The sequence below is a fragment of the Staurois parvus genome, unplaced genomic scaffold (genome assembly GCF_062004578.1).
Source record: "Staurois parvus isolate SC_StPar_1 unplaced genomic scaffold, SC_StPar_1.0 ptg001640l, whole genome shotgun sequence".
Classification (NCBI taxonomy): Eukaryota; Metazoa; Chordata; class Amphibia; order Anura; family Ranidae; genus Staurois; species Staurois parvus.
In genome coordinates this window covers 134,236-195,183 of record NW_028319436.1, presented here as the reverse complement: position 1 = coordinate 195,183, position 60,948 = coordinate 134,236, and the positions used below count along the sequence as shown (strand labels likewise).

The 60,948-nt window shown below is 46.7% G+C and overlaps 1 protein-coding gene across 2 annotated transcripts; it reads left to right on the top strand.

Annotated features, from left to right (window-relative positions):
* The first annotated feature begins 6,975 nt into the window (after positions 1-6,975).
* On the top strand, positions 6,976-56,713 carry PPP4C (protein phosphatase 4 catalytic subunit). Of its 2 annotated transcripts, none has more exons than XM_089663212.1 (9): positions 6,976-7,132; positions 38,513-38,637; positions 40,807-40,858; positions 41,584-41,634; positions 45,385-45,486; positions 50,645-50,818; positions 51,069-51,195; positions 54,517-54,706; positions 55,401-56,713. In XM_089663212.1, the coding sequence occupies exons 2-9, from the start codon at positions 38,540-38,542 to the stop codon at positions 55,528-55,530; spliced, it is 924 nt and encodes a 307-aa protein (XP_089519338.1). In that variant the 5' UTR covers positions 6,976-7,132; positions 38,513-38,539; the 3' UTR covers positions 55,531-56,713. The 2 variants fall into 2 exon arrangements, with proteins under 2 accessions (XP_089519338.1, XP_089519339.1); XM_089663213.1 differs by having other exon boundaries at positions 6,984-7,132; positions 38,516-38,637.
* The last annotated feature ends 4,235 nt before the right edge of the window (positions 56,714-60,948 follow it).

Below are 60,948 nucleotides of genomic sequence, written 5' to 3'. Positions count from 1 at the left end.
ACTAATAAAAACAAAACATTTGGCAATGCTGGACTGGAGTTGAGCTCAAACTGTCCATGCAGAGCTGGAGGGTAAATTTTATGATTTTTTTTTTCAATGGAGATTTTTATGGAAGAGAATGAATAGAACACGTTAAGCACACATTGTCATGGACAATAAAGAAAAATGAATCGTGAAAATTTTAACTCAAGGCAGACATAAATGACAAATGCATCAATAAATGTTTTTTTTTTTCCCTACTGCAATGAATGTACCTGGTATCAGCCTTTTGCAGTTCCTGTACAGCAGAGCTCAGACTGGGAGGGTAGAAGCAGCACAAAGCGCCAAACAGTTGTGCTGCCCTGCTAGAAGCATGCTGATAGGAGGAAAGAGTAGAGTGACAGAGGTGAGCTCATCTGTCTGCTGCTTCTCGAATTGCTGGCCAATCACAGGCTTTCATGTGCGCAGGTGCAGCACAGTGGATCTGCGACTTTCCTTGGTTAGCTGCGCTTCGCCATAGACTTCCATTATATCCTGCAGGTGAAAGCAAATAAAAACTCCTGCATTCAAACCTGTAGGATCTAATAGAAGTCTGTGGTGCAGGAAAAACCGCAGGTACACTGCACCCACTGTGTGGGTAGACCGCAGCACACCAATGTGAAAGCAGCCCTATACTATTATGCCCAGTGTATTGCTTCACACTGACCTGAAGATCTCTTCTTTCCTTCTACTGGCACCACTCTGGAGACCGATAGTCGGGATAAGAGGTGGAGTGCAGTTGGTGTCACTCGGCATGGGACAGGAGCCGGCACCACAGAGGAGACATCGGATTATGCGGCTCTTGCTCCTTACTACAGATCCAACTTACCAAGTAGTCCCTCTGCACTGCACTTTGTTTGATGCTCTGGGATGGCGGGTCAGCAAGTCCAAATCGCGATCTACCAGTCACCTGCCCGTGATCTACTGGTTGCTGACCCCCCGCTTTAGAGGCTCCAGAAACAAAAAATAATAAATGCACTTTTTACCTGCAAAACATTTATTCTTTGTTGTAAAAAGGGGAACTTATCCTTTGAGACTCGATATCAGGGCGGACTGACCATTTGGAAACTTGGGCACTGCCCAAGGGCCAGGGGTCAGTAGGGGGCCCCCCATGAGATGCCCCTGGTACCTTTTTTATAGGCTTTTTTGAGTTTGGGCAAGGACAAGGGCCCCATGATCCCCTATTGCCCGGGGGCCCCATGAGTTGTCAGTTCGCCCCTGCAGGGGCCCCATGATTCCCTATTGCCCGGGGGCTCCATGAGTTGTCAGTTCGCCACTGCAGGGGCCCCATGATCCCCTATTGCCCGGGGGCCCCATGAGTTGTCAGTCCGCCCCCGCTCGATATGTTTGGTATCTATTTACTCAACACAACCCAGTTGTTTGTATAATATTGTGTTTTGTGCACTAATATTCATTTCAGGGTGTTTTCTCCTCAAAATATGTGCTTGATGAATAACGGCACAAATATCGTGTAACATAAAGAATTGCAACTGACACCTTTTTATTCTTCAGGGCCTCTGCTTTCAGAAAATATGTACTTTTTGGGGGTTTGCAGTGCTTTCTAGCAAAAATGTGTGACAAAAAACTGCCCTGCTAGACAAGTGATTAAAGTGTTAGTAAACTCCGGACCCTGCATTCACTATACCCGCTCTCCCCGGACCCTGCATTCACTATATCCGCTCTCCCCGGACCCTGCATTCACTATATCTGGTCTCCCCGGACCCCACATTCACTATATCCGCTCTCCCCGGACCCCGCATTCACTATATCCGCTCTCCCCGGACCCCGCATTCACTATATCCGCTCTCCCCGGACCCCGCATTCACTATATCCGCTCTCCCCGGACCCCGCATTTACTACATCCGCTCTCCCCGGACCCCGCATTCACTATATCTGGTATCCCCGGACCCCGCATCCACTATATCCGGTCTCCCCGGACCCCGCATTCACTATATCTGGTATCCCCGGACCCCGCATTCACTATATCTGGTCTCCCCGGACCCTGCATTCACTATATCCGCTCTCCCTGGACCCTGCATTCACTATATCTGCTCTCCCCGGACCCCGCATTCACTATATCCGCTCTCCCTGGACCCCGCATTCACTATATCCGGTCTCCCCGGACCCTGCATTCACTATATCTGGTCTCCCCGGACCCCGCATTCACTATATCTGCTCTCCCCGGACCCCACATTCACTATATCCGCTCTCCCCGGACCCCGCATTCACTATATCCGCTCTCCCCGGACCCTGCATTCACTATATCTGGTCTCCCCGGACCCCGCATTCACTATATCCACTCTCCCCGGACCCTGCATTCACTATATCTGTTCTCCCCGGACCCCACATTCACTATATCCGCTCTCCCCGGACCCCGCATTCACTATATCCGCTCTCCCCGGACCCCACATTCACTATATCCGCTCTCCCCGGACCCCACATTCACTATATCCGCTCTCCCCGGACCCTGCATTCACTATATCTGGTCTCCCCGGACCCCGCATTCACTATATCTGGTCTCCCCGGACCCTGCATTCACTATATCCGCTCTCCCCGGACCCCGCATTCACTATATCTGGTCTCCCCGGACCCCACATTCACTATATCCGCTCTCCCCGGACCCCACATTCACTATATCCGCTCTCCCCGGACCCTGCATTCACTATATCTGGTCTCCCCGGACCCTGCATTCACTATATCTGGTCTCCCCAGACCCTGCATTCACTATATCTGGTCTCCCCGGACCCTGCATTCACTATATCCGCTCTCCCCGGACCCCGCATTCACTATATCCGCTCTCCCCGGACCCCGCATTCACTATATCCGCTCTCCCCGGACCCCGGTCCCACACTGAGTATAACAAGCACACTTTCCTGCATCTACAGACTGATTGTACTGTTGGGGGTTTAGTGACACTTTAACTGCTTTACAACCGCACTATAATAAATGACGGGTACAGCGCAGTTGTCCATTTCTTGGAGGGTGTCATATGACGTCCTCCCAGAATGCACCCCCAGTGGCGTGCACCACAGCTGATCACGACATGGTAAAATCAAGGCCAATCACAGCACCCTTTTACCACGTGATCAGCCGTGTCCAATGACACAGCAGATCACAATGTAAATACAGTTGCCGGTTATCGGCAGCACTTTCCTCACAGCTGTCACAGTGCGAGGAATGTACTGAGGACAACTGGCAAATGATCTGCTCTGATCTTCAGTGCCCAGCAGTGCCACCCACCAGTGCCCAGCAGTGCCGCCCAGCAGTACCACCCAGCAGTGCCCAGCAGTGCCGCCCAGCAGTGCCACCTATCAGTGCCCATCATTACTGCATATCAGTGCAGCATCATCATTGCCTCCTCATCAATGCCCACCAGTGCCACCTCATCAGTACAGCCTATCAGTGCCCATCAGTGCTGCCTATCCTTGCTGCTTCATCAGTGCCCATCAGTGCTGCTATCCGTGCCACTTCATCAGTGCCCTATCTGTGCCACTTCATCAGTGCTGCTATCCATGCCACTTCATCAGTGCCCATCAGTGCTGCCTATCTGTGCAGCCTCATCAACGGACATCAGTGAAAGAGAATAATTATCTGTTTGCAAAACATTATAACAGAAACAAAGGAAAAAAAAAAAATTTTTTCAAATGTTTTGCTCTTTTTTTGTTTATAGCGCACAAAATAAACCCCCAGCAGCGAGTACATACCACCCAAAGAAAGCTCTATTTGTGTGAAAAAAAATGATACAAAATGTCATATGGATGCAGTGTTGCACGACCGCGCAATTGTCACTCAAAGTGCAAAAAAAAAAGCTGAAAATTGTCCTGGGCAGGAAGGGGGGAGGCGAGGGGTTAAATACAAAAGACCAGCAGATCAAAAATTCTCCTTTTTTTTTTTTGCTGCTGATTTGTGGCAGTGAACACCGGCGGTAAGGAATCATTATGTGCTGCCGCTGTTTGTACCGTCATTGTATGAATGCAGCTCACAGGTCTGAGTCATCATTAATCTCCGCTTCAATAAATGGCAGTCACCTCTGCGCTACAATGTGATCTCCCCGCCTCCCATTATCTGCACCCGGTACCTGTGTACACTGACTCACCGCTGACTCAGGGATTGAACTTCATCCACGCACACACAGCGAATGCTGTCACGTTTACTACAGGACGGTCTATGCGGGTGCCACGACACGCGGTTACCCATCGCAGCCAGTGATAGCACTTAGGGCTCATTCACGCCATGTACTGCGCCAATCGATGAAGGTTCCACGCTGGGATCCATGGAAAAAAATGATTCCCTATGTGCCTGTTCGCACCATAAACTCAAATTAGGACCTGCGGCTGTGTTCATGCAGCCGCTGCATCCTCATAGAGTAACAGACAGCTCCCGCCGCACAAACAAAACGCTCATTCACACTGTATAAACACATATGAATGAGTCCTTCATTTAAAAAAAAAAAAAAAAAAAAAAAATTTGTACAATTTTTGAAGCTCATTTTTATAATTTTTTATTTTTGTATTTTTCTAAATAATTTTTTTTACAGTTTTTTTAAGTTATTTATTTATTTATTTTTTTACAATTTTTGAAACTCATTTTTTTTATATTTTTTTATTTTTATATTTTTCTAAATAATTTTTTTACAGTTTTTTTTCAGTGTATTTATTTATATTTTTTTACAATTTTTGAAACTCGTTTTTTATAATTTTTTATTTTTGTATTTTTCTAAAAAATTTATTTTACAGTTTTTTTTAAGTTATTTATTTATATATTTTTACAATTTTTGAAACTCATTTTTTTTAAATACTTTTTTATTTTTGTATTTTTCTAAATAATTTTTTTTAGTTTTTTTTTAAATTTATTTATTTATATATTTTGTTACAATGTTTTAAGCTTATTTTTTAAATTTTTTTTAATTTTTCAAAATAATTTTGTTAGTTTTTTTTAAAGTTATTTATATATTTTTTTTTCAATTTTTGAAACTCTTTTATAATTTTTTATTTTTGTATTTTTCTAAATAATTTTTTTTACAGTTTTTTTAAATGTATTTATTTATATATTTCTTACAATTTTTGAAACTCATTTTTTTTATAATTTTGTTATTTTTCTAAATAATTTTTTACAGTTTTTTTAAAAGTTATTTATTTATATATTTTTTTACGTTTTAAGCTTATTTTTTACAATCTTTTTTTTTTATTTTTCTAAATAATTTTGTTACAGTTTTTTTTAAAGTTATTTATATATTTTTTGTACAATTTTTAAAAATTATTTTTTACAACTGGTTATTTTTTTTTTTACAGTTCAGGAATGCGCATATCGTATTGCCCGACGCCCGGGACATGCAGTTCCAGGCCCCAGGCAGGTGGGGTTTCTTTTACATTTTAGCCCTGCTGCAGTTGGGGCACAGTGGTAGTCATTAGTTGGGGTACAGTGGTAGTTGGGGTACAGTGGTAGTCATTAGTTGGGGTTCAGTGGTAGTTGGGGTACAGTAGTAGTCATTAGTTGGGGTACGGTGGTAGTCATTGGTTGGGTTACAGTGGTAGTTGGGGTACAGTGGTAGTCTGTTGGGGTACAGTGGTAGTTGGGGTACAGTGGTAGTTGGGGTACGGTGGTAGTCATTGGTTGGGGTACAGTGGTAGTTGGGGTACAGTGGTAGTCATTGGTTGGGGTACAGTGGTAGTTGGGGTACAGTGGTAGTCATTAGTTGGGGTACAGTGGTAGTCATTGGTTGGGGTACAGTGGTAGTTGGGGTACAGTGGTAGTCTGTTGGGGTACAGTGGTAGTTGGGGTACAGTGGTAGTCTGTTGGGGTACAGTGGTAGTTGGGGTACGGTGGTAGTCATTGGTTGGGGTACAGTGGTAGTTGGGGTACAGTGGTAGTCATTGGTTGGGGTAGAGTGGTAGTTGGGGTACAGTGGTAGTCATTAGTTGGGGTACAGTGGTAGTTGGGGTACAGTGGTAGTCATTAGTTGGGGTTCAGTGGTAGTTGGGGTACAGTAGTAGTCATTAGTTGGGGTACAGTGGTAGTCATTGGTTGGGGTACAGTGGTAGTCTGTTGGGGTACAGTGGTAGTTGGGGTACGGTGGTAGTCATTGGTTGGGGTACAGTGGTAGTCATTAGTTGGGGTACAGTGGTAGTCATTGGTTGGGGTACTGTGGCAGTTGGGGCACAGTGGTAGTCAGTTGGGGTACAGTGGTAGTTGGGGTACAGTGGTAGTCATTGGTTGGGGTACAGTGGTAGTTAGGGTACAGTGGTAGTCATTGGTTGGGGTACAGTGGCAGTTGGGGTACAATGGCAGTTGGGGTACAGTGGCAGTTGGGGTACAATGGCAGTTGGGGTACAGTATTTATTGGTTGAGTGGTATTTCTCGGTGATAGGTCCTCTTTATCACACCGGAAGTACGCAGGGGCGATCCCTCACAGAAGGCTCTGGCTGCAGACTGGAGCTCCATTCTGGACAGGAAACATGTCACCTCCACTCCACTTTTTGTTTTAGCTAACTTTATTGTAACAATCTACGGCTGCAGACTGGAGCTCCACTCGGAAAATAAACAGGTGACCTCCACTACATTTTTTTTTTCATTAATGAACTTTAACATAAACAACCTAGGCCTCATCTCGAGAGAGGGTCTGGCTGGAGATAGAGGTCACGTTTCCTATCGGGTGGAGCTCCACTTGGCTTGTCTGTTACAATAAAGTTCACTAGAAATTAAAAAAGGGTTAGTGGAGGTCACATGTTTCCTGTAGAAGATGGAGCTCCATTCTGCAGCCAGAATCTGTTTCGGGGCGCACGTTACATAAAGCCCCGACAGGATGATGACGCTCATGTCACGTGCACTGGCCTCCTTCCTCTCTCTTTTTCCCGCCACGAGCTCGCGCAGGGGATGGTTGCCAGGCAGAGGCGAGAGCGCGCAGCTGTAGAAGGCGGAGAAGGGGGGTGGAGTCGGAGGAGGCGGGGCGCGGCGGTATTGACGTCATCATCTCGCGTTGCTTCTCTCTCGGTGTGTGTGGAGGAGGAGGAGGCGGCGGCGCCGGCGGGAGACACACCGGAGGAGCTGAAGGGGGAACATCCGCCGACACCCCGCCGTACACCGGACACAGGGGCCTCCCGGGGACACCGAGAAGGTAATACTGGGCTCAGGGGTCTGAGAGACACCGTTACCGGGGGATAGCCAGGTAATGACACCTCATATAGGGCCCCTGAGATGTGTATACATACATATACACCCCGTACAGGACCCGTATATAGAGTTCAGTGTATATATATCTATATCCCGTACAGGACCTGTATATAGAGTTCAGTATATATATATCCCGTACAGGACCCGTATATAGAGTTCAGTGTATATATATCCCGTACAGGACCCGTATATAGAGTTCAGTATATATATCCCGTACAGGACCTGTATATAGAGTTCAGTATATATATCCCGTACAGGACCTGTATATAGAGTTCAGTGTATATATATCCCGTACAGGACCTGTATATAGAGTTCAGTGTATATATATCCCGTACAGGACCTGTGTATAGAGTTCAGTGTATATATATATATCCCATACAGGACCTGTATATAGAGTTCAGTGTATATATATCTATATCCCGTACAGGACCTGTATATAGAGTTCAGTGTATATATCCCATACAGGACCTGTATATAGAGTTCAGTGTATATATCCCGTACAGGACCTGTATATAGAGTTCAGTGTATATATATATCCCGTACAGGACCCGTATATAGAGTTCAGTGTATATATATCCCGTACAGGACCTGTATATAGAGTTCAGTGTATATATATCCCGTACAGGACCCGTATATAGAGTTCAGTATATATATATCCCGTACAGGACCTGTATATAGAGTTCAGTGTATATATATCCCGTACAGGACCCGTATATAGAGTTCAGTATATATATATCCCGTACAGGACCCGTATATAGAGTTCAGTATATATCCCGTACAGGACCTGTATATAGAGTTCAGTATATATCCCGTACAGGACCTGTATATAGAGTTCAGTGTATATATATCCCGTACAGGACCTGTATATAGAGTTCAGTGTATATATATCCCGTACAGGACCTGTATATAGAGTTCAGTGTATATATATCCCGTACAGGACCCGTATATAGAGTTCAGTATATATATATCCCGTACGGGACCTGTATATAGAGTTCAGTATATATATATCCCGTACGGGACCCGTATATAGAGTTCAGTATATATCCCGTACAGGACCTGTATATAGAGTTCAGTATATATCCCGTACAGGACCCGTATATAGAGTTCAGTATATATCCCGTACAGGACCCGTATATAGAGTTCAGTGTATATATATCCCGTACGGGACCCGTATATAGAGTTCAGTGTATATATATCCCGTACATGACCCGTATATAGAGTTCAGTGTATATATATATATCCCGTACGGGACCTGTATATAGAGTTCAGTGTATATATATCCCGTACAGGACCTGTATATAGAGTTCAGTGTATATATATCTATATCCTGTACGGGACCTGTATAGTCTGTTTTGTATATGTATATATATCCGCTCTAATTCATCCCAAAGGTGTTCTATGGGGTTGAGGTCAGGACTCTGTGCAGGACAGTCAAGTTCCTCCACCCCAAACTGGCTCCTCCATGTCTGTATGGACCTTGCTTTCTGCACTGGTGCGCAGTCATGTTGGAACAGGAAGGGGCCATCCCCAAACTCCTCCCACAATGTTGGGGGCATGAAATTGTCCAAAGTGGCTTGGTATGCTGATACCTTAAGAGTTCCCTTCACTGGAACTAGGGGGCCAAGCCCACCCCCTGAAAAACAACCCCACATCATAATCCCCCCCCCCCCCCTCCTCCACCAAACTTTACACTTGGCACAATGCAGTCAGGCAAGTACCGTTCTCCTGGCAGCCGCCAAACTCAGACATGTCCATCGGATTGCCAGACAGAGAAGCGTGATTGGTCACTCCAGAGAACAAGTCTCCACTGCTCTAGAGTCCAGTGGCGGCGTGCTTTACACCACGGCATCCGACGCTTTGCATTGCACTTGGTGATGGAAGGCTTGGATGCAGCTGCTCAGCCATGGAAACCCATTCCATGAAGCTCTCTACACACTGTTGTTGGGCTCATCTGAAGGCCACACCAAGTTTGGAGGTCTTTAGCTATTGACTCTGCAGACAGTTGGCGACTTCTGCGCACTGTGCGCTTCAGCATGCGCTGACCCCGCCCTGTCATGTGACGTGGCCTACCACTTGGTGGCTGAGTTGCTGTTCCCAGTTGCTTCCACTTTGTTATAATCCCACTAACAGTTGAGCGTGGAATATTTAGTAGCCAGGAAATGTCACGGATGGACTTATTGCACAGGTGGCAACGCTTGGATTCACAAATCATCAGTCAACCCCCAACAGAGACCTGATCATGGGCACCCCCCCATGAACATGGTCATCACTCAGATGTGCCCATTCAATAGGATGGCTGAGTGACTGTAATGGCGGAGGAACCTCCAGCTCAGCTCTGTTGGTGTCAGAGGATCTCCCGTGCAGTGGTGTGAGCTGGTGCTTCTGCCTCGGGTCATGCCTGTTAGTATTCCAGAGCAGAAGAGTGCGGGCATGTTTGGGACTGCGGAGAAATGGAGCGGACACTGGAGCCTTCTGTTCAGACGGTCACTCCTGGCACCATCTTGGACGTGTTCCCCAGCAGAAGGGTTTAATTCTTGGAGGGCTGCAACTGAACGTGCATCCTCGGCCGACTGCTCCCCTGTAAACGTTGCACTCCGGGTGACCATCCTACACACACTATGCCACTTTCAGATCAGCAATGAATGGGCTGACAAAAGCCCAGGCGCCTGGATGCACTTTCTAGTCACCATGGCGACTGGGATTGGTCGAGCCCTGCCATACAGGACCTGTGTATAGAGTTCAGTGTGTATCCAATGTACTGGGTCTGACTATAGTGATGTTCGTGATCTCTGTATCCTCTATATGGCGTCAGGTGGAATATGATGATTCATATGGTGGATGTCACATATAGGTGTTCAGCCGCTCTGTCCCCCCCCCCCCCTTATCTCTATATCCTTTATTATTGGAATATAAATTTCCTGTAATAACTATATAATGTCTCCTCTGGGTGCGGTCACTGATATTGTAACAGCTATGACCAGTATGGAGCAGGGTGGACTGACCATTTGGAAACTTGGGCACTGCCCAAGGGCCCGGGGTCAGTAGGGAGCCCCATGAGATGCCCCTGGTACCTTTTTCATAGGCTTTTTTGAGTTTGGGCAAGGACACAGGGGCCCCATGATCCCCTATTGCCCGGGGGGCCCCATGAGTTGTCAGTCCGCCCCTGGTATGGAATGAATATATCTATCTATATATATATATATCATCATACCCTGACCCTCAAGGGGCGTACAATCTAAGGTCCCTAACTCACATTCATACATACACATACTAGGGACCAATATAGATAGGAGCCAATTCACCTACCAGCATGTGTTTACAGTGCTGGAGCAAGCCGGAGTACCCGGAGGAAACCCGCACAGGAGAACATGCAAACTCCAGGCAGGTGGTGCTGTGGTTGGGTTTCGAACCAACGACCCGAGTACTGCCAGGTGGAAATGCTAACCATTTAGGCATTGTGTTGCCCAGTCCCTAACCCTCAAGGGGCGTACAATCTAAGGTCCCTAACCCTCAAGGGGCGTACAATCTAAGGTCCCTAACCCTCAAGGGGCGTACAATCTAAGGTCCCTAACCCTCAAGGGGCGTACAATCTAAGGTCCCTAACCCTCAAGGGGCGTACAATCTAAGGTCCCTAACCCTCAAGGGGCGTACAATCTAAGGTCCCTAACCCTCAAGGGGCGTACAATCTAAGGTCCCTAACCCTCAAGGGGCGTACAATCTAAGGTCCCTAACCCTCAAGGGGCGTACAATCTAAGGTCCCTAACCCTCAAGGGGCGTACAATCTAAGGTCCCTAACCCTCAAGGGGCGTACAATCTAAGGTCCCTAACCCTCAAGGGGCGTACAATCTAAGGTCCCTAACCCTCAAGGGGCGTACAATCTAAGGTCCCTAACCCTCAAGGGGCGTACAATCTAAGGTCCCTAACCCTCAAGGGGCGTACAATCTAAGGTCCCTAACCCTCAAGGGGCGTACAATCTAAGGTCCCTAACCCTCAAGGGGCGTACAATCTAAGGTCCCTAACCCTCAAGGGGCGTACAATCTAAGGTCCCTAACCCTCAAGGGGCGTACAATCTAAGGTCCCTAACCCTCAAGGGGCGTACAATCTAAGGTCCCTAACCCTCAAGGGGCGTACAATCTAAGATCCCTAACCCTCAAGGGGCGTACAATCTAAGGTCCCTAACTCGCATTCATACACATACTAGGGACAACTTAGACAGGAACCAATTCACCTCCCAGCATGTCTTTGGCGTGTGTATGTATGTGTCAGTGATCAGTATTGCATGCGCTGTCCTGTATTTAGGGTTAGACCACACGCTCCTAGCACTCCGTAGTGGTTGTTCTCCTGTATTTTATGATCGGTGGCTCCCGTGTTGCCCATTATTAAAGCAATTTGCAGTCCTCGGGGATTATATCGTTCGGATTCAGGGACTCTTATTTCCTCTTTTATACCAATTATAAAATAAACACTCCTATCATCATTATAATAAATGGGTCTGATATCCATCGGGGTGTCTGACTGTTTGTGCTCTGTATACTGACACTTGTGTATATGGATCGGTGCGGCTGATGGTTTGTCAGGACGATTTCTGGTAGTCTGTGGTTTCTGTGCGATCGCCCCCCCCCCCCCCCTCAGTACAGCTGCTACATACAAGTTATACAAGAACTAACTTGTTGCATTAAAGATGTATCAGGACTGTAGCACTTATTACACAGCTGATTGTGAGACGCTACAGTGTTCAAATAACTTTACAGGGCTGGCTTTTTATATAAGTCATTAACCCCTTTGATGCCGATCGCACGCAAATATGCGACTTCTTGGCATCTGGGCCTTGACGCCGAGCGGCCACATATTTGCGTGCATTTAAAAAAATGAATATGTGCTGAAAGAGCGCATTCTGCACACTTCCAGCACATATGTTCGCTACTCCTGGGAAGGTCCCAATCTCCCCTTTCGATCGGGACCTTTTCCGATCATGTGTTGGCGAATCACGGCGGTCACATGACCCTAAAACCCCGCCCCGCCTCCCGGCTGCTGAAACATTTAAAGGTCCGGGAGGCACCGGCGCCTAGAGGTTAAAGTGAAACTTCACTCTCAATCAGCATTGACTATTTTTAATCCTTATGCTGCCATTATTAGTAAATAGATAGAAAAGCACATTGTATTGTTTAAACTTTTTTTTTTTTTTTACATTTCTTCGGTTACTTCCTGTTTTTTTGCCAAGGCAAATTATGTCATACATCCCAGGTGTCTTCAGGAGGGGAAGAGGGGCTTTCTCAGCTAAGCACACTCTCCAGCCTGCGTGCATGAGCTAAGAGCAGATGGATTCTAGGAAGTAAATGGTACATGTATTCAGGGCTTGATGAAATTTTTCTTTGAATCTATTAGCCAGCTAAAAAAGTTAAGAGCCAGGGAAGGGGGCAGTGTCACCCGAGGGGGGAGGGGGGGGGGCAGCAAGACTGGAAATGCATCTAAACCGCATGTGCGCTTTTAATTAATGAGGGGTTTTGTTTTTTTTTTTTTATTACTGCATGCTAGTCTCCTATTGAAAATGAATAGGTTAGTTACAAAAATGATTGTAAGACAGAATACAACTCCGCGCGATGACGTGATAATTCTTTCATTTCTGAGCATGCGCGGTCTTGGTCACTCTCTTTTCTACAGGCGAATACTGTACTGATTAAAGGGAAATCATTCGTTCTGTTACGAGAGAAAATTTCATTCTTGTCCCTTCAGATTATTTTCATGAAGTGTTGTGATTGGCTCTCGGAAGCTGTATACGAAGGATCAGATTATCAGGCGATCGCTGTGAAGTCGGTATATTTTGTCTGATATTCTCATTGTGTGTATCAGGCTTTAGTGATTGCCTGTAACACGCTCAGTCGCTGCCATGATTGCACCACGTGTGGACGCTTTTTCTGCTTGCTTCCATGTTCTAGAAATAGGCCAGATGCTTAAGTTCCTTTTATCCTTCATTTACACCGACCTTGCATGTTTAATCTTCTTACAGGGAATTGATCTGAGATCTAAAAAAAATTTTTTATACTTCGCAGATCATTTTCTCCCGCATTGCACATGCGTTGCAGCCTCATTTGTGTGGATGTTAAGGTCCATTGGAAGTAAATGGGCCATTTGTTTGTGACTGGAGCCTTCAATGCCTACATCTAGGTGGGCCATTTGTTTGTGACTGGAGCCTCCAATGCCTACACGTAGGCAGCCTCTGTGTATGGGGACACCAGCGCTCCTCCTAGTTTAGCGGGTATGGGTGAAAGACCCCCCCAAAACACACACTGGATGTTGTCGGAGATGCTCACCTGCATCCCAGATTAGCACAAGCAGCAGTGTCTGTGCAGCTCCTGCATCCCCATACACTTGCATGAGCTGCCTGCATGTACTACCCAGTGGCTCAAGCCACATAAGCGAGTGGCCCTCGTGAGCGAGGTCTCGGTCGCCTAAGCGAGTGGCCCTCGTGAGCGAGGTCTCGGTCGCCTAAGCGAGTGGCCCTCGTGAGCGAGGTCTCGGTCGCCTAAGCGAGTGGCCCTCGTGAGCGAGGTCTCGGTCGCCTAAGCGAGTGGCCCTCGTGAGCGAGGTCTCGGTCGCCTAAGCGAGTGGCCCTCGTGAGCGGGGTCTCGGTCGCCTAAGCGAGTGGCCCTCGTGAGCGGGGTCTCGGTCGCCTAAGCGAGTGGCCCTCGTGAGCGGGGTCTCGGTCGCCTAAGCGAGTGGCCCTCGTGAGCGGGGTCTCGGTCGCCTAAGCGAGTGGCCCTCGTGAGCGGGGTCTCGGTCGCCTAAGCGAGTGGCCCTCGTGAGCGGGGTCTCGGTCGCCTAAGCGAGTGGCCCTCGTGAGCGGTGTCTCGGTCGCCTAAGCGAGTGGCCCTCGTGAGCGGTGTCTCGGTCGCCTAAGCGAGTGGCCCTCGTGAGCGGGGTCTCGGTCGCCTAAGCGAGTGGCCCTCGTGAGCGGGGTCTCGGTCGCCTCAGCGAGTGGCCCTCGTGAGCGGGGTCTCGGTCGCCTCAGCGAGTGGCCCTCGTGAGCGGGGTCTCGGTCGCCTCAGCGAGTGGCCCTCGTGAGCGGGGTCTCGGTCGCCTCAGCGAGTGGCCCTCGTGAGCGGGGTCTCGGTCGCCTCAGCGAGTGGCCCTCGTGAGCGGGGTCTCGGTCGCCTCAGCGAGTGGCCCTCGTGAGCGGGGTCTCGGTCGCCTAAGCGAGTGGCCCTCGTGAGCGGGGTCTCGGTCGCCTAAGCGAGTGGCCCTCGTGAGCGGGGTCTCGGTCGCCTCAGCGAGTGGCCCTCGTGAGCGGGGTCTCGGTCGCCTCAGCGAGTGGCCCCCGGGAGCGGGGTCTCGGTCGCCTCAGCGAGTGGCCCCCGGGAGCGGGGTCTCGGTCGCCTCAGCGAGTGGCCCCCGGGAGCGGGGTCTCGGTCGCCTCAGCGAGTGGCCCCCGGGAGCGGGGTCTCGGTCGCCTCAGCGAGTGGCCCCCGGGAGCGGGGTCTCGGTCGCCTCAGCGAGTGGCCCCCGGGAGCGGGGTCTCGGTCGCCTCAGCGAGTGGCCCCCGGGAGCGAGGTCTCGGTCGCCTCAGCGAGTGGCCCCCGGGAGCGAGGTCTCGGTCGCCTCAGCGAGTGGCCCCCGGGAGCGAGGTCTCGGTCGCCTCAGCGAGTGGCCCCCGGGAGCGAGGTCTCGGTCGCCTCAGCGAGTGGCCCCCGGGAGCGAGGTCTCGGTCGCCTCAGCGAGTGGCCCCCGGGAGCGAGGTCTCGGTCGCCTCAGCGAGTGGCCCCCGGGAGCGGGGTCTCGGTCGCCTCAGCGAGTGGCCCCCGTGAGCGGGGTCTCGGTCGCCTCAGCGAGTGGCCCCCGTGAGCGAGGTCTCGGTCGCCTCAGCGAGTGGCCCCCGGGAGCGAGGTCTCGGTCGCTCTTGCAAATGTACCTGTTCAGTGCAATTGCTGGGGTTTCCTCTGCCCAGGTGCAGCATTGAGCCTGTCATTGTCCTCAATAGCTGTGCAATGCAGAGCCATTCATGTCAGTGACAGGCTCAGGGCTACCTGGGTCAGGGAAATGCGATGGCAAATACACTGAACAGGCTTGGCCAACCTGCGTGTGAGAGCCCTTGTGGTGCAGAAAGTGTCCCTTCTGGTCAGAGGTTTCTTCCAGACATCCATTTCCTTTTTTCCTTCCCCTTTGAACACAGCTCTGCTGTTGTGCGAGACGGAAAAAATCTTCACATGTTGCAGATTACTGCACCGCAGCTCACGAGAGGGCGGCACTTAAGTGTGAACGGAACACATAGAAAACACTGTTTTTGTGTGCCCTTGCGTAGACCTGCGGTTTTCTAGCACAGGTGAATAGCCGTGTACATGATGCAAATATAAATACATTCATGTGTTTACAAATGTCCTCTGATTCATGTGTAAGAGGCCTGACTGTGGAACAACCTCGTCTCGGCTCATTTTTGCTGATCTGCCCATTATCTGCTTCATGCAAAACTTGACATTTCTTCCCTGTGATCATCTCCCCCCTGGGGAAGACTAGGCTCCGTTCAATTAATTCCATTATCCACACACCCAAAATACCTTACTGCAGGGAAATGTCAAAGTTTTTAGGTTTGTGATCTGATACTTCAAGAACGTCTGTCAGAAGAGAAGGATTATCGGCTTCCTTAGAGGAAGGTTAGTACTAAAGTGAATGTTTCCATTGTTTGTTACTTTTGGTTTGCCTGGTGAACGCAGCCCATCTAAAACCACTTCCTCTTCAATGGCTCATTGTCTAGAATAGCCTTTCAGGTGTAAATCTAGGCTTGGGGAGGGGGAGGGGAAAGGGGGGGTTTGCTTGTGGTTCCTCCAGCAGTGATTATTTGACTTTGCATCTGATGGGGGACAGACGGTCTGAAAGACCCTCCACTGAATGTATTGCAATGCACATGTGACAGGGTGACCCGGAAGTGACGACATCTACATCACTTTCCGGGTCACAGCAAGAAGGCCTTGTTGGCCCCAGAGCCTGCAGATGGGCAAGCGGAGCCAGGAATACATGGCAGGGGTGCCATTACTGGGGTTGTCTGGAGTTTGCTTGTCAGTTTTATACACAACCCAGGTGGTCAAAGCCGCCAGATTGTAAGTCCCGGTTCACACCTATGCGGGCCGCGTTTTGCTCAGGCATGAGAGCCCATTCATTTGAATGGACTCCAGTGCCCGTGACACGCAGGAAAGAAGTCCCTGCACTACTTTGGAAACCGCAGCCGAGGTTCCCAGTACGGTTGCATTTTCCCAGTGCAGGCGCCGTGCTATCAGAACTAATGGCACCAGCCCGCGAGTCCGCAATTCTCTGTGTGGGTGGTGCGGCTGCACGGATTTTCGTGCGCATCCGCAGCAGCACCACCCGCATAAATGTGAACCAAGCGTAACCCCTGGTTCACATATTCGTGTTCCTGCGGGCCGCGTTCTGTGCGGGCACAAGAGCCCATTCATTTGAAAGGACTCCCGTGTCCCAGGACACGCAGGGAAGAAGTCCCTGCACTTCTTGTGAAAATGCCTCCCTCCTACAAATTACACCTGACACTGACCGCCGATGTAGATGGTTCTTTACTGAACATCAATGTTCAGAGACATTTCTCCACCGACAAGCAAAGTAAGGCCCCATGTACACGGGACCCTTCTGAACGATGGAAACTGACTGCTGGAAAACGTAGGTTAAAAAAACATCTATTTAGCTGCGTTTGCATACCGTGTTTATGAGCGTTTGCGCTTTAGAAGCGTTTGTGTTTTTTTTTTTTTTTTTTTTTTTTTTTTAAAGATCACCTCAGGAGACCTTCTAAAATGCTTAGAATGCACTGAAAAACAGTAAAAAAATTAACTATTTCAGACATTTTGAGAGAAATAGAGAGCAGAGGCAGAGAGAGCAGTATGTTGAGATTAGCGGTCTTTTTTTTTTTTTTTTTTTTTTTTTTTTTTTTTTGTGGTGTTTGGATGTTCCGGCTCATTTCTGTGCAGAGATTATTGCAGCCGTGTCTAACATATTTTCTTTCCTACGAAACCTCAAAGTATGGTGTGCCGGGTCCATCTGAGTACCGGGAAAACGCTTTACATGCATTTCATGATGAAAAAAAGGCTCTGGGCAGCATCTGGAAATGGAAGAGTTAAAAAAAAAAAAATTTTACAAACGTTTGGCTTTGAAACACTGATAAAATCTACTGCTGAACACAAGTTTGGTGCGTTCAAAAAGACTGTGAACTCAACTGCCTGTAAAGGACGATGTGAACACGGACACATAGGAGAACATTAGGGAGAGTTCAGGGGCTGCTGGGAAAAAAACGCAGAAAAGCTCCTAAACGTCCGTTTATCAGCTGCAGTGTACATGGAGCCTAAGGGAGTCTGTCTGTTTTTTGTTTTCTTTTTTTCCTGGCCATTGTTGTTTTTCATAATGTGATTACTGAGTGTTCTATAGCACAGGGGCCTTGAAAATAGGCCGCCTTGTGTGTCAGATTCTGCTCGGCTCATTTCACACCAATCCATTTTTATTCTGCTTTTGTTTTTTTTTTTCTTTTAATGGAAGAAAAATGTGTGTCCATGTAATCCTATGGAACTCTTCACAACTTCCTTTTAGTGGGTCTGCTGCATAAAATCCTGTTCACCGCATTTTTGGTGCAGGTTGAGTCAGTAAAAAAAAAACAAAAAAAAATGCACCTTGCCATTGATATGCATTGAAAACACAGCAGAAACGAGCCCGCGTTGCAATTTTGATGCAGTTTTTGAGTCGCATGTCCTGCGAAATACGCACCCCCAGGGGCGGACTGACCATTTGGAAACTTGGGCACTGCACGAGGGCCAGGGGTCAGTAGGGGGCCCCATGAGATGCCTCTGGTACCTTTTTCATAGGCTTTTTTGAGTTTGGGCAAGGACACAGGGGCCCCATGATCCCCCTATTGCCCGGGGGGCTCCATGAGTTGTCAGTCCGCACCCCTATCGGTTTTCACCGCGGATCAGTGTGAAAGTAGCCTTACTGATTTGTTACTACAGAATTTGGTGGAGGAACACAGAGGATGGAAGGAGAATCTGTCAGCTGTGACACTGATATCAGTGATGTGTTGAAGCCAGTTGTCAGGTCGGAGGATTACTGCTGATTGGACGGCCCCCTTTTTTTAATTTGATCATAATTGGGGCACTGCTCCAGAGTGCCTTCGTAAGATCCTTGGTAACTAATCTGTTTGGATGTGTTTTAGATGTGTCCTCTGGTGGTTTAGTTCTGTTCGCTGCTACTCTGAGCAGACCTATTCCCACCACATCACTAGCTGCTATGTATTTTTTTTCTCTCGTCAAGGATCTTGGCTGTGATTATGTATAAAGGATCATGAATTTTGACATTTTGTGACCGTGCTTTTATCTGGTTACATTCCTAGTGGAGTATTTCTTGGGGAAATGGGTCAATCATTAAAGTAACTCTGCTGAATCCATAAAAAGCTGATGGGAGATTAAAGTAATAGAAGACTTTTGCCTGGGGGTGCCGTGCTGGAATGGAGGGAAGGTGGAGAGACGGGCCCATCGAGGGGTTGTTATTATTATACAGGATTTATATATTATTATTATACAGGATTTATATATTATTATTATACAGGATTTATATATTATTATTATTCAGGATTTATATATTATTATTATTATTATACAGGATATATATATTATTATTATTATACAGGATTTATATATTATTATTATTATTATTATACAGGATTTATATATTATTATTATTATTATACAGGATTTATATATTATTATTATTATTATTATACAGGATTTATATATTATTATTATTATTATACAGGATTTATATATTATTATTATTATTATTATACAGGATTTATATATTATTATTATACAGGATTTATATATTCTTATACAGGATTTATATATTATTATTATTCAGGATTTATATATTATTATTATACAGGATTTATATATTATTATTATACAGGATTTATGGCGCCAACAGTTTGCTCAGCGCCTTACAATATAACAGGAGACAATACAGCAACAATACAGTTCAATACAAGAGGGATAGGAGGGCCCTGATCCTGGGAGCTTACAATCTAGGAGGCTAGAAGCGGTCCTCTTTTTTTTTTTTTTTTTTTTTTTTTTTTTTTCAGGGACCTGTGTGCAATTTTTTTTTTTTTTCTTCAAGACTTGACTGAATTCCTTGTTAAAGGATAATCGTACAGAATTATACACGGATTAATTTTAATTATCTTGGGCAAGATTCACATTTGTGGGTTACCACAACACACGCATCCATTTTGCAAGCATGCTGCGGCACCGTTCATTCTTGACAGCGCCCCGATGCACCTTACTAACACAGGTGCCAAAATGTATGGTAATAGTGCTAGGCGTGATTTTATAAATAAAGGTCATGCACTTCTTCCTTTGTTTAAAAAAAAAAAAAAAAATAATAATTCACACACATAGGACCTCTAAATGTGACATGCAAAATTGCATCTGTGTAGGTGTGAATAGAGCCTTGTTGTGAAAATTTTTTTTTTTTTTGGGTAATTTTTCACATGTAAGACCCCTCTAAATGTGACGTGCAACATTGCACCTGTGTAGGTGTGAATAGAGCCTTGATATTGTGAATTTTTTTTTTTGCTATTCCACATTGTATTTCATGTACATATTTGTAGGTTCTCTCTCCTATTGGCTGTCTCTGTATGAAGCTGTACGGTCAGCAACCCTGCCAAGTGACTTTTGCTGAGATCAGTTGGTCACATAACATGACTATTTATTTCAGGTAATATAGCGCCGTCAATTTACTCAGTGCTTTATATATTATACATTCACATCAGTCCCTAACCCTCAAGGGGAGTACAATCTAAGGTCCCTAACTCACATTCATACATACACATACTAGGGACAATTTAGACAGGAGCCAATTAACCTACCAGCATGTCTTTGGAGTGTGGGAGGAAACCGGAGTACCCGGAGGAAACCCACACAGTCACAGAGAGAACATGCAAACTCCAGGCAGGTGGTGCTAGGGTTGGGATTCGACCAGCGACCCGAGTACTGCGAGGCGGAAGTGAGAGAAGAAGAGAAGCGCCTCTAAGTGCAATATGGCTCTTTATTGAAGGTTCTGTGTAGGAACACTCACATAAATTGAATATAGGCATGAAAACCGTGGTGGATGAGTAGGGTAATCTTCAGGGTGAGAAGCCGTCATCTACTGCAGTGTGTAGCAGTCAGCTTATCGCTGGAACAGCGCGGTGGCTGGAGGAGAGCAGCGGTGAGGCTGGTCAGCGTGCACGTCCTCCCTCTGAGCTTGGAGCGCAGTGGCGGCGTGGCCGTGATGTCGGACACCCAGGATGCACTGCGATGCGTTTCGGAGTACGCACTGGCCGTGGAAGGCGGGAGTGCGCTCCTTTTTCAAGCAGCTGCGAGGCGGAAATGCTAGCTATTTAGCCACTGTGCTGCCCATGACTATGATTATTTATGATACAGGATTTATGTAGTGCCAACAATTTGTAGTGCTTTACAATAAAAAGGGAGAGACGGTACAGTAACAATACAAGAGGGTTAGGAGGGCCCTGCTCCTGAGAGCTTGGAATCTAATAGACTACTCTTAGATTGTAAGCTCTGAGGATCAGGGCCCTCCTATCCCTCTTGTATTGAACTGTATTGTTGCTGTATTGTCTCCCTTTTATATTGTAAAGCGCTGAGCAAACTGTTGGCGCCATAAATCCTGTATAATAATAATATATAAATCCTGTATAATAATAATAATAATAATATATAAATCCTGTATAATAATAATCTATAAATCCTGTATAATAATAATAATCTATAAATCCTGTATAATAATAATAATCTATAAATCCTGTATAATAATAATAATAATATATAAATCCTGTATAATAATAATAATAATAATATATAAATCCTGTATAATAATAATAATACTCGGAAAGGACTAAAAGAATTCCCTTAAAACTAAACCTGTTACCTATTCAGACTTTGGTCCCCCCCCCTTTCTGTTTCCACATGTTGCGTAGTGGTGCTGGCAGTAGACAAGTCAGGTCTTTGTCGTTGTCAGTCTGTAAATAAGTCTGACCATTGTGTCAGCAGTTAGCAGGGTCATACATTTTACATCAGCACTATGTCACAGGTGACATCTAATCTCCTTTCCTTTTTCACACAGTTACTCATTTGAGGCCTTGAATTTTATCTGACATCATTTGAGCCTTGACCCGCTTATGTACAGCGGTAGTCAGTCCTGGCATTTATTATTATTATACAGGATTTATATTACACCAACAGTCTGCTCAGCGCTTTACAATATAAACAATACAGTTCAATACAAGAGGGTGAGGAGGCCCTGATCCTGGGAGCTTACAGTCTAAGAGCCAATGTGTTCTGCAAACCTCCTGTAACCTTTTTGGGTTGCATCCTCCCACCCAATTCTTTTTCAGCAGATTTTATGTTCGAGGTATATGAAGGGTTCTTTTTGCTTTGACCTGTCTCTAGATTGTAGTAAAATGGTATCATTCACAAAATAGGTCTTGGTATATTCTGTACTAGTGGCCATAACTTAGATTGTAAGCTCCAAGGAACGGGGCCCTCCTAACCCTCTTGTATTGTTGCTGTATTGTCTCCCTTTGTATTGTAAAGCGCTGAGCAAACTGTTGGTGCTATAGAAATCCTATATTATTTTATTAATGAAATATAATATAATAAAGAATATAATTTTATTAAGATTTACTTGATTTGAAGATTCCTTTGGTTGAAGGATACGTTTCAGAGGCATGCAGGAAAATGAGCATCTAGTCAGACCCTTTTTGAGAGGTATTTATCCATTCATTGTCCGACAGAATTATGTAGCAGTTGCAGGAGAGGTGTGAGGGCCACATGAATTGTTTTGGAGGGCCAGATTCGGTCCGTGGGCCATGTGTTTGACACTTTGCCATAGATTATACAATAGTCTTTCCTTTCACCACAGGTGGAAGGAAAGTTGCCTGATTCCCCCAACAAAACGGTCAGTGTTGATGGGAAAATCCCTCCCGTAGCACTATTGTGTTCTGCCTTTGGAGATCCTTCCCGTAGAACACAATGATCACTGGCGGCTATAGCCGCTGGCATTGATTGCATGAAAAAAAATCCAGCAGGCTGATTGTACTGAAGTCACTCGATGGATCAGCTTCATGACAGCTAGCCTGCCCATAGATGGATCAGTGGATCCATCTGTGGTCAGCTTTGGTGCTGAAAATGACAATGTGACACCGGTGAGATTTTGGTGGCTGGGTACATATATACCTAATGAAGTGCTCTGTGTTTTACTATATTGGGTCAGTGGTGTATCTGAACGGTGGGAGGAATTTAACTCGAGCGTTGATCTGTCTCGGCTGTCTTTCCGGAAAGTCGTCAGATCTCACTGTTTGTTTTCATAATAGAATTTCGGGCAGTTATATTGATTTGAGAGCGAGGTTCAGTAGTAGGATGGGCGAGCGAGGTTCAGTAGTAGGATGGGCGAGCGAGGTTCAGTAGTGAGGATGGGTGAGCGAGGTTCAGTAGTGGGATTGGGCGAGCGAGGTTCAGTAGTGGGATTGGGCGAGCGAGGTTCAGTAGTGGGATTGGGCGAGCGAGGTTCAGTAGTGGGATTGGGCGAGCGAGGTTCAGTAGTGGGATTGGGCGAGCGAGGTTCAGTAGTGGGATTGGGCGAGCGAGGTTCAGTAGTGGGATTGGGCGAGCGAGGTTCAGTAGTGGGATTGGGCGAGCGAGGTTCAGTAGTGGGATTGGGCGAGCGAGGTTCAGTAGTGGGATTGGGCGAGCGAGGTTCAGTAGTGGGATTGGGCGAGCGAGGTTCAGTAGTGGGATTGGGCGAGCGAGGTTCAGTAGTGGGATTGGGCGAGCGAGGTTCAGTAGTGGGATTGGGCGAGCGAGGTTCAGTAGTGGGATTGGGCGAGCGAGGTTCAGTAGTGGGATTGGGCGAGCGAGGTTCAGTAGTGGGATTGGGCGAGCGAGGTTCAGTAGTGGGATTGGGCGAGCGAGGTTCAGTAGTGGGATGGGGCGAGCGAGGTTCAGTAGTGGGATGGGGCGAGCGAGGGTTCAGTAGTGGGATGGGGCGAACGAGGTTCAGTAGTGGGATGGGGCGAGCGAGGTTCAGTAGTGGGATGGGGCGAGCGAGGGTTCAGTAGTGGGATGGGGCGAGCGAGGTTCAGTAGTGGGATGGGGCGAGCGAGGTTCAGTAGTGGGATGGGGCGAGCGAGGTTCAGTAGTGGGATGGGGCGAGCGAGGTTCAGTAGTGGGATGGGGCGAGCGAGGGTTCAGTAGTGGGATGGGGCGAGCGAGGGTTCAGTAGTGGGATGGGGCGAGCGAGGGTTCAGTAGTGGGATGGGGCGAACGAGGTTCAGTAGTGGGATGGGGCGAGCGAGGTTCAGTAGTGGGATGGGGCGAGCGAGGTTCAGTAGTGGGATGGGGCGAGCGAGGGTTCAGTAGTGGGATGGGGCGAGCGAGGGTTCAGTAGTGGGATGGGGCGAGCGAGGTTCAGCTTTTGTTGAGCTAAAACATTTGTCTGGTAAAAGCTTAACCACAAACGGAAGTAGAAGATCCGGAGCCTGAGGTACAGATCAGCAAAACTGGTTTTGTCTCACTAAAGGACCTGTTTTGTTAAAGTGCACTTTAACTTTTCATAAAGTGTTTGTTGTGTGTGGGATTTTTTTTTTTTTTTCTTTGTGGATGTAAAAAAAAAAAAAAAATTGGAGAAGCTGGCTTGAATTTGGAAAGCATGTTCACCTTGCTGCCATGGAAAATAAATTGAGCCAGTGTTTTAAATCCTTAAAATGTTGATTGGGGGGAAAAAGTTACAAAATATATTTTACTAATGAATAGATACATGTATAATCATCAAGTTGTTACAAAGTATAATTTTCTCCTCTGTCAAAATGTGTCAAAAACAAGTGTTAAGTATGCTAAGGCTTTCATAAACAAGCACATGAATGGGAAGTATCTGTATCGGCTTTATGCATCTGTGTGTAGTGCAGGATATTTATTTATATATATATATATATATATATATATATATATATATATATATATATATATATAAAATATAAATTTTTTTTTTTTTTTTTTTTCCCCCTGGCAGGAGAAACCTCATTTCCAATAAACCAGTGTGCAGGAGGCCTACAAATGCAGATCTGGTGGGCACCGCACCCCAGCCACATGTTGTCACGTAAACAGAGCACACGGAAGACATTTCTATGTGCCCTTGCGGTGAGCATGCATTAGTCAGATCAGAACGGCTCAACGTGACCTGGTGGGAGTGGGCTCTGAGGGCGGAGGAAGCCATTGGCTGTCAGTCCATTTCTGTGAGGTGGGAACAGGGGATGTGGCCGAGCTGTGTTGTGTGTCTATGGGCGCGCACAGTCCAGCTCGTCAGCATGTGTGCCCACATAGCACATGGCTTGATATGGGTGCGCTCGCAGGGAGGAAGAGAGGACAGCTCTGGCAGGGAAAAAAAATCATGTAAACATGCTCTCCCTGCACTTGCATGGGTTCCTCCGGGTTCTCTGGTTTCATTACACTCCAAAGACATACTGGTGAAACCTAAACAATCCAGTCAGGCAGGCCCTTGCACTACATAGTTGCAGGTAGATCTGAAGGAAATTGTATAGTGTATGGCCAGCCTTGTGACGCCCCAACTGTATAATCTGTTGCAGATCGACCAACTATGTAGGACTTTATTGGATAAAAACTATATAGATTGTTTATCCTGCTCTCCCCTCCTCCCAACTGCAGATATATTGATAAATCTAAAAGGAAGTTGTACAGAAACTGGATTCATATTAAAAGACTGCGACAATCAAGTCAGACGAACCTGAGAATTTCATGAGGAGGAAGTAGAGCTGCAATCCCTGTAGTGTAATACTAAGCAGGAAACAAAAACCGGCATACGTAACGACATGTACATTGACCTGCAATGAGCACATCACATTTGCATAATATATTTATAGACAAAAATCCAGGTTATAAAATTCCCTTCAATCCTTTTTGCAAGTTAAAAAAAAACAAAAACTTTAGGCTTGAAGATTTGTTAAAACCTCCAAACATATATTCTCTGAAAACCGAGACCAGAGGGGATTATGTGATGGCAGCGGCAACTTTTTATGCCACATGATATTTGCACAATGGTTTTTCACCTTCATGCATAGAATGTGTTACTAAACCCGGACCCTGCATTCACTATATCCGCTCTCCCCGGACCCTGCATTCACCATATCCGCTCTCCCCGGACCCTGCATTCACCATATCCGCTCTCCCCGGACCCTGCATTCACCATATCCGCTCTCCCCGGACCCTGCATTCACCGTATCTGCTCTCCCCGGACCCTGCATTCACCGTATCTGCTCTCCCCGGACCCTGCATTCACCGTATCCGCTCTCCCCGGACCCCGCGTTCACCATATCTGCTCTCCCCGGACCCTGCATTCACCATATCTGCTCTCCCCGGACCCTGCATTCACCATATCTGCTCTCCCCGGACCCTGCATTCACCATATCTGCTCTCCCCGGACCCTGCATTCACCATATCTGCTCTCCCCGGACCCTGCATTCACCATATCTGCTCTCCCCGGACCCTGCATTCACCATATCTGCTCTCCCCGGACCCTGCATTCACCATATCTGCTCTCCCCGGACCCTGCATTCACCATATCTGCTCTCCCCGGACCCTGCATTCACCATATCTGCTCTCCCCGGACCCTGCATTCACCATATCTGCTCTCCCCGGACCCTGCATTCACCGTATCTGCTCTCCCCGGACCCTGCATTCACCGTATCTGCTCTCCCCGGACCCCCGCGGTCACCGTATCTGCTCTCCCCGGACCCCCGCGGTCACCGTATCTGCTCTCCCCGGACCCCCGCGGTCACCGTATCCGCTCTCCCCGGACCCCCGCGGTCACCGTATCCGCTCTCCCCGGACCCCCGCGGTCACCGTATCCGCTCTCCCCGGACCCCCGCGGTCACCGTATCCGCTCTCCCCGGACCCCCGCGGTCACCGTATCCGCTCTCCCCGGACCCCCGCGGTCACCGTATCCGCTCTCCCCGGACCCCCGCGGTCACTGTATCCGCTCTCCCCGGACCCCCGCGGTCACTGTATCCGCTCTCCCCGGACCCCCGCGGTCACTGTATCCGCTCTCCCCGGACCCCCGCGGTCACTGTATCCGCTCTCCCCGGACCCCCGCGGTCACTGTATCCGCTCTCCCCGGACCCCCGCGGTCACTGTATCCGCTCTCCCCGGACCCCCGCGGTCACGGTATCCGCTCTCCCCGGACCCCCGCGGTCACGGTATCCGCTCTCCCCGGACCCCCGCGGTCACGGTATCCGCTCTCCCCGGACCCCCGCGGTCACGGTATTCGCTGTAAAAGCGGCTGTAAAAGCATTGTGGGACCCCACTGGGATTGGAGATCTGTACAGTTGAAAGGCGGGATCAGAAGGTGATTTCTTTTGATCTAATGCTATGAAAAAGGTGCAGAATGTCTGTCATTGTGGTAACATTGCAGGGGGGGGGGGGGTGGTGGTGTGTGTTTTTGGCTTGGTTTCCCTTTTTCCTGGGTAGAGACTTACAAAATGACAACTTCCTTGAACAAATAATAACTTCCATCTATTTTATAAATTGTCTTGCTTGCTTTTATTGGCCCTCAGGCCCCACGTACACGGGACACTTTTGAACGATGGAAACTGACTGCTGGACAACGTAGGTTAAAAATGTCTGTTTAGCCGCGTTTGCATACCGCGTTTATGAGCGTTTATTAAAGATAACCTCAGGAGACCTTCCAAAATGCTCAGAATGCACTGAAAAACAGTAAATTAACTATTTTGACATTTTGAGAGAAATAGAGAGCAGAAACAGAGCGTAGCAGGGGCGGACTGACCATTTGGAAACTCGGGCACTGCCCGAGGGCCCGGGGTCAGTAGGGGGCCCCATGAGATGCCACCGGTACCTCTTTTTTCATAGGCTTTTTTGAGTTTGGGCAAGGACACAGGGGCCCCATGATCCCCTATTGCCGGGGGGCCCCTTGAGTTGTCAGTCCGCCCCTGGAGAGTAGTGTATGTTGAGATGACCTGCCTTTTTTTTTTTTCTCATTTCTTGATCAGCCAATCGAAAAACTGAACAGATTTATTTTTATTACAGGTACTTATATAGCGCCATCAATTTACACAGCGCTTTCCATGTATATTGTACATTCACATCAGTCCCTAACCCTCAAGGGGCGCACAATCTAAGGTCCCTAACCCTCAAGGGGCGCACAATCTAAGGCCCCTAACCCTCAAGGGGAGTACAATCTAAGGCCCCTAACCCTCAAGGGGCGTACAATCTAAGGCCCCTAACCCTCATTCATACATACACATACTAGGGACAATGTAGACAGGATTCAGTTCACCTACCAGCATGTCTTTGGAGATTTCGCCATCCACACAATGGAGGTGGATGGAGAAAACCCTTATTGTATGTATACAGAGAGACGACTTTGCTGTCAGAATACACTGTTCAGTGCTGATGCTGATTGGCTGCATGTGCTGATCGAATGGAAAATTTATCAACATTCCTTTTTTTGAGAGGAATTGATCCTTCGAACAACTTCTCAATTGTGATTGGCCTAGTTGGACATTTGAAAAAATCTTCTGACTGCTGGAAAATGGAGGTTAAAAAACGTCTGTTTAGCCGCGTTTGCATACTGCGTTTGAGTGTTTACGTTTTTAGAAGCATTTTTTAAAGATAACCTCAGGAGACCTTCCAAAATGCCCAGAATGCACTGAAAAACCGTAAATAATTAACTATTTCGACTTTTTGAGAAAAATAGAGCAGAAGCAGAGAGAGCAGTATGTGTTGAGATTAGCTGTCTTTTTCTTTTTTTTTTTTTTTTTTTTTTGTGGTGTTTGGATGTTCCGGCTCATTTCTGTGCAAACCTCAGTGTGGTGTGCCGGGTCCATTTGAGTGTCAGGAAAACGCTTTGCATGCATTTTATATGATGAAAAAAAGGCTCTGGACAGCATCTGGAAATGGAAGAGTTAAAGACATTTTCCAAAGTCTTATAAATGCGGTTAGTCGCGTTTACAAGCATTTGGCGTTTGAAATGCTGATAAAATCAGCTGCTGAATGCAAGTTTTGGTGCGTTCAAAATAACGACTGTAAACTCAACTGCCTGTAAAGGACGATGTGTACATGGACACATAGGGGAACATTGGGGAGAGTTCAGGGGCTGCTGAAAAGAACGCAGAAAAGCTCCTAAACGTCAGTTTATCAGCTGCAGTGTACATGGAGCCTAAAAATGTTTCTTTTGTGAAAAGCTGGAAGGTCAGTGTGGTCCTGTCTTGTGTGCGTTGTGCACACATAGCTGGCTTTTAAACCATGTGACCAGTTATGTAACGGGAAGAAACTGTATTACTTGGCTGTGCTGCCGTCTTTACTTACTGGGCCGGGCCCTGGGCTCTCCGCCTTCTGTCCCTGACCCACGGAAGTTACTGCTAAATTGTTCTTTATATTTGAGGGACATTGGGGGGGCGGGGGGGGGGGGATAGAAATATAGGAACTGCTGTTGTGGGCTTTTCCTTTTTTCCTTCTTTCCTTTTTTCCTTCTTTCCTTTGTTTTTCCCTTCTTCTTTCTTTTGTTTTTCCCTTCTTCTTTCCTTTGTTTGTCCCTTCTTCTTTCCTTTGTTTGTCCCTTCTTCTTTCTTTTGTTTTTCCCTTCTTCTTTCCTTTGTTTGTCCCTTTTTCTTCTTTCCTTTGTTTGTCCCTTTTTCTTCTTTCCTTTGTTTTTCCCTTTTTCTTCTTTCCTTTGTTTTTCCCTTTTTCTTCTTTCCTTTGTTTTTCCCTTTTTCTTCTTTCCTTTGTTTTTCCCTTTTTCTTCTTTCCTTTGTTTTTCCCTTTTTCTTCTTTCCTTTGTTTTTCCCTTTTTCTTCTTTCCTTTGTTTTTCCCTTTTTCTTCTTTCCTTTGTTTTTCCCTTTTTCTTCTTTCCTTTGTTTTTCCCTTTTTCTTCTTCTTCTTTCCTTTGTTTTTCCCTTTTTCTTCTTCTTCTTTCCTTTGTTTTTCCCTTTTTCTTCTTCTTCTTTCCTTTGTTTTTCCCTTCTTCTTCTCCTCCTCCTCCTCCTCCTCCCTTTTTTTTTTTTTTTTTTTTTCCCCTTCTTTCCTTTTTTTTTTTTTCCCCTTCTTCTTTCCTTCCTTTTTTTTTTTTTTTTTTTTTTTTTTCCCCCTTCTTCTTTCCTTCCTTTTTTTTTTTTCCCCTTCTTTCCTTCCTTTTTTTTTTTTTTTTTTTTTTTTCCCCTTCTTCTTTCCTTTTTCATAGGCAAAGGTTTCTCTGGCAGTAATCCTGCTTACTTTTACTAAGTCTGCAACAAACATACTGGTCAGGGGTATAGATTCTGTTGTGGCCGAATGCCTGATGCTGGTCACTGAATCATGGATAAGGGGGATGGGCTCCAGAGCTTTCAAATTGGCAAAATACAGCTCCCATATGTGTCTTCGCTGTTTCAGTGCAACCTGTGGGATCAGGTTCTGACTAGACATTTAGTAATTTTGAAAATCTGCACTTCTTAAGCTACATTTTTAGATGTGCGGCCTGCGTTCTACACCTCCTAAGGCCTCATGAACACAGGATGCTTTTGCAGCCACTTTTTAGTGTTTTTGTGGTTTTTTTTTTTTTTTTTTTTTCCCTTTTTTTTTTTGTGGTGTTTTTTTCTTTCCTGCTTCCAAATGCCCCTCCATGTTCTCCTGTGTCCATGCGCACATATACTTTTTACAAGCTTTAGGGGCAGGAAAACCACTCCAGGGCCAGTGGGTCCAGGGGGGCAGCAGAGTGTGGGCAGAAGAAATGCTGGACACTACTGGAACATTAATTCATTTTCACGGCTAGAATAAATGATTTATTCTATCCAATAGAATGAATTGACGCCTGTAAAAGCTTTAGACACTTTTGCGAGAGTCAGGTATTTTTTCAGCAAAATAGCTGCAGGCTTCTAGAAGAGTGTTACTAAACGGAAGTACCCGGAGGAAACCGACACAGGGAGAACATGCTAACTCCAGGCAGTTGGTGCCGTGGTTGGGATATGTGCGTTTGTCGTGCCAAAGGAATTCAGGGACCTAGTATTGGACCTGAGCCAGGCGTGATTTTACAAGCGTGTTTTGCCAAGACTGTTGTGTGATAATCGTGGTAAAATGGCACCCAAACTGGCATCTTTCCTGATTTCCCAAATGTGACCAGTGCCTAAGTGGAGGTATAGTTTTCAGATACAACATCTTCAATCTCGCCTCAGATTAGGAAAAAGTGATAAATGAAAGTTACCGTATACAGAACAGGCTGCGGAAAGTACTTACTTGAAACAGGTTCTCTGGATGGGCTGCAATGGATCACACGGAAGCTAGATTAAAAAAGTCAACTTTCTGAATTTAATACAGCTGCAGCGTTTGCTACAACCCTGGACAGGTCTCCAAATGTCTGGGAGCCGGATCCAAAACCAGCAGGAGCATCCATATCGTACTATAAATGTATACTATACCCCCTTGAAGGGCAGAACACCACCTTCATCTAAACTGCTGCTCCATTTGGCTGTTAGGATCAAGATGAGGTGCTCTGGTTTTGTCAAGACGGCTACATGGCCTCGAGCTAAAGTCTGGATATTGACCTAGCCAAGACATCATCCCGTCATACAAGTCAGGGGGATCCCAAGTCCCAAAATGACCCAGACCAAGACCTTTTCTGATGTAGTTTAGCATTCTGGGAGTTGCCATGTCTGCTCAAGTCATAGATGGAGAAATATTATTCATGGAGCAACTTATTCCCTCCCTGGTTATATCTCGCCTTGACTATTGTAACTCCCTCCTCATTGGCCGACCTCATCGCAGGCTATCCTCTCTTGAGTCTATCATGAATGCTGCTGCCAGATTCATCCACCTTACTAACCGTTCTGTATCTGCCACCCCTCTCTGCCAATCCCTCCACTGGCCCCCACTCAGTGTCCTCCACCCCTCTCTGCCAATCCCTTCACTGGCCCCCATTCAGTGTCCTCCACCCCTCCCTGCCAATCCCTCCACTGGCCTCCACCCGTCTCTGCCAATCCCTCCACTGGCCCCCACTCAGTGTCCTCCACCCCTCTCTGCTAATCCCTCTACTGGCCCCCAATCGGTGTCCTCCACCCCTCAATGCCAATCCATCCACTGGCCTCCATTCAGTGTCCTCTATCACTCTCTGCCAATCCCTCCACTGGCCTCCACTCAGTGTCCTCCACCCCTCTCTGCCAATCCCTCCACTGGCTTCCCATTGCCCAATGGATACAATTCAAAACACTAGCAACAACATATAAAGCCATTTATAACTCTGCCCCAAATTACATCACCGATCTTGTCTCTAAATATCACCCAAACCGTACTCTCCGCTCCTCCCATGACCTCCTGCTCTCTAGCTTCCTTGTCTCCTCCTCCCATGCTCATCTCCAGGACTTTGCCAGAGCCTCACCCATCCTCTGGAACTCTCTACCCGACTACTGCCTACTCTGCCCACTTTTAGGCGATCTCTGAAAACCTCTCTTCAAAATGCGCTTACAAGTGTTTGAAATGCTGGTAAAATCTACTCCTGAATGCACTTTTGGTGCATTCAAGAAATCGCCTAAAAACACAGGAAAAAAAAACAAACAAACAAAAAAAAAACAAAAAAGAGCTCAGGGACTGCTGAAAAAAAAACAAAAAAAATGCTCAACAGCTCCTGAACGTCAGTTTAGCAGCTGCAGTGTACATGGGCCCTAAAACACAGAGCGTTTAACTCCAGGACCCATTGGTTGGTTCAGGAGGGGGGGGGGGGGGGTAGTTATAAGCAGGCTGGCCTAAAAACATACAGTGGAGGGGGAACAGACCAGGGTCACCAAACTAGACAAACCGATGTAAACCACTTTATCACCACCTTATGCATCAGTTTAAATAAAAAAAAAAAAAAAAAAAAAAAATCTATGAAGAGTACAGTAAATCGCAGAAATAAGTACATTTATTAAGCCTTTTAAAAACCTTTGTATTGCTATCAAAAAAAAAAAAAAAAATGCTCTTGCGGCTGACAAACAAAACCATAGATGGAAAGTACAAAATGTCAAGTCTGTCATTACAAGTGCCACGAGGCTTGTTGCCAAGGCAATGCAATAGGTAAAACATTGAATTCCACGCGTCACAGAGCGAGCCCGAAGGGGAGAGGAATGCGTGCTGCAAAATGTACACTGCAAGGAGGGAAACTAACATCGCACGCAGGATTCAAGTGTCACAATCAACTGGAGAGAGCAATGTTGTGAGCCTGACACTCCTAAGGGCTCATTCACACTTGCTGTTGGGGGGGGGCGTTAAGATGTGGCAGTGATGTCTTTTTTTTAGCACCCCCACCCAACTACCCCGGCTTAAAGCGGATCTCCAGTCTCCTGCGAAAAAAAAATAAGAACTTCTGATCGCCTAAAAAGGCGGGGTCCGGGGGGAGAGCGGCTCCAGCGCGAAGGCGGGGTCCGGGGGGAGAGCGGCTCCAGCGCGAAGGCGGGGTCCGGGGGGAGAGCGGCTCCAGCGCGAAGGCGGGGTCCGGGGGGAGAGCGGCTCCAGCGCGAAGGCGGGGTCCGGGGGGAGAGCGGCTCCAGCGCGAAGGCGGGGTCCGGGGGGAGAGCGGCTCCAGCGCGAAGGCGGGGTCCGGGGGGAGAGCGGCTCCAGCGCGAAGGCGGGGTCCGGGGGGAGAGCGGCTCCAGCGCGAAGGCGGGGTCCGGGGGGAGAGCGGCTCCAGCGCGAAGGCGGGGTCCGGGGGGAGAGCGGCTCCAGCGCGAAGGCGGGGTCCGGGGGAGAGCGGCTCCAGCGCGAAGGCGGGGGTCCGGGGGGAGAACGGATATGTTGTGTGGTTTTTTTTTTTTTTTTGCTTGCTGTAAAAACACCAACGCTGAAATATGTGGTAAAACACCACAAACCGGCATTTTTGGACTTTTTTTGACCAAAAAAAAAATAATTTTTTTTTTGGGTCAAAAAAAAAATTAAAAACTCCACTAAACGCTAATGCAAAAACACTAAAAAAAAAAAAAAAAAGCTGAAAAACTTTTTTTTAACGTGACTTTAACCACTTGCGTACCAGGCACTTATACCCCCTTATTTACCAGGCCAATTTTCAGCTTTCAGCGCTGCCGCACTTTGACAATTGCGCGGTCATGCAACATTGTACCCATATGAAATTTTGATAATTTTTTTCTCACAAATAGAGCTTTCTTTTGGTGGTATTTAGTTGCCACTGGGCGCTTTACTTTTTGCGCTATAAATAAAAAAAGTGCAAAAAATTTGGAAAAAAAAAAAAGTTTCTTTGTTTCTATTATAAAATTTTTCAAACAGGTATTTTTTCTCCTTCACTGATGTGCGTTGATGAGGCAGCACTGATGGGCGGCACTGATGGGCGGCAACTGATGGGCGGCACTGATGGGCGGCACTGATGGGCGGCACTGATGGGCGGCACTGATGGGCGGCACTGATGGGCGGCACTGATGGGCGGCACTGATGGGCGGCACTGATGGGCGGCACTGATGGGCGGCACTGATGGGCGGCACTGATGGGCGGCACTGATGGGCGGCACTGATGGGCGGCACTGATGGGCGGCACTGATGGGCGGCACTGATGGGCGGCACTGATGGGCGGCACTGATGGGTGGCACTTCTGGGCACAGGTGGGTGGCACTTCTGGGCACAGGTGGTGGCACTTCTGGGCACAGGTGGGCGGAGCTAGTGGGCGCACTGCTGGGCACAGGTGGGTGGAACTTGGGGGTGGCACTGCTGGGCACCGATCATCAGTGCCCTGATGATCGGTGCCGATCCCTGCTCTGACAACTGCCGGTTCTCGGCAGTACTTTCCTCACGATCTGACAGCGTGAGGAAAGTGCAGCCGAGAACCGGCACTTGCATTTCCCTCTGATCAGCGTGTCATTGGACACCGCTGATCATGTGGTAAAAGGCCGCTGTGATTGGCCTTTTACCACATCATGTGATCAGCTGTGTCCGTAGGACACAGCGATCACGGAGATCGCCGGGTGCGCGCCCCCTGGGGCGTGCAGGAGAGCGCGTTCTGGGGGGACGTCATATGACGTCCACCCAGAACTGGCCGGCCGCAGTGTAGCCGTCATTCGGCTATCTGCGGTCGGCAATTAGTTAAACAGCTAATGTTACCAGCGTTATCAAATCGCCCCGTGTGTGTGGAGCCTCATAGTATCGTTTCAGTGGAAATGCATGTTCCTGTTTCCTAGTTTCTGTGTTTTGGTTGCTCTCCCCAGCAATGTTTTCACACTCAGATATCTTGATGTTGCATGAGTTTGGGGTTTGTGAGTTCATTTACATCAGCCTGTCATGCTGTGTTGTAAAGCTGGCAGAGGATACAGGTTACAATACGTCCTCACTTCACCTCTGCGCTGGGTGGTGAGGATTGCCAGTTAATTTAAAATCTCCATTGTTCTGAAGTAAGTAGTAGATATGCAAGTGAAATAAAGCTGGCCATAGATGGCTTTTACATTTTTGTGTTTTTTTTTTTTTTTTTGATCAGCCAATCGAAAAAAAACTGAACAGATTTCCCCATCCACACAATGGAGGAAGCCTTATTGTATTCATACAGAGAGACTTCTTTGCTATCAGAATACACTGTTCAGTGCTGATGCTGATTGGCTGCATGTGCCTCCTAGATTGTAAGCTCCCAGGATCAGGGCCCTCCTATCCCTCTTGTATTGAACTGTATTGTCTCCCGTTATATTGTAAAGTGCTGAGCAAACTGTTGGCGCCATAAATCCTGTATAATAATAATAATAATAATATAAATCCTGTATAATAATAATATAAATCCTGTATAATAATCATAATATAAATCCTGTATAATAATCATAATATAAATCCTGTATAATAATAATATATAAATCTTGTATAATAATATAAATCCTGTATAATAATATAAATCCTGTATAATAATAATAATAATATAAATCCTGAATAATCATATAAATCCTGTATAATAATAATAATAATAATATAAATCCTGAATAATAATATAAATCCTGTATAATATATAAATCCTGTATAATATATAAATCCTGTATAATAATATAAATCCTGTATAATAATAATAATATAAATCCTGTATAATAATAATATAAATCCTGTATAATAATAATAATATAAATCCTGTATAAAAATGTTCTAATCAAATGGAAAATTTTTCAACAGTCCTTTTTTGAGAGAAATTGATCATCAGAGCAGCTTCTCAATTGTGATTGGCCATAGTTGGATTGAAATCTGGCCTGTCCCTGCTAAACCAGACACATTTCAGTCCATATCTAGCGAGCTTTAGAAAAGGCCCCATGTACACGGGACATTTCTGAACGATGGAAACTGACTGCTGGAAAACGTAGGTTAAAAAAAAGTCTGTTTAGCCGCGTTTGCATACCGTGTTTACGAGCGTTTGCGTTTTGAAGCGTTTTTTTAAAGATAACCCCAGGAGACCTTCCAAAATGCCCAGAATGCACTGAAAAACAGTAAAAAATTAACCATTTCAGACATTTTGAGAGCAATAGAGAGAGTAGAAGCAGAGAGAGCAGTATTTGTTGAGATTAGCTGTCTTTTTTTTTTTTTTTTTTTTTTTTTTTTTTTTGTGGTGTTTGGATGTGTTTTTGTTCCGGCTCATTTCTGTGCAGAAATTATTGCACCGGTGTCTAACATATTTTCTTTCATGCAAAACCTCAAAGTATGCCGGGTCCATTTGAGTGCCGGGAAACCGCTTTGCATGCATTTTTCATGATGAAAAAAAGGCTCTGGACAGCATCTGGAAATGGAAGAGTTAAAAAATGTTTTCCAAATGCTTATAAATGCGGTTAGCTGCGTTTACACGCGTTTGAAACGCTGATAAAATCTACTCCTGAACGCAGGTTTGTTGGGTTAAAAAAAAAAAACGCCTGTAGAGGACGATGTGTACATGGACACACAGGAGAACATTGGGGAGAGTTCAGGGGCTGCTGAAAAAAATGCAGAAAAGCTCCTAAACGTGAGTTTATCAGCTGCAGTGTACATGGAAAGTAAAGCCAACGTTTTGGGAAGAGTGAAAAAATCTGTCATTCTATATTACTGTCTGCACATTCCTGCCGGAGAGATTCACTTTGTGTCCTTTGGACCATTGTCTCCGGTAGAGCTGTCGCAGGAACAGGAGGTAAAGGTAAATCTTTCGATGGGGACACCGTTCCTAGAGAGGATTTACCCTCAATTTGGAGAGATTGTCTTCCTACATTCCCTCTGGGAAAAGATGTAGAAGGAAAGATCTGAGGAGACGAGGCAAAGAAATGGTGGCATAGCCCCTTCAATATTTATTATTATTATACAGTATTTATAAAGCACCAATAGTTGGCTCAGCGCTGTACATTACAAAGGGGGACAGAACATGTGACAGAACAATACCAATACAATGCAAAACATGAGGGGATCGAGGGCCCTGCTCTTTGGAGCTTACAATCTAGGAGGGAGGGGATGGTGGTACAGGAGGAGATAGCTGTGGGGGATGGAGTGGTAGGAAGAGTGGAGGAGGTCAGCAGGGGGTGGGGTAGGCTTCCCTGAAGAGATGGGTTTTCAGGGTGCGCCTAAAGGAGAGGAGAATAGGTGATAATCTGATGGGTTGGGGCAGGGAGTTCCAGAGAATGGGTGACACCCTGGAGAAGTCCTGGAGGAGGAGACCAGGGAACTAGAGAGAAGGAGGTCTTGTGAGGAGCGGAGTGGGCGTGTTGGGCAGTACTTGGATATTAGGTCAGTGATGTAGTTCGGGGCAGTATGGTGGACAGCTTTGTACGTCAGTGTTAGGATTTTGAATTTGATCCGTTGCGCAATCGGAAGCCAGTGGAGGGATTGGCAGAGGGGGGTGGAGGACACTGATTGGAGGCCAGTGGAGGGATTGGCAGAGGGGGGTGGAGGACACTGAATGGAGGCCTGTGGAGGGATTGGCAGAGGGGGGTGGAGGACACTGAGTGGAGGCCAGTGGAGGGATTGGCAGAGGGGGGTGGCGGAGATGGAGCGGTTGGAAAGGTGAATGAGTCTGGCAGCCGTATTCAGGATGGACTGAAGCGGGGATAGCCAGTGGCGAGGCAGGCCAGTGAGGAGGGAGTTGCAGTAGTCGAGTCGTGATATGATGAGGGAGTGGATGAGCTGTTTAGTGGTTTCTGGGGTTAGGAACGTGCGGATTTTGGCGATGTTGCGGGGGTGGAGTCTGCATGTTGCGGGGGTGGAGTCTGCATGTTGCGGGGGTGGAGTCTGCATGTTGCGGGGGTGGAGTCTGCATGTTGCGGGGGTGGAGTCTGCATGTTGCGGGGGTGGAGTCTGCATGTTGCGGGGGTGGAGTCTGCATGTTGCGGGGGTGGAGTCTGCATGTTGCGGGGGTGGAGTCTGCATGTTGCGGGGGTGGAGTCTGCATGTTGCGGGGGTGGAGTCTGCATGTTGCGGGGGTGGAGTCTGCATGTTGCGGGGGTGGAGTCTGCATGTTGCGGGGGTGGAGTCTGCATGTTGCGGGGGTGGAGTCTGCATGAGTTTGTTAAAGATTGGACTTGGGGCTGGAAGGATAGGTTGGAGTCCAGAATGACACCAATTACTCTGGCCTGCGGGGCGGGTTTGATGGTGGCATTGTTGGATGTGATGGAGAAGTCAATGGGGGGTGGTGTCCAGGCTGGGGGAAGACCAGAAACTCTGTTTTGGAGAGGTTCAGTTTAAGGAAGTGGAGCGACATCCAGTCTATGTCCCTCAGTAGGTGTGTGATTCGGGCGGAGACCGAGGGGGTGAGGTGGGGGGTTGAGAGATAGATTTGTGTGTCGTCGGCATAGAGGTGGTAGTTGAAGCCATGAGAGTGTATGAGTTGGCCAAGGGGGGAGGTGTTCCTTTGTGTTTACACAGCGTTTTGTTTTGCATTTGTACTCTTTTAAATGTATTTTGGTTCATAGTAAGTAAAATAGTATTTTGGTTGATGATTGATGTGAAATTCTACCCCAAACTCGTATTTTTGTTTAGTATCTGGTAAATTTGAATTACATGCTGAAATGAAGTGCAGTTGATGACGGTGTCTAAATTCCCAGATATGTTCAGTATATAGACATTATGACCTTGTGGGAGCAGCAGGAGGACACATACTGCCATGAGAAAGTCCTGATATTGCTTTCTTTGAGAGAAGACATGTAGAATATTTTGCCTTTACTCACTCCGGGGTGCATTATGATCAGGTTGTATTCTGGCTGTAGTATTGCCTTTGTATCCGTAGAACTGTCATTGTTTCCTCCCTCCTATTACTGGACAGTAATACAATTTTTCCTTCCCTCCAGTAGATAGAGGCTGGTGGAGCAGGAGCCATGACTGAAATCAGCGACCTCGACCGGCAAATCGAACAGCTCAGGCGCTGTGAACTTATCAAAGAGAGTGAAGTAAAAGCCCTTTGTGCCAAGGCCCGGTGAGTATCTAGACACTGAACCTGACCAATCATCTGTCTTTTGTACTTCCAGCCATCAGATTTGTGTTTTTGTATGTGGTGTTTTTTTTTTTTGTTTTTTTTTCCAGGGTTAGTGTTTTAACTGCTTAAGAGCTGATTCACACACATGCAGAGCAGATTAAAGTTCAGGTTTCACAGCTAATTGATACAGTAGCAGTTCACATCAGGTTCAGGACAGGATTAGCTCAGGATGTTATCCTGTTCTCACACATGCAGTTTAGGAACTGTTCCCATAGAAGTCAATAGGCTGTAATCTGCACCTGAAGCCACGGCTCAGAAATTGGACATGACTCTTTTTAAATCCACACCGCCAGTGCACCGGCTATAGGAAGCAATCCACGCCGCCAGTGCACCGGCTATAGGAAGCAATCCACGCCGCCAGTGCACCGGCTATGGGAAGCAATCCACGCCGCCAGTGCACCGGGCATGGGAAGCAATCCACGCCGCCAGTGCACCGGCTATAGGAAGCAATCCACGCCGCCAGTGCACCGGGCATGGGAAGCAATCCACGCCGCCAGTGCACCGGGCATGGGAAGCAATCCACGCCGCCAGTGCACCGGGCATGGGAAGCAATCCACGCCGCCAGTGCACCGGGCATGGGAAGCAATCCACGCCGCCAGTGCACCGGGCATGGGAAGCAATCCACGCCGCCAGTGCACCGGGCATGGGAAGCAATCCACGCCGCCAGTGCACCGGCTATGGGAAGCAATCCACGCCGCCAGTGCACCGGCTATGGGAAGCAATCCACGCCGCCAGTGCACCGGCTATGGGAAGCAATCCACGCCGCCAGTGCACCGGCTATGGGAAGCAATCCACGCCGCCAGTGCACCGGCTATGGGAAGCAATCCACGCCGCCAGTGCACCGGCTATAGGAAGCAATCCACGCCGCCAGTGCACCGGCTATAGGAAGCAATCCACGCCGCCAGTGCACCGGCTATAGGAAGCAATCCACGCCGCCAGTGCACCGGCTATAGGAAGCAATCCACGCCGCCAGTGCACCGGCTATAGGAAGCAATCCACGCCGCCAGTGCACCGGCTATAGGAAGCAATCCACGCCGCCAGTGCACCGGCTATAGGAAGCAATCCACGCCGCCAGTGCACCGGCTATAGGAAGCAATCCACGCCGCCAGTGCACCGGCTATAGGAAGCAATCCACGCCGCCAGTGCACCGGCTATAGGAAGCAATCCACGCCGCCAGTGCACCGGCTATAGGAAGCAATCCACGCCGCCAGTGCACCGGCTATAGGAAGCAATCCACGCCGCCAGTGCACCGGCTATAGGAAGCAATCCACGCCGCCAGTGCACCGGCTATAGGAAGCAATCCACGCCGCCAGTGCACCGGCTATAGGAAGCAATCCACGCCGCCAGTGCACCGGCTATAGGAAGCAATCCACGCCGCCAGTGCACCGGCTATAGGAAGCAATCCACGCCGCCAGTGCACCGGCTATAGGAAGCAATCCACGCCGCCAGTGCACCGGCTATAGGAAGCAATCCACGCCGCCAGTGCACCGGCTATAGGAAGCAATCCACGCCGCCAGTGCACCGGCTATAGGAAGCAATCCACGCCGCCAGTGCACCGGCTATAGGAAGCAATCCACGCCGCCAGTGCACCGGCTATAGGAAGCAATCCACGCCGCCAGTGCACCGGCTATAGGAAGCAATCCACGCCGCCAGTGCACCGGCTATAGGAAGCAATCCACGCCGCCAGCGCACCGGACATGGGCAAGCAATCCACGCCGCCAGCGCACCGGACATGGGCAAGCAATCCACGCCGCCAGCGCACCGGACATGGGCAAGCAATCCACGCCGCCAGCGCACCAGACATGGGAAGCAATCCACGCCGCCAGCGCACCGGACATGGGAAGCAATGTTTTTTTTCACATGTCATGCGGGTTGGATGCAGTTCAAACCTCCATCCAATCCACATATATGTGAACTGGCACTAAAGAATAAGTTCACCTTTCTGAACGTTACACCTGTATTTGAGGGATCTTCTCCCCGTACCTCCTGTCACAATTCAAAGACAGCATGACTGTGCGTGTCATTCATGACTTCAGAACATAAAATCTGTGTGTTTTGGATTGACTGGTAGAGTAGAAACTCAAGTCTGTCTGTCTTTTGTTTTTACAGGGAAATTCTAGTGGAAGAGAGCAATGTTCAGAGGGTGGACTCCCCTGTCACGGTAAGAAATGTTCTCTTCCCCTGTCACGTAAAGGAAGTCCATTAGTGCTTTCCATACTTTTTTTTTTTTTTTTGGAAAATTGTTACCGCATGCAATCATTTATGCAAATCAGTCACATGACCGTGTTATCGCATGTGGTAACCTTTGATGAATTGACCCCCTATTCAATTTTGATATGAGACTAGCATACCAAAAGAAAAAACTGACACTTTTTCGTCTAATATTCTCATCGGGTTTCAGGCTTAATTCCCCTCCTAGGTTACTACACCCAGCCAGTTAATTGTGTAACTTTGGCAAAATACTTGTGTGTTCTGTCGGGGGTCACTTGCACAGATACCCGTTTTAGAAGCAGAACACTATGGTTTCTTGAGATTCACAGACATTCAATGGCAGGGAGGTATTTATTAAATTTAGATTCTTTATTGTAGAATTTCAAAACACAGTAAAAGTAGTCTGGCAGTAATCCGATCCACATAGCTGCATAAAATAATTAGGTGCGTATTTGTAAAACGTAATAGCCCTTATGACCTGGTCAGTACAATAAAATGCCATAATGGTGGTTGTTCCTCCTGCAGGAATCATATATATTGCACAAAGTCAGAGTGGATGAAGGGGTGATTATTGGTTTAGCAGTTTAACTACAGCATTGGGGGGGGGGGGGTAACCTGTTCCTCAGTTTTTCAAATAGTTTGTGCTGCTGTTAATTGTTTTATCTCCTGTAACAGGTGTGTGGTGACATCCACGGACAGTTTTATGACCTGAAAGAGCTATTCAGGGTGAGTACTTGATGTGTACAGCTGCTTTCACCTACCCGCCCCTCTGCGTTCAGAAGAAACATTTTGGGCAGTTCACCCTCTGGTCACTGGCAAATCCATTTCTGTGGGCCCTGGTTAGCATGGACCGTTCCTGTGGGGATGCATTATCATGCCTGTTGGCCTAATGGTGCTTCCATATCCCTATGTGAATGGCTTTCAGTACAAGAATATAAAGGACATTAGGCATCTGGTTTTAAAGCATCCATTCATCTCTGCACCACCTTCCTATACATTTTTATATGTGCTTTTAACCCCCCTGGCGGTATTCCTGAGTGTAGCTCGGGGTAAAGTTTCAGCACCACAAGCGGTAACCCCGAGCTACACTCAGGAATACACTGCAGCGTTGCTCCGGGATCTCTTCTTCACTTACCTTGTCCTGCGCTCCCGCGATGTCCCCCCTGCAGTGTCCCCGGCAATGTCCTCCGGCCGATGCCAGCATCCGTCTTCTGGGTTCCGTTCCCTGCGACATCGGGACGTACGGGGGATGGAATGGCGGGAAATTCAAAAATGTGAAAAAGCGACATTCACTAAATCCACTAAAATCACATAGTATAACATTCCTGTATCAAACCATTTCACATACATTTTGTCCCGAGTGCTTTGTCTGGCGCCCTGCCTGCATTTTGACTGTTCTTTCTGCCTGGAAACTGAGAAACGTCCATGGCGTCCAAAAAGCGTCCCTTTAGGTCAAAAGCGGTTTTAGACCGGCTAGAGAACAGCGATAGTAAATCAGAACCACTTGCAGAATTGAGTGATAATGATTTGTGGGGGAAATTCCTCATCAGACACTGAAAACGATTCTGCGACTTTGCTCAGCGATGTGCGAACTTGGCGCTATATTTAAAATTTTGTGTTTTTGGTTTGATTACATTATTGAATTTTATTATATTTTTTTATGATTATTTATTAAATTATAATTTATGATTTCGTGTTTCAAATTTTATCATCCCCGGGATGTTTACTAGACTCTTGTTCAGACAGATTTCAGTGAGTTATTCCTAAGAATTACAGGCCTACAATAAAAAAATACATATTTCCATGCAAAAAAAGTATCTCTTTGAGCACAGAAATATGGACATAATCAGAACGCTAGGGAGGCTACTGTATTCATGTTAGTTACTTGTAGACCTCCAAAAGCTCAGACTGCTGCTGGATGCTACCATTTTGGTTGTTGTGTCAACAGTCCCAGCAGACTCAGACGTACAAGACAGCATTTTTGTTTTCTCCCTACTCCTATAGTAAGTAAGAGCTTTTGTAGTGAGCGGTGGAAGAAGCTGAGTCAGCACAGACCATAATTACACACTCCCAGAAGAGGAGAGGGCTTTGAAGTCCGGGGGAGGCGCTGTGCTAAATTTTCTAGCAAGTTCAAAGGCACATTAGATGTGAAAAAAAAAAAAAACACCTTAACTTACAGGACACAGTAAAGTATTCGCACACCCAGGGTTACAGGCTTACAAGTTCAGCTGACTGGACGCTGGCAAAGCTTTTGAGGAAACACCACTTGGATGGTTTCCTTGTAACCTTACTCCAGTCTGAGTCCTCAGTAGTGGTGCACTGAAATGAAAATTCTGGTGCCGAAACCGATACCAAAAATTCAGAATGCATGTAGCCGAAAACCGAACAGAAACCGGAATGTGTGCAGGTGGGGAGGCTCCAATGTTTTTTTTTTGTTTTTTTTTTGTTGTTTCATGTATATTTTTATTTTATTGACTTATGGTTTTATTGCTATCACATAGGGAAGCAATGGTCCCCTATGTGATGGCATATAAGTGACAAGTCCTCTTTGTAGGGGGGAGGGGGGGCAGTGTGTACAAAGAGAGGAGCAGTGTGTATACAATGAGGGAGCAGTGTATACAGAGAGGCTCCCTCATTGGCTGTCACTATAGGTCAGTTCGGATTTTCAAATGCAATTTCCAGCTTTTTTTTTTTTTTTTTTCTTCCCTATAGCTCACAGAATTAGCTGTCGCTTTCCCTCCAGCTAAAGGAAACTTGTTTCTTTTAACTCAGAAGGAAACTAAAAGGAAACTTTGTTTCTTTTAGCTGGGGAGAAATTAACAGCCAATTCTGTGAGCTGTAGAGAAGAAAAAAAGCCGGTAATTACATTTAAAACCGACACTGACATATAGCGACAGGCAGTGACTGTATACAGTTTACAGTATACAGTTTATGGTTGAACCGGAAGGACTTTTGTCTTTTTTTTTTCAGCCAGACTAACTATGAAACTATGACTTCGCTACAAGACAGGCTACACCTCAGTTGCTGCCTAACTCCTTCTAGACCTGCTTAACCTATGTAATGGAACCGACCCAGACTGCACTTGGGTATTTCCGTTAGACTACCGATTCCCCGTCCTAACACCGACCACGAACACCGCAGCCGACCATACAAGACTAGACGACACCAGACTGTCTGAACATGGAACTCTTTTTATTTGAAACTCAAACTGGCTTTTTATACACTCAGGGGACAAATCCCCCTCCCTGCATAATGACACAGGGCGGGGCAATCTACACTTAGCAACAAGAGACACACAGGTATTCAAACTTCACACCAGCAGACAGTCCCATCAGGAGGGAGGGCTGCAGGAGACACCCGCCCCCCCCCCAACCAAGCCTATACACATAAACACATACATCCCATAATAGTTTGCTCCCAAGCAAGATGCACAATAGAACAGAGGTTAAAATTTAGAGTCCAGACCTACTAGCCGGTCACAAAACTTACTCTCCATCAGTTGCCCCACCCAACCTTGCCCCGGCCCACCCCAAACCCCGCCCCCAACCCTTCCCACCAACCACGCCCCCTTAAAGCTTATGAAATTACATTTTTTCTTTAGAATAAATAGTCCAAAATATAAAACTGTACACAGTAATGTATATCCCAGCTCCCCTGTACTCCATTATAGTGATATGACATGTTGTATACAGTACTCCTAGTCCCTCCGAATCCCCCGCGGCGGTGGAGAGGGTGTCTCCTCTCAGCGGAGGAGAGTGGACCTTTCCTGCAGTGCCGTAGAAGCCGGAAGTTGTAAACCAGAACTCGGCTTCACAATGAGGCTTAGGGCGCAGGTGCAGTCGCTCCATGCTTCATCTGTGCTCGCTGCTCGCCACAGAGGAATTTCTCCTCGCATTTGGCGAGCGGCTTTTTCAAGCCCTGCAGTAGAACAATAGGATGCAACCACATGGCATTAAACAATCAAACCCCCCCCCCACTCCGATATTAGAACATTTCACCCTGTACCCCTAACAGGCACAGGGTGACTTGCACATAATAGGGATATGGGGATCTGAGACAGGGGTCTCCCCACCTCTCCAAAGTGAGCTGGTTTCCATGGGCCCCCCACCCAAAGTGACTCCCGTCATAACCTATATATCACATGCTACTCTATGAGTACCAGAAAAGGGAGTACCTCACCCATAGCTATGGTGGTGACCAGGCGAAGGGGATCCATGCCATAATCTCAGACTAACATTTGCTCTGCTGTAGGTCCGGACAACACTCAACCTCAGAGTGAAGATGCGCCCCTTGCATCGGAGCTGGAGCTGATATGAACGTTGCTTTCTGCATCTGATTTTAGTTCTCTTTCAGGCATGCTGCAAACAGCCTACCTGTCGAAGAGTCTGTTTTATTTCCTAGGACCGCTGACTGCCTTCAATACTGTACAGCCGTCTTAATGCTGCAAGTAAACATTTAAAACCTTTTTTCTTTTAGGTTGGGGGAGATGTTCCAGAAACCAATTATCTGTTCATGGGAGACTTTGTGGACCGTGGCTTTTATAGTGTTGAAACATTCCTCCTCCTCCTAGCACTGAAGGTAATCTTAAAAAAAAAAAAGTACTTCGGTTTTGTTGTTGCTTTTGATGCTTGATTGGGGATGGGGCTTAAACCTGCCAAGAAGGGCCAGCTCTTGCATTTTTTTATATGGGGTCTAGGATCCAAGAAAGGTTCTTGACAACGTTGCCAGTATAAGGCAGGTATCCGAAAAAAGTTACCCGATTTTATATTTCCTCCCCAGTTGGTGTTGCTTTCTTCCCTTATTTTAACATTTATCCAAAGCAGCCTTTCTCAACCAGGGTGCCTTGAGGCCCTTTTCAGGGGTGCCCTGGCAAAATGTCTAAAAACTTCCCAAAACTTGTATACAAGCCAGCAGGTGGAATAAGCCGGCCTTTTAGTTACTCAAAGCCTTATGTTTTCATTGTGACCACCTAGCTGCCGGCATCCTGACAACCGATGACATCATCAGCTGATAAGGAGGATGTCAGTTGCCTGCACTGCATCCTAGTTTGACCCTCCCCCGCCCCTCTCCATCAGTGCTGGGGTCACATTAGCTCAGTGATGAAAAAAAACTGAGGGAGAAGAGAAACATTGGCATACTAGTCATTACCAGTGTGCAAAGCTTTATTTGTTTTGGAAGAATAAATCACCTCTAATGTTGGGTGTCCTACATGTGTGGATGTTGCTGTGTTATAGAAAACTACTATTATAGTTTTTCACATTTTAAAATGGGGTGCCCTTTTAAAATTATGGACAGTCTTGAGGCACCTAATTTTGGAATGCGGTGCCTCAAGACTGCCTATAATTTTAAAGGGTGTCTTGACTGAAAAAAGGTTGAGAAACATTGATCCAAAGTTTTCTACCTTTAAAAATAGAAGTGTGCTTTATGGTGTCCTATGAGACGGAGTCGGCACATCACTGCAGCGATACCCATTTAGCTGTGACTGATATTTAGCAAGTCTTGTGCCGATGTAAAGAGGACTGTGAGAACGTGAGGGAAACCATTCTTATTGTATTTATTTATTTAATCTCTCCTAAAGTTATCTTTACACCGGATCCATTTCTTACATTTCTACTTCATTCACAGACTAGATTATACTGCTCACAAAATGTGTAGATTAGGAATCTGTCATTCGGCTTGGAGCTGCCATTGCCCCACAACATCTCTGCCAGTTCATGTTTTGTGGTCATGATCCAGACTTTCATTTTATTGGCTACGAATACACTCCTTGCTGATGATTTTAGGCTGTGGCCTACCGTATTGCCCAAAAATGTATGCTGCTTGGTATGTTACAATGCCATGTCATGGGCACACACGCTAACAACTGATATGACTTGTTTTATAAAATATAGTGCTGTTGTGCTTAGGAATAGAGATTCATGCAACTTATTAATATTATTATTATTATTATACAGGATTTATATGGCGCCAACAGTTTGCTCAGCGCTTTATAATATAATGGGAGACAATACAGTTCAATACAAGAGGGATAGGAGGGTCCTGATCTTGGGAGTTTACAATCTAAGAGGGAGGGGCTAGTGGTACAAAAGGTAGTAACTGTGGGGGATGGACTGGTTGGAAGAGTAGAAGATTCCATTATTAGCCGAGGGCGGGATAGGCTTTCCTGAAGAGAGGTTTTCAGAGATCGCCTAAAAGTGAGCAGAGTAGGCGATAGTCTGATAGATTGGGGTAGAGAGTTCCAGAGGATGGGGGAAGCTCTGGATAAGTCCTGGAGACAAGGGAGCTAGAGAGTAGGATGTCTTGCGAGGAGCGGAGAGGACGGTTTGGGTGATATTCAGAGACAAGATCAGTGATGTAATTTGGGGCAGAGTTATAAATGGCTTTATATGTTCGTGTTAATGTTTTGAATTTTATCCTTTGGGCAACTGGGAGCCAGTGGAGGGATTGGCAGAGAGGGGTGGAGGGATTGGCAGAGAGGGGTGGAGGGATTGGCAGAGAGGGGTGGAGGGATTGGCAGAGAGGGGTGGAGGGATTGGCAGAGAGGGGTGGAGGGATTGGCAGAGAGGGGTGGAGGGATTGGCAGAGAGGGGTGGAGGGATTGGCAGAGAGGGGTGGAGGGATTGGCAGAGAGGGGTGGAGGGATTGGCAGAGAGGGGTGGAGGGATTGGCAGAGAGGGGTGGAGGGATTGGCAGAGAGGGGTGGAGGGATTGGCAGAGAGGGGTGGAGGGATTGGCAGAGAGGGGTGGAGGGATTGGCAGAGAGGGGTGGAGGGATTGGCAGAGAGGGGTGGAGGGATTGGCAGAGAGGGGTGGAGGGATTGGCAGAGAGGGGTGGAGGGATTGGCAGAGAGGGGTGGAGGACACTGAATGGAGGCCAGTGGAGGGATTGGCAGAGAGGGGTGGAGGGATTGGCAGAGAGGGGTGGAGGATACTGAATGGAGGCCAGTGGAGGGATTGGCAGAGAGGGGTGGAGGACACCGAATGGAGGCCAGTGGAGGGATTGGCAGAGAGGGGTGGAGGACACCGAATGGAGGCCAGTGGAGGGATTGGCAGAGAGGGGTGGAGGACACCGAATGGGGGCCAGTGGAGGGATTGGCAGAGAGGGGTGGAGGACACCGAATGGGGGCCAGTGGAGGGATTGGCAGAGAGGGGTGGAGGACACCGAATGGGGGCCAGTGGAGGGATTGGCAGAGAGGGGTGGAGGACACCGAATGGGGGCCAGTGGAGGGATTGGCAGAGAGGGGTGGAGGACACCGAATGGGGGCCAGTGGAGGGATTGGCAGAGAGGGGTGGAGGACACCGAATGGGGGCCAGTGGAGGGATTGGCAGAGAGGGGTGGAGGACACCGAATGGGGGCCAGTGGAGGGATTGGCAGAGAGGGGTGGAGGACACCGAATGGGGGCCAGTGGAGGGATTGGCAGAGAGGGGTGGCAGATACAGAACGGTTAGTAAGGTGGATGAGTCTGGCAGCAGCATTCATGATAGACTGAAGAGGGGATAGCCTGCGATGAGGTCGGCCCATGAGGAGGGAGTTACAATAGTCAAGGCGAGAGATAACAAGGGAGTGAATGAGTCGCTTAGTGGTTTCTGAGGTTAGGAACGGGCGTATCTTGGAGATGTTGCGGAGGTGAAGTCTACAAGATTTGGACAGTGATTGGGTTTGGGGGCTGAAAGGACAGATGGGAGTCTAGGATTACACCTAGTACCCTGGCATGAGGGGAGGGACTGATGGTTGTGTTATTAATCTTGATGGAGAAGTCGGGGGAGGGGGCACGGGCTGGGGGGAATACTAGGAGCTCCGTTTTGGAAAGATTGAGTTTGAGGAAGTGGAGTGACATCCATGCCAATATGTCGCTTAGATAAGTATATGCTGCAGTCCCAATTTGTGAACCAAAAACAAACAAAATACCGTGTGGACTGCGCATAATCTAAGCACATTAAATTTGACAATACATGAATAATATTGCTTCACATATACAAAGTGAATCAAAGTAACATTCAGTCCCAATTCAAAAAAATAAAGTGCCCAGATGTTATTACAAATTGGTGAACTTCGTGCAAAAATGACAGGTGCTCCTCTGTTCTCAATCGAAGCCTCACATGGAAGTGCTCTCACCATTGGCCATGGACCAGCTATCTTGTTTTATGCCAGAAAAGTAACGGTTAAAATGGAAGGATACCCCAAAGCTGAATATGAAGACATTGGTTACTGTCATTATCAAAATATTCCCGAAGTTCAAATACTTTACAACACGTTTACATAAAAGAACCAGCACAAGGGACATTGCATGCCTTCAGTGAGATGCGCCCCTTGTGCTGCCCGCGCCCCTTGTGCTGCCGCGTCCCTTGTGCTGCCGCGTCCCTTGTGCTGCCGCGTCCCTTGTGCTGCCCGCGCCCCTTGTGCTGCCCGCGCCCCTTGTGCTGCCGCGTCCCTTGTGCTGCCCGCGCCCCTTGTGCTGCCCGCGTCCTTGCATACATCTTCCTCTTCCGATGCGCCCAGCTGCAGTAACATTTTCATCAAGATGAAACTGGCTCTATGTATGTTGTATGTACCATGTAGGACACAGCAGCTGTCACTGACACCACCTGAAGCCCAGGGACATTTCAAATACAGTCCGTGGTTCTTGTGGAAAACTGTCTCTCTGTAGATAGGAAGTTTGCTTGCTGCAGTTTCCTTCAATGGAAATTCAGAGGCACACAGTGCAGAGAGGAGAAGATTGCCAAGCAATGCCGTTTTCCACCAAACACCCGGTGCAGATGGGACAACTAGGTAAAGCTGAAGCCTTTCTTTAACCCCTTGACTCCGATGTCACAGATATGCGGTCTCACAGAACTGGGCTTTTTTCTGTGGAGCCGCATATTTGCGTACCTGCCTTTGAGCTGGGAGCACGGCTCGCTCCCAGCACAAAGACCACGGTGTCACTGAGAGCACCGGGTCCCGTTCTAACAGTCGGGACTCCCAATTCCAGGTCACATGATCACTGTGATAGCCTCTGATTGGCTATCACAGTGATCAGTCACTGTACAGCCCGGCCCCCTTGTTTTTTCCTCTTTATGAATGCAGAAGAGATACATTGTATCTCTCGAACTCCTGGCATAGAGGGGGGGGGAAAATGTTTCTTTATTTTTTTAATATTTATCTTTTTTTTTTACAAATACCTAGATCAAAGTTTGATCTAGTTCAGTGCCAGGGTTAGTGTTTTTGGAACAAAGGTCAGGATTTTTTTAAAACATTTGGTGTCGGTGTCAGTGTTTTTTGTCTTTTTTTTTTTTTTTTTCTAGTAAAAAAAACAATGTGCGCACTATTGTTTTCGGCTCTGTACTACGGGTGCAAATAATATACACATATATGGTATCGCTGCAATCGTCAAGAGCTGGATAATTTATTTTGGGTTCTTTGGCGGTAGTTTATGGTATTAACAAGAAACACACAGCTACATAAAAATTCTTTTTTTTTTTTTTTACTATTTTGGGCCAGTTTTCCTTTGATAAAAAAAAAATCAGGAGATATCCATTACCATTTACCACCAAATGAAAGCCCAATTTGTCCTGAAAAAATCGCAGTATAATCCACCTGGATGTACAAAGTAGTTGTGGTGATATGGACGGTTTTACTAACATGTCAGTGTTGCAAAATTGTGCTTAGGCATTTAGATTTGTTTTACCTTTAGGCATGAATGGGGTTAAATAACTGAAGGCTGTATTGCTGAATGTAATTTCCATTGTAAAATTGCAGGTCCGCTACCCAGACAGGATCACACTGATCCGTGGGAACCACGAAAGTCGACAGATTACTCAAGTGTACGGTTTTTACGATGAATGTCTGCGCAAATATGGCTCAGTGACTGTATGGCGGTACTGCACAGAAATCTTCGACTATCTCAGCCTGTCTGCCATCATTGATGGAAAGGTGAGGAATGGCATTACCACTTTCTGACTTCATCATGACTTTTTTTTTTGAGGATGATGAATGGTAAACCACCTGACTTAATTTGCTGCTCAAGTTACAAAATGTACCAGACGGCCTTCGTTTACTCTTCAGTAGTGCCTTGTGATTGGTTGTTCATCCTCACTGGCTGCTCACCTCCTGTGGATTTGTTGAGCCTTTTTTTTTTTTTTTTTTTCCTTTATTTAATGGAAGTCTATTTTTCTTCCCATAGATTTTCTGTGTGCACGGTGGATTATCACCCTCTATACAGACTCTGGACCAGATCCGAACCATAGACCGCAAACAGGAAGTCCCACATGACGGGCCCATGTGTGACCTTCTCTGGTCTGATCCAGAAGGTAAGTGTGCGGCAGACTTATAGCCGTGTTAGGCTGACCCTTGTTTGCCATTTGTTCGTAATGACCGTAGCATGTTGCACATAAATTTTCAAATGAGGAGCAACCAGCCCAACCTATAACTGTCCTTTGCAGCAAGAAGCACGATCTAATAGTTCGTTAGAACAAGGGGTTTAGTTTGCACACATTTGCAAACATGTGTAAGCTGCAGAGGTCACTTCACAGAACTTCAGTGACGGCTCTGTAGCCGGGCTTTTGTCTTTTAGAAAAGAAACCCCCAATAGCTAAACAGCCTGCCCTGGGTGTGGTACACCAGCTCATGCCGTACCCCCTGCACACACATAAGGGGGGGGGGGTTGCATCCAAAAGCAGCAACCTACAAGAAAGAGAGGATACAGCACCTCAATGGCTAATGAACAGGATGTTTTATGGAAGTAAAAATTGGTAATGTACATCCCATGTATTCCCTGCCCCCACCCCCAAAGAAAACCTCTCCAGAAGGCACAGCCCTGCCCCCCAAAAAAATCTCAGAAAGATGCGGGTGACAAGGGCCAGCCCTCCACACCTCTCCTTGTCTTTTAGTCCATTTTTCAGCATCTGGGTTTGATAATGCAGCCATATTTTCGAAGCTCAATGATGCATGTGGACACCTGACCATCACACTTATGGGGTTATTGGATATCTTCTTCACATGGAGTTGGCCTGCCTTTATGGCTAGAACTTCCTCCATTTCACTGGAAAGGCTTTCTACAAGATTTTGGAGGGTGTCTATGGGAGTATATTGGCCAGTGAGCCAAAAGATCATTTGTGAGATGCTGGATGAGAAGACTGGCTCACAATCTGTGTTCCATTTCATCCTAAAGGTTGTTCAAAAGATTTGGGGTCAGAGCTCTGTAGGACATTCGAGTTCCTCCGCACCAGTCAGGTGCGGATACTTGACTGATACAAACTGATGCAAAGAGCGTTCCCCAAACTGAGGCAAAGAGCGTTCCCCAAACTGAGGCAAAGAGCGTTCCCCAAACTGAGGCAAAGAGCGTTCCCCAAACTGAGGCAAAGAGCGTTCCCCAAACTGAGGCAAAGAGCGTTCCCCAAACTGAGGCAAAGAGCGTTCCCCAAACTGAGGCAAAGAGCGTTCCCCAAACTGAGGCAAAGAGCGTTCCCCAAACTGAGGCAAAGAGCGTTCCCCAAACTGAGGCAAAGAGCGTTCCCCAAACTGAGGCAAAGAGCGTTCCCCAAACTGAGGCAAAGAGCGTTCCCCAAACTGAGGCAAAGAGCGTTCCCCAAACTGAGGCAAAGAGCGTTCCCCAAACTGAGGCAAAGAGCGTTCCCCAAACTGAGGCAAAGAGCGTTCCCCAAACTGAGGCAAAGAGCGTTCCCCAAACTGAGGCAAAGAGCGTTCCCCAAACTGAGGCAAAGAGCGTTCCCCAAACTGAGGCAAAGAGCGTTCCCCAAACTGAGGCAAAGAGCGTTCCCCAAACTGAGGCAAAGAGCGTTCCCCAAACTGAGGCAAAGAGCGTTCCCCAAACTGAGGCAAAGAGCGTTCCCCAAACTGAGGCAAAGAGCGTTCCCCAAACTGAGGCAAAGAGCGTTCCCCAAACTGAGGCAAAGAGCGTTCCCCAAACTGAGGCAAAGAGCGTTCCCCAAACTGAGGCAAAGAGCGTTCCCCAAACTGAGGCAAAGAGCGTTCCCCAAACTGAGGCAAAGAGCGTTCCCCAAACTGAGGCAAAGAGCGTTCCCCAAACTGAGGCAAAGAGCGTTCCCCAAACTGAGGCAAAGAGCGTTCCCCAAACTGAGGCAAAGAGCGTTCCCCAAACTGAGGCAAAGAGCGTTCCCCAAACTGAGGCAAAGAGCGTTCCCCAAACTGAGGCAAAGAGCGTTCCCCAAACTGAGGCAAAGAGCGTTCCCCAAACTGAGGCAAAGAGCGTTCCCCAAACTGAGGCAAAGAGCGTTCCCCAAACTGAGGCAAAGAGCGTTCCCCAAACTGAGGCAAAGAGCGTTCCCCAAACTGAGGCAAAGAGCGTTCCCCAAACTGAGGCAAAGAGCGTTCCCCAAACTGAGGCAAAGAGCGTTCCCCAAACTGAGGCAAAGAGCGTTCCCCAAACTGAGGCAAAGAGCGTTCCCCAAACTGAGGCAAAGAGCGTTCCCCAAACTGAGGCAAAGAGCGTTCCCCAAACTGAGGCAAAGAGCGTTCCCCAAACTGAGGCAAAGAGCGTTCCCCAAACTGAGGCAAAGAGCGTTCCCCAAACTGAGGCAAAGAGCGTTCCCCAAACTGAGGCAAAGAGCGTTCCCCAAACTGAGGCAAAGAGCGTTCCCCAAACTGAGGCAAAGAGCGTTCCCCAAACTGAGGCAAAGAGCGTTCCCCAAACTGAGGCAAAGAGCGTTCCCCAAACTGAGGCAAAGAGCGTTCCCCAAACTGAGGCAAAGAGCGTTCCCCAAACTGAGGCAAAGAGCGTTCCCCAAACTGAGGCAAAGAGCGTTCCCCAAACTGAGGCAAAGAGCGTTCCCCAAACTGAGGCAAAGAGCGTTCCCCAAACTGAGGCAAAGAGCGTTCCCCAAACTGAGGCAAAGAGCGTTCCCCAAACTGAGGCAAAGAGCGTTCCCCAAACTGAGGCAAAGAGCGTTCCCCAAACTGAGGCAAAGAGCGTTCCCCAAACTGAGGCAAAGAGCGTTCCCCAAACTGAGGCAAAGAGCGTTCCCCAAACTGAGGCAAAGAGCGTTCCTCCCCCCCCCAAACGATACAAAGAGCGTTCCCCCCCCCCCCCAAACTGATACAAAGAGCGTTCCCCCCCCCCCCAACGATACAAAGAGCGTTCCCCCCCCCCCCCAAACTGATACAAAGAGCGTTCCCCCCAAAACTGATACAACAAGGTTGGAAGCGAACTATTTTGCTGAGTGATTTGCAAGCGATTTTGCGTGTCACATAGGGCCTTCCCATTCATTTGAATGGGCTGTTCTATGTGCCTTTGCCACCCGAAAAGAAGCTCTTGCTCCATTTTTGGCCAACAAGCTTCATGAAATTTTGAACGGCGCGGTTTGCTGCAGCATTATCGCATTGTGTTTTGGGGTGTCTTTAAGAGATAAAAGGCACCCAAATGCATGTTGCGCAATGTGGAGCATTCACCACACAATTTGGATTCGTGGGCAGAAGTGTGAATGGAGCCTTTAATATGCTTTGGCATAAATCATACCTTTTCACTGGAAACACCTGAACTCAGTTGAAGGGGTGTCTATGATTTAGGTAGGTGTGATGGTCGGGGGTACACAAACCTTTGGCCACATGGTAATCGTTGTGTAAAATGTATAATAATCTCTTCTGCTTTCTAGACACCACTGGATGGGGGGTGAGCCCACGAGGAGCTGGTTACCTGTTTGGCAGTGACGTCGTAGCACAGTTCAATGCAGCCAACAACATAGACATGATCTGTCGGGCACATCAGCTGGTTATGGAAGGGTACAAGTGGCATTTCAATGAGACCGTTTTGACGGTGTGGTCGGCTCCAAACTACTGTTATAGGTGAGCCTCCTTTTTGAGGGTTCCTAGGCTTTTTTTGGTTTATTTTTTTTTGGGGGGTAAGGGGGAGGGTTGTGTGGTGTTTAGTTTTTTTGGTTTTTCTTTGGGGTTTGGGTTTTTCTTTGGGGTTTGGGTTTTTCTTTGGGGTTTGGGTTTTTCTTTGGGGTTTGGGTTTTTCTTTGGGGTTTGGGTTTTTCTTTGGGGTTTGGGTTTTTCTTTGGGGTTTCTTTGGGGTTTGGGTTTTTGTTTTTTTCTTTGGGGTTTGGGTTTTTGGTGTTTTTTTTTTTTTTTTTTTTTTTTTGGGGGGGGGGGGGGGTTTTGGTTTGTTTTTGGGGGTTTTTAGTTTTTCGTTGGGGTGAGGGTTTTTCGTTGGGGGGGGGGGGTTTTTTGGTTGGGGTGAGGGTTTTTTGTTGGGGTGGGGTGAGGGTTTTTTGTTGGGGTGGGGTGTGGGTTTTTCGTTGGGGTGGGGTGTGGGTTTTTCGTTGGGGTGGGGTGTGGGTTTTTCGTTGGGGTGGGGTTTTTCTTTGGGGTTTGGGTTTTTCGTTTTTTTCTTTGGGGGTTTGGGTTTTTGGTTTTGTTTTTTTGGGGGTTTGGTTTGTTTTTGGTGGGGTTTTTGGTTTTTTTGTTGGGGTTTTTGTGTTTTGTTTGTGTGTTTTCTTCATGTGAGTTTGTCTGACTCTTCCTCTTTCCTGCCTAGATGTGGAAATGTTGCTGCCATACTTGAACTGGATGAACACCTCCAGAAGGAGTTTATCATCTTTGAAGCTGCACCACAAGAGACCAGAGGCATTCCCTCAAAGAAGCCTGTTGCTGACTACTTCCTGTGACCTGTCCCCCCTCCCCCCTTCACCTCTGGGGGGCCTCTCCACTATTTCCTCCTGATGTCTTTTTTGACCTTCTCCTGGCACCTCTTGACCCTTTCTCTCTGGCCTCGGGACCAGCACGGAAGAACCTGTAAAGAGAGAATCTCTCTCGGTCCCTCTTTAGGTCTTACAAAGGATGATGTGATGCAGTGAGGGGTGTAAAGGGGACAGTGAACTCTTGTGATGACACTGGGGGCAGTCACAACATTGTAGGGAATAGAGGAGAAGTGCTCTGCAGGTTGTAAAATGGAGCAATGTACTGTGAGTCTCAGGAACTGGGTTTTCTTAAAGCTATGTAAGACTTTTTTTTTTTTTTTTTTTCTGTGGGGGGGTTGAGGGCAAAAGAGCCTTGTGCTTTCAGATGGGTAGGGGGGGTGACATTTGGGGGAGGGGGAGAGTTATGCAAGGAAACCAAAACCCTTTTAAACATTATTATTTTTTTTTTTTAGGAGTTTCTTCCCCAATTTTATAAATTCCTAGCACCCAAATCCAGTCATTCCTCTTCATGATCCCTGACCGGCCAGTTTAGGCGGGCATGATCTGTTTTTCTGCTGGGACAATGCTAGTTTGGAGTGCCTTAGTGCAAGTAGACCCTGGGCTCATATTCCCAGCAGGGCTGAGAAAGATGTGCGCATTTCCCGAACATGTTGCCATAAGACCATTTCTTGAGTTTCACCCCTTTTTTCTCTTTATTTATACTTCCCTTCTTTGGACTTTGTGTTGGCAGTCATGCTAAATCCACCCTGTGTTTGGCTTCTGACAGACAAGATGCAGAATTAAACATCATTATGGAGACCAAGTGCAGAGCACTGCAGGGGGTTTAGGTCATCGCGCCAGCAGCCTTCTTTTTGTTTGGGGGGAGGTAAATCAATGGCGTTCATTTACCAACAATCCTCTGGATTATTCCTCCTTCCAGCCCTCTCCTCTTTCTCTCTGCCATCTTTTTATATAGTCACCCTTTGCATTACAAGAGAGAAATTTAAACTGTTTCCCAGTCTTTTTTTTTTTTTTTCTTTCCCACACCAACAATCCTGCACATTATCAGTCAAAAGTTTTTATTATTTTTTATTTTACTTTTTGGTAGATACAGCCACAGAAGTCTGCTAATAAAACATGAAAAAAGATAAAAAAAAAACTGGAAACAACATACCGCGTCTTGGTTTGTTCAATTACTTCGCCATTCTTTAAAACTGAACTTTCATTTAAAGCAGAACTTTGCCCCAAAAGGGAAAGTTGCACTTGTTTGCATCCTCAATACCCATCCACCCCACTGCCACATTTTGGTGCTTTTTAGGGGCAGCGGCTACCTGGATTTGATAGGTACCTGTTCCCACTTCTGGTCAGATGCGCCACGGTGATCTGTCCGGGAGTTCTCGCCCCCCTTCCCCGCAGCCTTCTGGGACACTGCACAGGTCCCCGAACACTGCGGGACCATTCAGTTAAGAATACACATGCCTCTAAATAAACAGATGACTTTTGTTGAGACTATATTGGCTTTTCCCAGAGTTCAGCTTTAAAAATATTTTTGTTTTTCGGTTTCCTTTTTTCGTGGTTTTTCCTTTTTTTGTGGTTTTTCCTTTTTTTTGTGGTTTTTCCTTTTTTTTGTGGTTTTTCCTTTTTTTGTGGTTTTTCCTTTTTTTGTGGTTTTTCCTTTTTTTTTGTGGTTTTTCCTTTTTTTTGTGGTTTTTCCTTTTTTTTGTGGTTTTTCCTTTTTTTGTGGTTTTTCCTTTTTTTTGTGGTTTTTCCTTTTTTTTGTGGTTTTTCCTTTTTTTTGTGGTTTTTCCTTTTTTTTGTGGTTTTTCCTTTTTTTTTGTGGTTTTTCCTTTTTTTTTGTGGTTTTTCCTTTTTTTTTTGTGGTTTTTCCTTTTTTTTTTGTGGTTTTTCCTTTTTTTGTGGTTTTATCCTTTTTTCGTGGTTTTATCCTTTTTTCGTGGGTTTATCCTTTTTTCGTGGGTTTATCCTTTTTTCGTGGGTTTATCCTTTTTTCGTGGGTTTTCCTTCTTTTTTTTTGTGGTTTTTTTCCTTTTTTTTTTCGTGGTTGTTCCTTTTTTTTTTTTTTTTTTTTTTTTTGTGGTTTTCCCTTTTTCTGTGGTTTTCCTTTTTTCTGCGGTTTTCCCTTTTTTGGGGTTTTTTTTTTTTTTTTTTTTTTACAAATGCAGTTGGCCTCTGGTTTAATCTAAAATTCTTGATTTTAGAGTGTCCTTGTTTTTTATACTCCTTGGGGTTCAGTGATCTGATCTCAGCACCTGAATACCTACATTTTTGCGTCCTTACCTAGACTAGCAAGGGGTTCCCACTCTTCTACTGAATGTTCTAAAAGGCCTGAGACACTTCAGTGGTCAAGTAAAGGTGAGATGTAAATGGTACTTACTACTTAGGTTTGATTTTCCCAAAATGTTGCCTTCATGGAATTGGTATAAAGGAAGTACTCTGCTGGATTAACTAAAGCCCAATGCAAAATTCTTGTCATATTTGGGCTCCCCTCCTTTAAACATCTAATGTTGGTATCTGTAAAGTAGAAAGTTAAACTTATGATGGCCATACACTATATTCGAAAACTAGTTTGAACGATTTTTTGTAAACACTCAGTTATGAGCGTAAACGATGGTGCTATCATGTAATGACTGAATTTTGAACAATAAATTGTTCAATGGACATCTTTTTTGTCACCAATGCGCAGTGTGAACAGTTCAATTTTTAACTGGCAAGAAACGCATTAATTTTTCATCAGTTTGACCGTTTCCAACTTTGTATGTATTTGGACACAGGCACAATTTTTCTTTTTTCCAGGTATTTACCAAAACATATTCAAGCTAGTTCTATAATAGATACGGGCGGACAGTGCGCACTCTCAAGATTAATTTAAGGGTATGTACAGCCGCATTGGAGGAAGGGTTTTGGAATTTCAGCTCTTAAGAGTAGCCATCCCCCTTTATCAAGGTACCAAAAGTAATTGGACAATGGAATCAAAAGCTGTTTGCATGGCCAAGTGTGGGTTACTCCTTTGTTATTTCTTCATCAATTAAGCAGGTAAAAGGTCTGGAGTTGATTCCAAGTGTGGTATTTGCATTGCTGTGAACCTGCATCATGCGTTCAAAGGAGCTGTGCATGAAACAGGCCAATGTAAGGCTTAAAAAAACAAAACAAATCCATCAGAGAGATTGCAGCAACATTAGGAGTAGCCAAATCAACAGTTTGGTTCTTTCTGAGGAAAGAACGCACTGGTGAGCTCAGCAACATAAAAAGGTATGGACACCAAAGAGGACAACAGTGGTGGATGATTGCAGGATCCTCTCTATGGTAAAAAAAAAACCCATTCACAACATACAGACAAGTGAAGGACACTCTCCAGGAGGTGGGCGTATCATTGTCAGTCTACAATCAAGAGAAGACTTCACGAGAGCAAATACAGAGCGTTCATCACAAGGTGCAAACCATTCATAAGCCTGAAGAATAGAAAATCCAGATTAGACTTTGCCAAAAAACATCTAAAAAAGCCGGACCAGTTCTGGAAAAGCATTCTTTGGATGGATGAAACTAAGATTAGTCTGTACCAGAATGACGGGAAGAAAAAAGTGGAGAAGTCTTGGAACAGCTCATGATCCAAAGCACACACCGTCATCTGTAAAACATGGAGGCAGTGTGATGGCATGGGCATGCATGGCTTCCAGTGGCACTGAAACATTGGTGGCTATTGATGTGGCAGAAGCAGCCAGATGAATTCTGCAGTGTTTACAGATATACCGTCAGCCCAGATGCAGCAAAGGTGATTGGACGGCGCTTCACAGTACAGATGGACAACAATCCAAAACACTGCAAAAGCAACCCAGGAGCTTTTGAAGGAAAAGAGGAATATTCTGCAATGGCCGAGTCAATCACCTGATCTCAACCCCATTGAGCATGCATTTCACTTGCTGAAGGCAAAACTAAAGGCAGAAAGAGCCACAAACAAAGAACTGAAGACAGCTGCAGTTAGAGCCTGGCAAAGCATCAGGAAGGAGGAAACCCAGTCTTTGGTAATGTCCATGGGTTCCAGACTTCAGGCAAAGCATCAGGAAGGAGGAAACCCAGTCTTTAGTAATGTCCATAGGTTCTGGACTTCAGGCAAAGCATCAGGAAGGAGGAAACCCAGTCTTTAGTAATGTCCATAGGTTCTGGACTTCAGGCAAAGCATCAGAAAGGAGGAAACCCAGTCTTTGGTAATGTCCATGGGTTCCAGACTTAAGACAGGATTTTCTCCTTTCTGATGCTTTCCCTGAAGTCTGGAACCCATGGACATGCCCAAAGACTGGGTTTCCTCCTTTCTGGTGCTTGGTCATGTCCATGGGTTCCAGACTTCAGGTAAAAAACTGGGTTTCCTCTTTTCTGATGCTGAACCCATGGACATGACCAAAGCATCAGAAAGGAGGAAACCCAGTTTTTGGTCATGTCCATGGGTTCCAGACTTCAGGCAGTCATTGCCAGTAAAGGCTTCTCAACAATATATTACAAATGAACATTTTATGTATGATTCTATTTGTCCAATTACATTTGAGCCGCTGAAAATGGAGGGACTGTGTATAAAAATGGTTGCAGTTCCTAAAAGTTATACTTGATATTTATGTTCGACCCCTTGAATTACAGCTGAAAGTCTGCACTTCAAATTCCCCTGGATTGTTTTGTTTTAATTTATTCTGGTGGCATACAGAGCCAAAAGTATGAAAATTGTGCTTTGTGTGTATATGTATGTATATATTATTATTCAAAACAGATTTTCTATCAGTGCCCATTAATAGGTTGAAAAATGAAAATCTTTCACAGTTCAAACTATTTTTCATCCAGTGTATGGGGATCATTGCTTACCCTCAATTTCCGCCCGTAGGGTAAGGGTGATGTCAGACTACGTGCAGATTTAGTCTGGGGAATGCGGAGCAGCCAAAATCTTTGCTAGAAGATGCTCTTTCAATGGACTGGAGTGTCCTCTCGTGAGATTTTGCATTGCCCAGGAATCTTCCCGGATGGACAGTAACATCCCGCCCAGCGATGCAGAAGATGGGGATGAGCTGAAGTATAAATATAAACCCAAGAAATAAAAATGGGACTTTTAAGGTACAAAATGGTGTATACTGGATATCGGTTATCTTAGGGTTTATGATTAATTCATAGCTGTTAGAATTTTATAATAGAACATTTGCATGGTTTTCAGCTATATTTCTGCCTCCCACTCATCTACCAAATCTTTGTTAAAATGCGTGCAATACATAATCGTGAACTTTAGCTTTTGATGGGAGGGGCTTTATACCATCCATTATCAACCAGGGTGCCTCAGAGGTTGCTTTAGGGGTTCCTTGAGCTGTGGCTGTGATTGCTTTCTAACTGTCCGGAAGGGTGGCCGCCTTCCTA

Coding starts and splice junctions, on each gene's coding strand:
- PPP4C (XM_089663212.1), top strand. CDS start 38,540: ATGACTGAAATCAGCGACCTCGACCGGCAAATCGAACAGCTCAGGCGC. Junction 45,487..50,644: donor TCCTCCTCCTAGCACTGAAG/GTAATCTTAAAA, acceptor GTAAAATTGCAG/GTCCGCTACCCAGACAGGAT. Junction 50,819..51,068: donor CTGCCATCATTGATGGAAAG/GTGAGGAATGGC, acceptor TTCTTCCCATAG/ATTTTCTGTGTGCACGGTGG.